The 72,089-nt window shown below is 36.4% G+C and overlaps 2 protein-coding genes across 2 annotated transcripts; one reads left to right on the top strand and one right to left on the bottom strand.

Moving 5' to 3' along the window:
• Positions 1-37,869: 37,869 nt before the first annotated feature.
• LOC116132072 lies at positions 37,870-38,964 on the bottom strand. The gene is made up of 2 exons (XM_031417752.1): positions 38,759-38,964; positions 37,870-38,667 (listed from the first exon to the last, which is right to left on the bottom strand). The coding sequence occupies exons 1-2, from the start codon at positions 38,780-38,782 to the stop codon at positions 38,122-38,124; spliced, it is 570 nt and encodes a 189-aa protein (XP_031273612.1). The 5' UTR covers positions 38,783-38,964; the 3' UTR covers positions 37,870-38,121.
• On the top strand, positions 38,926-40,169 carry LOC116132056 (uncharacterized mitochondrial protein AtMg00810-like). The gene is made up of 2 exons (XM_031417731.1): positions 38,926-39,020; positions 39,335-40,169. Exons 1-2 carry the CDS (start codon positions 38,926-38,928, stop codon positions 40,167-40,169), a joined length of 930 nt encoding a protein of 309 aa, XP_031273591.1.
• Positions 40,170-72,089: the final 31,920 nt, after the last annotated feature.

The raw sequence follows: 72,089 nt of genomic DNA, 5'->3' as shown, positions 1-72,089 counted from the left end.
AATTGCATTACATGAATCTACATCATTACAATCAGAATTGAAAACAGAACCATTTGAAGTAGTGTGAAAATCACTTATTTGTGCAAGATTACAAATTTCATCAGGAAAAGATTCAAGTTGATAAAGACCATGCTTGACCTTACCAATCCCCTTCAACACTCCACTCGAGAGGTCCTGAAAAGTGCACAATTGAGGATAAAATGTGACACTACAATGGTTTTCAGTTGCGAATTTTGACACTGACAAAAGATTATACTTGAAATCTGAGAGATAAAATACTTTATCTAAATGTGAGTGAGAATTTAATGAAACTAAACCTATGTGAGTAATAGGAGTTTGTTTGCCATTTGGAAGAGATACTAATGAGTTAGAATTGGAAGGAAAAGACACACATGATTCAAGAAGATTTTTGTTTGATGTCATATGATGATTTTCCCTATAATCAATAATCCATTTAGTATTATTAAATGAGCTTAAAAGACTAGTATAAGTACCTGCTAGATTTGTAGAATGCTGTATGTTTTCTTTGCCAGGCAACTTAAGGAGATTATTGTATTGCTCTGTAGTTAGAACAGGGGCTTGTGTCTGCATTTGCCCTTGAGAATTGCTAGTGGTGGATGCTGAGATGTTTGCGGAAGCTGAATTTGCGGCCTTGTTCCCTTTGGTTCCACTCTGTCCTTTTGGTTTGTAGAACTTATGTCCTTCCGGATATCCATGAAGGTTCCAACAATTGTCCTTCTTGTGACCTGGATTATTGCAATACTCACAGATTATCAAAGGCTTTTTGCCCTTGTAATTTCCCCTTTCATTTGCATTATTTGTAGAAACTAATGCAGTAGTAACTTCATTGTTGGATTGTCTAGAGACAATTTGTCTTTGTGATTCATCTTGAGTGACTATCGAATAGGCTTGATTTACTATGGGCAACGGATTCATCATCAATATTGTACTCCAACACACATTGAAAGTCTCATTGAGACCCATTAAGAACTGAAGAAGCTTTTGTTGTTCTTGAAGGGCTTGATACTTCTTCGATCCCTTACAAGCACAATTAGGCAAACTGACCATGGACCACTATTCATCCCAAAGAACCTTTAGACGCGAATAATAGGCATAAACACTTTGCGTACCTTGATTAACAGAAGCTATTTCTTTATGTATAGCATATATCCTCGTTCCATTGACCTTATCGAATCATTCTTTGAGATATGCCCAAACAATACTTGCATTTGTCTCATAAACAACTCCCCCAAAAATTTCTTTAGACACTGAATTAAAGATCCATGATAGTACGATAGCATTTACTCTCTCCCAAAGACTGTGTAGAGATGAATCAAGAGTGGATTTGGTACAAGATCCATTGATGAAGCCAATCTTGTTCTCAGCTGTGAGCGCAACTATCATTGCTCTGCTCCAACGTGAATAATTCTCAAATCCTGTTAATTGTTAAGAGACAATCATTGCACTAGGAGTATCGCTCGGATGAAGATAGAGTGGATTGTGAAAATCGATTTGATTCAACGCTGACATTGTGGTTTGCCCTTGTTGCTCCATTCATGCAAATCAATTTGATTTTAATTCGAAAACGAATTGGAAGAATTGGAGCTAAGATGTGTTTTAGGGCTATGAAAAAGAAGAGAAATTAGGACCGATTATTGCGATTATTGAAGAATCGCATCATTGCTCTGATACCATGTTGGATTCGTGTTTGGAGAGAAGAAAGGGGAAAATTATGTGTTTGTTATTCATCTCATTAACACCGTGTAAAATACAATGAAATCTTTAGAGACTTTTTACAAGTAAAAGAGAAAATTACACTCATGCCCTTAAGCCCTTAATGCATATACTTAATACAGTTCATGTGAGTCCTGGGCAGTTAAGCCATTAGTGCCATTGCTGAGTTTTTTCGCTTTCCTTTATATGTGAAACCGATAGGGACAAAAAAACTTCTTGCATTGTCCGAAACTGATAGGTGCATACCATGTTTGGGGTTTTTCATCACACAACACCTCATACTATTGCTATATGCTTCTGTCTGTAAAAAGGAAAAGCAGTATTCAAGTAGCTATAGGGGTTTGAAACCACTTGGATTTTGATCCTGTAGGTTGTGGCTTCTATTTTAATTTTGAGTGGCATCAAGATTGTTGAACCTCCAGTGACAAGCTTTTAGCTGTGACATCGAGTCTGTAGCTTTTTTGTCAAAAACTGAGATAAGTGATTGCTAGCTCAGTGCTTAAGTTGCATAAACTTTTTAGATTGAAAGACCATTTAATTTGGATATCCTAGCTCATAAATTTTTGCAAAGTTTTCTCACTGATTTGAAATTATTTACATTTACATTGACTTTCTTATATTACCGTACAACTAATGTTACTTCCAGTGCTGTTGTATAGTAAAAATTACTAGTTGTAACTTTAATTAAAAAATATGTTTAGTACCTCTGACACTTTTTGCCTTTGACCGCATCAATTTCCTGTTTGTAATCGAAATGATGAGACGTCGAAATTCCCGAAAAATCTTAGCTAACTGGCGGAAACTTCAATGTTTGTAGCATACTGATCACCATTCCGACCTGATTAAGGACCAAATTAGTCAGTTTTCATTTTCCAATTGAAAATTTTCCATTTTTAATTATTCTACAAGGAGAAGATTATTATCTTCATCAACCTTTTGCTGACCCAATCACAAGATCCTAGGATAAGAATGAAAGATCTTTCTCGATCAACCCTTCTGATTGCATTTCGAGAATCAAAAAGATCATTTTGAAGTTAGAATTTTTTCATTTGAGATCCGGGTTCTTCTCCATTTTTTATTTACTTATTTCTGAATTTGTTAATTTTATTTGATTGCAGCTGGGAACACCTGAATGGAATGAGGACCACTAGTAAGAATTTGTCAACAACTGAGTAGAAGTGACTGCCGTGAGGAGGAGCCTATTTTGTTTCAGGTCATGCCAAAACATAATCATTGTTTGTGTTTTAAGCTTTCATTGTGATATTTAGAGACTAACTTGTTTGCATAAGGTAATTCGTTTGGCAAGATTGAGTTATCAGATAATTAGTAGATCAGGTTTGTTGAGGACAATTATTATTATTATTATTATTATAGAGTTTAAATGCTATGTTTTGGTTCTTTCCTATTAGCTTAAAGTTTTTAATTATATAATTCCCTCAAAGTCGAAATGGTAGGCCAAGGTGCAAACAGATGGATATACCTGAGTAATGGGCTGAGACTGGCCCCAAGTTGAGCAGACTACTACATAACCAAAACAAAACTAAAAACAGGCAAAATAGTTGCAAATAAACAAGATCCTAGTATGCTAGATCGTCATGGAATTATTTCAGGAAGAATGAATTTCATTGACATTCATGAATTTTAAGTGATAACAACATAAAAAACTATACATATGGCATAATGGACCGCAAATTAGTAAGTTTGGGTGATGAATAATAACATGTGCATGTTGGTAACTTAAATATTGCTTCATTTAAAGATCTTGCAACCAAAAGGCATCCACTCTTTCCTTTAATCATTATACGTCGTTCTTTAATTTTTCTCACTGACAGTGGAGAAGAGTTGGTGTTAGAGTAATATTATATTATAAAGATTTTTTAATAATTGATATGGCAAAAAATGAATAGAAGAGTGAATGAATGAGTTTTACTTTTTGGATTCGTTTTCCATTTATTTTTGTCAGTCTCATTTTGTATGGAAATATGTGTTGTTAGAGTATCTCCAACGCTGCTCTTATTTTGAAGAGCATCTTTCATATTAAAAGAGCATCTTATTAATTTTAATATAAAGAAAACAATTTTTATCAAATCCAATAGACTCTTAAAGAATGAAGATGCTCTTATTTTTAAGAAGAGACTTAATGGGAGAGAGAATTAATAAATTAAATGCATAAGAACTTGTAGTTTATATTAAAATTAGGATAGAGAGTGAAATTTGACTCTCTAAAGTGGAGATCAAACTCACTCTCTAATTATATTTTAAAGATAAAAGAGTCTGTTACTAGATCTGGGCATTTGGGACCGGTCCAAAAAGCCCAACTCCAAAAACGCGGTTCTAGGAGACCTGGTCCAAAACGGACTGCCACGGAGGAGGCTCGGTGCCATCCACGGGCCTCCTCAAGGCCCGGCCTGTGCCCAAAGTTTTTGTCCTTTTATTCAATTAATCCTTGTACAAAACATTAAACCCCTAAAATAATAAAATTCAGGACAAAGTGAAATTTTTAAAAATTTATTTAAAAAAAAAAATAACCGTGTTGGAGCCACAGTAAACTGCCAAGTGCCAAGGTTACATTTATTTAATAATATAAGTTTATTTTTTTCATTTCCCCCCCCCCCCCCCCCTTCCACTACCTAAAATAACCCTAAACCTTTAATTTTTTTCACCACCACTCTTCAATCTGCTCATTTTTTCATTCTTCAATCTCGTCTATCACCAATCTCCAACTCAATTTCGCATCATTTATCTTTCATAATTTATTATATATTATCACAATTTTTTTCTATTTTTCCATATTCTCATCATTTTCAATTAGTATTTCCTTTTTTCATTTAATTTTATTATTTTAATCATAAATTTTCCAATGTTCCCCACAATGAGTTTACGTTCCATCCCACGACGAAATTTGCAGATCCTTCAATTATTTCAACACATTTCCCTCAAAGATACCGTTGTAAGTTCTCACCACCACATGCAGCGGGACGCGGTGTACCCCCCCTGTGCTGGCGTCCCCGGCGGCCCTCGCCCCCCCCCCCGCCCGTCCCCGCGGGTCGTGTCGCTGTCTGGCGCTCCTTCCCCCCCTTCTCCCCCCCCCCCCCCCCCCCCCCCCCCCCCCCTCCTTTCCCCCCTCCCCCCTCCTCCCCCCCCCCCCCCCCCCCCCCCCCCCCCCTCCCCCCCCCCCCCCCCCCCCCCCCCCCCCCCCCCCCCCCCCCCCCCCCCCCCCCCCTACTTTCCCCCCCCCCCCCCTCCCCCCCCCCCCCCCCACCCCCCCCCCCCAATCCCCCCACAACAAAAAACAAAAACACACACATCCAACAGCCCCCCCCCCCCCCCCGCATCACAAAACGGCAAAGACAAGTGGGGAGGGGGAAGAATCGCTGTGGGAATATGTAATTTATGTGGAACCATATTGGGCTGAGAAGGGGACTTCGACGATGCGACGACACGTAGAGAAGAAGCATCCCAAATAATGCATCTTCAAGCGGATCAGGTAGACAAAATTCAAACTCAACTTAATTTTATCCACAATCCTCAACTCTCTCAACAATAGCAATACAATACACTGGTTGCACAAGAGGAAATAGCAAGATATATAGTTGCTACAGACTCTCCCATTTGTTATCTGAAATCCTTTTTTGTAATATGGTTAAAACTGCATTTGTCAGCAATATACCCTGTAGTAGAACTACAAGTAGAAGAGATATACTACAACTTTATAAACAAATAAATATAAAATTAAAAACGAATTTCAAAATTTTAGGAATATCTATTGCTTACATCAGACATATGGGCTTGTAGATCAAAAACCGATTTTTTTAACTGTTCAGTACATTTCTAGTCATAATTGGGGTTTCAACAAAAATTGATAATTTTAACCATTATATGAAAAACATAGTGCTGAAACTATTTATTTTAACGATTCTTGAAGTTTTTGCAATAATATTTATTAACTGATAGAGTTGTAGCGCTAACGCTTGATAATGCGCTGCTAACACCGCGGCAATATCTTATTGAAAAGAAATTGGATCCGCTTGGTGAAGGCAAATTTTATCACCAGAGATGTGCTTGTCACATCATCCATTGATAGTTAAAGTAGGTTTAGATGCTTTACATTCAAGGATTGAGAGGGTGCGTAGAGCTATCGGATTATCGTCGGACGGTAGCAATAAAAGATGGCAGGAGTACGTCAAAAATTGTAAGAAGGAGGACCCCCGGTCAACCTTTGAAGTTATGTACAGACATGCCATCATCCGTGGACTTACCTACTTGATGTTGGAAAAAGCTTTGCAACCGCGAAACAAATTACAGATTCGTCAACCGGAAGACCTATCCAGAGGAAGTTGTGCGATTATGATGATTGGGCGCGTTTGGTAACTTTTTTATCATTTCTTAAATTTTGAGCTATTTTTAATTACAGTAGTGGTATTTATTATTAACTACTAATTTAGTGTTAGATATTTTAGTTCAAATGCTAAAACTTTTTATCAATATAGACATGATACATTGTTAGTGAATTGTTTCAAGTATGGAAGAAAAATAAGAGATAGGTTAGATATTCCATTCTTATATGGATTAGGCCTTTTTCTAGATCCTAGGTTTAATTATCCGTAGTTAACGGTGTAGTTCTGAGTTAGGCATTATTTGGACATGATTATACGTCTTATTTGACTGACTTTAAACCTAAATTGGATAGGTTTTTCTTATATGAGAACAGATACAATGCAAGTAGAAGTGGAAGTGGAATGGAAGTGGAACGCTAGGAGAGGCGATCAGGACCTTGATGTAGCCCCCCCTCAATGGTCGACCAAGTGGGCGTATGTGGGACGTAGCGGTCCAGCTCTAGCTCCAGCTCGTACATACATAGACCAACATGAGATGACTAGCTACCTACGGTGACTTGACCTTTATGACGATGAAGGAGCAACTTGCATGGATGAGTCTCAATGGTGGAACCACAAGAAGTCAATTCCCCTTATATCAAATGGGCACGTGACATTTTATCTGTGCCGGTTTCTACAATTGCATCCGAGTCAACATTTCAAGGTGGTCGGATGTTGGAAGACGAAGAGAGTCTTTAACCGATGAGATGATTGAAGTGATAACGTGTTTACGGGATTGGACTCATGGAGAAAGAAGACTACAACAGCACCCTGAAGATCCCGAACTACTCGAACTCTTTAGGAATACAGATTTGAATAATGTAACTAGTGTTGACGATGAAATTGAAGATGAATAATTTAATAAAAAAATTATTTAATTGTTTATTTGTGAAGCGTGAATGTGTGAAATGTGAATACTATATTTATGTTAAAAATTAAAATTAACTATTAATTTATTATTTTTTAAAATTAATTTAAATTTTTAGAAACTTACTAATCAACCCCTAAAACATACTAAAAACCCCCTATAAAATTTTGTTTTGCCCCCAAAAGATAAAAAAAATTGAGGGGGGAAAATAAAATTTTCCAAACCCCATGGGACCGGTCCTAGGATCGGTCCTGGGCCCATGGGACCAGTCCGGACCAGGCCTTAGGCCTGGTCCGGGTCCTGATTTTTCTCATGGGCCTGGGATCGGTCCCAGGCCCATGAGAGACTGGTCCCATTTGAGACCAGTCCCAAGGAACCGGTCCCTTGCCCAGGTATATCTGTTACTCTTGTTTTTATGGATAGACTCTTTATAATAAAATGTTTAGATCATATAAATAATCATTTGGAAATGGTCTTATATGTTAGAACAAAACTGCTAAACCAATGGCTGGGCAAAGATAATCAATACCAATCCACATGTGGTCAATGGCGGGTTGACACCAGTCAACAAAGGTCAATTTTAGGTCAACGGTCAATTGTTCAACAACCTATTTTAATAATTACAAAATCATAAAATAAAAAACATTGAAATAAAAATGTTTAAAAGAAAAAGTTGAAAATTTAAATTAAAAATAGGGTCAAAAAGAATTTTATTGGATTGCCAAGCCCAAGAATTAGGATTCCTTATAAAAAAAAAAAAAAAAAAAAATTAAAGAATTGTTTACCCATATTTTTATGGAATTGATTATTCATGGGATTCTCATTCTTTACTGATTTTGACAAATAAACAAGGGAATTGAGAAATGAGAATCTAATTCTATTCCTTATCAATATCAAGAAGTAAACATTATGGTTGTCAAATCGCATATCGTATCTTCTATTGAAAACCTAATTTTTCAAATCATGCCTCGCGTATCGTATCGTAGAATACGACTTTTTAAAAAAATAATAATAAAATAGTAAATTTTTTTTAAAAAAAACATTAATATCATTCACAAGATTAATTAACGAATTTTGTGATATTATTGGCTTTAAATTATGGTATTACATAATCAAAACCAATCACAAAATTAAGAATCTGTATAATTTCCTTTCAACTGGTCATATTATTTCCAAAATCAATGTCAATATCTATATCTCCACTTGTGTTATTATTATCATGCAAAATGGGCAACACATCTTCGTCTTCACTTTCTCCATGTAAAATAGGTAAATTTTGGCGGGTTTTAGTGAATCGTGTTGGGTGACTCGAATCCAACCCAATTTATTTCAACTCGACCCGAATTTTTTTAGGGGCCTTTAGCCCAAATTAATAAAATTGTATTGATATTTTTAAGGATATGAACGGATACATATCGTATCGTAGGATACATATCAACGTATCAAAATATTTATGATAGACTCTCTGATATGTATCGTTGGCGACCCATATCAAATCGTATCATAGAATACATATCGCGTATAGTAAGATACCAATAACTATGGTAAACATGACCTAAATATAATCATCTGCATATAATTATTGAAGAAATAGATTGACAATATACGAACACAATAAAAGAAAAAATGTTCCTTGACAATCAAATCCTGTCAAGAAAAGGGTTTGATCGTAAAAAATTCAATGAATTCAAGTCATTTAGTTACTGAATAAAGTAAAAAATGGCATTTTGTTTGGGATTATTTAATGCATATTAGTATTTAATATTTATTCCGAAATTAATCTTTCATGTTAATCATCGGTATAGACACTAGACAGGGACTTAAACTAACTTCATAATGAATACTAGGGGTGGACAAAAAATTAAGGTAGAACCAGAACCGGCGGGTACTCGGGGTTCTGGTTCCAGTTCTTAAAAAGCTGGAACTGACACTATGAGGTTTTGGTTTTGGTTCCACCCTTGCAGGAACTAGGAACCGGAATAGGAACTAAGGTCCAGGTACCCAGGTAGGAATATGACTGAATTGTAATTTTAATAAACTATTAGGGGTATATTTGTCATTTTTGGGGTGTATTTATAATTTTTTTAAAAGTAGGAGGTAAATAAAATTAACCCAGGTACCCAGAGCCTGTGTTTCAAGTTTTGGTTCCAGGTTTCTAGGAAAGAATTGGCCGATTCCGATTCCAAATTTTAGGAATTGTCGGTTTCGATTCCGATTCATTCGATAAAGGGCGGGTACCCAGACCCATCCACCTCTAATAAATACATTTCATGAATCTACCAAGAAAGAAAGAAAAGACATGTTAATAGTATGTCATTTAATTTAATTTATGTTAAAAGATATATTCTTTTTCGCAAATATATAAATAAATAAATAAAAACATTATTTAAAGTTCATAAACCAAAGAGTGATTAATCACAATGCAATAATATGTACACGGTTCTTTTTTTTTTGGAAAGAGATTAAAGGCTAGTTGAGGATTGTTGTAGCTTTAAGTTTAACCAACTTTTCCCCAGCTTAATTTTAGAGCTCATAAGCTTAGACAAACACCCCCTAAAGGTTTTAATGTGTTTGGTAAATGTTTTTATAATGCTATAATTTTCAAAGTATGATTATGTGTGTAAATTAGATTTTGAAATTGTTGTTTTATATATAATGACCAAAAAATATATTTATTTCTTAAATAGTTTTATATTCAAATTTTGTATTTGATAAGTATTTAAAACTATGTTAAAATAATGTATATTAAATTAATTAATTAATTAATAATTAACAAACCGAATATTAATCTGGTTAGTGGTGGTCAACCGTTGGTCAAATCACCATGACCAATGGTGAACACCAGCCAAAGATGGTGCGTTACAGCCACAGTCAGTCCCTAAAAATTCTCATTCTACAGTATTCTAGTGATTTCACGGATTATGATGCTAATTTAGGCCGTAGGAGAGGTTGAATCTTTCACCACCTCTTGCAAACAAAAAAAGTCAAAATCTAGTGGAATCATCGGATTCTTAAGATCGGAGGGTTTCGGTCTCGATGGGACCGATTGCATCTTCAAATCACTGTCGTTGACTGCGTTGACTACTGCTCAACGATGGTTTGACCGGCTTGATCGCAGTCGATGGTGACTGACTAGTGGTTATCCACCACCAATGCTATTATAGCCAATTGTATATTTATATATTTTTTTTAATTATAATTTTATGAATTAAATGTTTATTTAAATTTATTTTGTAAGTTGAAGAATTATGTATGGATATATTTGTCATTTCAATCTAAATCAGCTTTAGAAATAATTAGATTTTTAAAAGCTACCCATCCTAACTTAGAATCATTTTATAAAACTGTTATTTATATTACTTCAAACTTAATCTATTTTAAAAGTTGTTTACCAAACATTTGTGCTGTTATAGCTTAAAAATTCCCAACACACTATATTATTAACTAAAAAAAAAAAAAAAATCGTCATTAGAATAGTAATTGCATCATCATACTCAATCTTATCATTTTCACCTTTTTTTTAGCTATTTACTTAGAAATTGATTTTATTATGTATTTGTATATAATAAAACTTCTTTATGCAGTATTTGAATAATTATAAAATTTTATAAATATTCAAATTCTATATGATTGTTATATTTTAGTAACACGTGAGTTTGTATTCATACTAATTACTTTTACACTTGCATGTCTTTAGGTTTAATTACTTTACACTTGAATAATCCTTTAAGTTTAATTATCTAATTCACTTCATATAAAAATTTGCAAGTCTTTGAGTGACAAAAGTTAGTCAATAATTGAAGTTCTTACTCCTTATACCAAAATTGAAGTTCAACTTGTGATAATCGACCATGTTGTATATTCAGTTGATGTGGTTTGCCACTAGCCGTCACAAGTCAAGAAAAGGATTAAAATGTGATTTTTCAACCATTTGGAAAATATTATTCATCTACTTAGTTTAAAAGTGACATTTAGGCCCAAAATTTAAGTACTAACCGTACACACATGGCTCACTGGAATCTGTGCTTAAACTCCAACATTAAAATTTTTACAAATTTGTCTAAGCCCGAGGGTTTGAGAAGTGACATTTTAGCCCTAAAATGAAAACCAAAATAATTTTGTCTAAGCTTTCAAAGTCAATAATCACCTCTACCTCAGAATCATGCTTCGCGAGAAAACTGAATACAAGGAAAGTTATACTAAACTAGGTGTTCTTGAATTCTTGAAGATTTTTTTATCTAAACTTGTGTTTTCCTTTTGTCATGATATTTTATTGCCTGGGAACCTTCTTAGTCATTTACTACATACTTAAGCAAGAGCTTACATGCTTCAAGGCGCATTAGTTGTTATATCAAATAATAGCATGATGACTCTTTGAGCCAGCAACTTCCCTTAAACATAAATATCAAATTATGAAATCTATCTTAAATTATAAGAAATATATAAACCAGTTGATTTCGTTACGAAATCATTGCTATCAGTCCCCTACGTTTTCTCCCCTTGTATATTTTATTTCCTCTTTGTATATTTCTTAGTTTACATGATTCCTATAATCTTTCCTTCCTGTAATTAGTCATTCTAGTTCCTAAACTTTAGGAACAAGTCTGTATCTTGTAACTATTTAATCCTATGTTGAAAGAGAATAATACATAGTTTTAATTCCCTTTCATTCAACTCTTGCTCTCTGCTGTACCATATTCTTTACTTGGTATCAGCGAGGTTCGTACCATCCATACGTATCATTACAACTTGAATCTTCATTTATTCCTTGTACCATGACTGACAACAAACCTGAATCACCTACACCATGTCACTACACCAGTCATACATGTGCAATCCGAAAAGCTGGCTTAAAGTCTGGTATCATTCTAAATGAGATGAACTAGTGATATGGTCCCAAATCATGGAGATGCATATTGCAGTGTGAAAAGTTGAGTATATTATGGGAAAAACACCTCAACCAACAGAGACTGATGCTTCTATGCAAAGTGGTATGCAGAAGCAAAGTTAAGGGCTGGTTATTGACATCCATGTCACCTGAAATTGAAGGTATCTCAGGATACTCCCACACGAGAAATCTGGAACGCCCTGGCCAAGGCTTCTATGATGGGTCAGACGAAGCACAAATCTTTGCATTAAACCATTGAGCTTTCTCCTCTAAACAGGTTGGTCGTCCTTATCAACTTATTATGGTGATCTTGTAGAGATTTTTCAGAGCTAGATTATCTGATAAGTTTGTAATGAAAGATCCAGACATGTTATTGCATATAAAAAATCAATTGAACCTTGGGAGTGCACATCTTTCTTATGGACTCGATGCAGAATTTGAACAACTCGAGGAGAGATTCTCAGAAAGGATCCAGCACTGGATTTTGAAGAAACAATGCGTATGTACATCGTGATGCTAATCCGCAAAACGAAATTAAATGGAGAAATTGATCATCATATCATCTGCTATGATATCTTCGGAACAAACCTCACAAGGGGTACAAATCAACAAAACTCTGCCGACTTCAAAACAGATTGTGATCAAAACCAATCATATGATCACAAAATCACAGCTATGAAATAGGAACTTTAAAATCAGAACGCATGTGTACTCTTGTGGTTAACTGGACATACCAAGTCAAGGTGCTATGAACTGATTGGATATCCAGATTGGTGGGATCCACTAAAGCACTAAACGAATTAAAAACAAAGCCTCATGCTTCCGCTGCTGTGGCTGAACCTTTAGCAACCTTGAAGAATCTTCATCATTATCGCTACTTCATGTAATATTGGTAAGGCTCTTAATGTTTTCCACACTTAATAGTAATAGTACTTGGATAATTGATTCTGGAGCTACGGATCACATGACTTTTGACACTAATATTGTTCAGTCTATGAAATCATCCAAACAATCCAAAGTGTCCACACCAATGGTACTCCTTCTCATGTGATTGGAGAAGGCTCAATTACTCTTACCGAAAATTTAAACTTGGATTCAGTTTTGGTTGTTTCCTCTCTTAACTATAACTTATTGTCTGTGCTCAAATAACATGTACTTTGCATTGTATTGTGATATTTTGGCCTAACTTTTGTGTTTTAAAGGACACCCGACTCGAGGACAATTGGTTATGGTCTAGAAAAAGAAGCTCTATTATCTTGAGTTGACTTCGGCAAGTTCGAATCAATTATCCAAGCATTCTCAGTTGAAAGATCGGCAATGTTCAAAACTCTGAAATTTGTTTGCATGAGCGGTTAGGCCATGCTTCTTTTGGATATTTAAAAAAATTATTTCCAAAGATGTTTTCTCAGTTGACGATTCTAGTTTTAAGTGTGATATTTGTGAATTGGCTAAAAGTCATCGTGTTACTTTTCCAATTAGTATAATAAAAGTCCAGTGCCTTTTATGGTTGTTCATTCGGATGTATGGGTCCTGCAAAGATTTCTTCTCTAATGGTGCACGCTAGTTTGTTTCATTTATTGATGATCACAACCGTATGACTTGGGTTTGTTTGATGAAATCAAAAATGAATTTAGTTCTTTGTTTCAAAAATTTTACAAGATGATAGCAACTCAATATCAATCTCATATACAGGTTCTTCGCACTAATACATGGAGAGTTTGTTAATCAGACTTAAAACAATATTTGAATTTACATGGTATTGCTCATCAAACAACTTGCCCCTAATCCCCCCACAAAATGGGTTTGTAGAATGCAAGAATCGAATCTTCTTGAAGTTGTCGTGCATCTTTATTTGGGGCTCACATGCCTACAATTATTGGGTGAAGCTGTCACAGTTGCAGCCTATCTCATTACAGTGTACCGTCAAGTTCATACAATTTAAGACTCCTCTCCATGTGCTTCATAAGACTAAGAAGTGTCACGCCCCCTCCCGAGTATCCCTATCCCCGGATCCGGGCGCTCCAGAGACTCAAGATCCCGAAAGGAGGGTGAATACTCTTAAAAAAAAAAAACATTCATAAAAACAATTCGTCTATGCGAAAGTGAAAAGTAGTGCATTTGCATGTTTGTAAGTAAAGTGGAAATACACCAAAAATTATTCTAAAAACAGGAACTGAAATCCAGTTACAAAAGAAACATAGTATCAGAGTCCACTAAAGTTTGTAAAGATGCAATCATCATGCGTCAAGGCCAACCTAGAGCGTGAGAGTATGCTCCACACGAACCCGATCTACAATCCTGGGGGAGGAAACATAAAACAGTGAGCTGTGAAGCCCAGTGAGCGGATAATCTAATTTGTACAAAAAATATTTTAACTTTGAAAAACGTAATGAAATTGTATGCCACACACAACACTAGTGCACTTACATATAAGGCAACAACATTATATCTATATTTCTCGGATGCCATGAAATCACACACCACTATCATATAAAATAATCAATTATCCACCCTACCAACTTAGTTGCCAGATATAACTATCTGAACCAGTCCCTAACTCAGACATGAAGCACACCCCCACAGTCACCCTTGGGGTGGCACCATCTGCAGTCTACCCTCGGGATGGTACAACATCATTGGATAACCATGCTCAACCCACAGTCTACCCTCGGGTGTCTGATATGGTATCAAATATAATCTCCCCACAGTCTATCCTTGGGGCGTCCAAATCCCACACCGACCAATAACCGCTGGTGTAACCCGCCTGAGCTCGTCAGGCTGTCCGTCTTTTCTAGTAGGATATACCAATGGTTTGGTAGGACGGACCATCTCAATGCCGCATGAGGATAAATATCAATACTAGCTGATGTCTAGAGGGGGACGGTTACGGTTTCCAATCCGGGAGTCAAACTAATAATAATCATGCTATATGACATAACATTCAAAAACACATCCAAGGGTGAAATTGAAAATTTCCAAACATGTTTTAAAACTGACAATTTAACCCAGATTAAAAATTACTTCCACATCACATGATCTTAGCATATAACCGATACAATCAGAAGCAATATCACTTTTAAAAGTCAAACTCTATAACACGTTATAGATAAATAAACCCGAGAGCAATAATATATAATAATAATAATAATTCATATAAGATAATCATGCCAACATATGAGATTCTGGAAAATAGGGGTAAAATACACAGTTTTTAAAATATACTTTCAAAACTGACAAAAAGCACCCCTCACAATGGCACGTCTGACACCACTCTTGTGCAGATATCACTTTCATACTATAAAACACTCAATTTTTTTTTGATAAGATTCACATGCTGCCTTACCCAAGTATGTATATATATAAGAAAGCATTAATCTCAAGGAATGTCATACAATCATAAATGAGAAGTACTTCTTTGACTTCCAAGACTCACTATTTTATAGTTTATAAAATATTACTCAATACGGAATACTTCCACCACGGTTGCCTTAATTCTACACTTTCTAAACACAAACCAATCAATTTTCCAAAGGTATTCCAACTAAGTGCATGCAATGTATTACCCAGGAACATTTCAATTAAAACGCAACCAAGCACAATTCCCACCTACTGTCCACCAATGCAAGTATATATTTACAAATAGACTTCCAGCAACCATTTCAATAAATAAAAAGACAGCCGAGACATGCAGCCAGGACTGCCAATATCACCCAAAAAACGAGTCAGATTATTGCATAACAAGACCCCAATTTTTCCAGTTTTCCACCCATGTTTTTTGGCTAAGATCAACAACATGCAAGCTTCTCTTTTGTTCAGCCGACACATGCAATTCAAATTAGTATAAGTTTCACCAAAATTCCAGCTTTTCATTAAGTATTTAGCTAAAAAAAACGAACTGAACATGCAACACATAAACTCCAAACCAACCGAACATGAAGCAAAATTATGCATCACACACATCAAGATTATGCATCAACAGCACAATAACTTCACACATTACATGCAATAAAGAATCAAGCTTTAGAAAATAAGTTTTCGTTGATCAACTCACACAAAAAATTTAGCTCAACACAAAAAGCCCAGCTGCCTCAAAGATCTTGCCTTTCTCCTCCACCTAACAACCCAAAGCACCCAAGAATTTAGAGAAAAAGAAAATGCACAAACTGTATGAATGGTGAATGATTTGCACTCTAAATCACATGCATGTTACCCAATGAAGAAAAACTTGTGAATCTCCTCCTTCCCTCACTTACGCCCACTCACTCTCTCCTCTCTTCACTCTTCTTTCCTTCTCTTTGGCTTTCTTTTTTTTTTTTTTTTTTTTCGGCTATCTCTTTTTTTCCACTCCACCATCCTCATCTCAAAATTAATAAATTCACAACCATGGCAAAACAATGTGCCAAAACCGTGGGCTAATTCTCCTAAAGAATTGCCTTTACATCCTCTGCATTGGCCAATTATGCATGCCATCCTTAGTCTTTGATTCTTACATCTTGCACCCCAAAATCCTTTAAATAAAGTTAAGTTTTATATGATCTCACCCCTGGAGAATTATGCATGTACCCTTGCATGACACAATATAAAAGGACCCCTTCATCTTAACCATTTCATAAAGTTGTTAAAAGATTTCACACTTCCAATTTCGCACAAGTACTCTTGCAAAACTACCTAATAACCCCCATGCCTTATTTCTTACTAAACATCTCTAAAATTTCAATTCTTACATATTACCCCCTAGATTCACAATAATAAAATTAAGTAAAACCCACAAGAAAATACGGAGTATTACAATCTTCCCTCCTTAAGGAAATTTCGTCCTCGAATTTTGTTTTTTTTTTTTTTAAACGCACCTGGTTAAAAAACTCGGATTGTGCTCACATATCTTCTTCGCGCTCCTAAGTTGCTTCCTCTTCTGATGATTACCCTTTAACCTTTACCCAAGGGATGTCCTGGTGCGCAACTCGTTGCCGCTTCCACATCTATAATCCCCTCTGGACGCTCCTCATAAGTCAAGTCACCCCTAACCTTGGATCGGTTTGTTGCTGTACACATGGGATGTCATGTATATTTGCGAAGCATGGAGACCATGGAATACATCATGGATCCTGGATAACTCCGTTGGCAACGCCAACCGATTGCTACAGCTCCAATCCTCTCCAGAATCTCATATGGACCAATGTACCTCGGACTTACTTGCCCCGTTTCCCTCCCATCTTAAGGACCCTTCCATGGTGAACTCGTAAAAATACCATGTCCCTAACTTGAAATTCCAAATCTCTCCTACGCTTATCACATAGCTTTTCTGTCGATCCTGGGCTGCCTTTACTTTTCCTTGATAAATTTGATTGAATTGTTAGTGGTTTTTGGACTATTTCTGGCCCTGCTAATTTCCTTTCACCTGCCTCGCTCCAGCATAGCAGTTCTGTACTTCCTGCCATATAGAGCCTCAATGGCGGCATTCCAATTGCTGGCTTGGTACTATTATTATAAGCAAACTCTGCCAAGGTGTAAAAACTGAATCCCAACTCTTTTTAAACTGCATCACCACGGCCCTTAACATATCTTCTAATGTCTAATAGTCCTCTCAATTGTCCGTCAGTTTGAGGATGGAAGGCCGTACTAAAACTAATCTTGTTCCCAAAGCATTTTGTAAGCTAGGCCAAATCGGATGTAAACCTTGGATCTCTGTCTGATACATGATACTGGGGCACCATGAAGTCTAATTATTTCAGACACATAAAGACTCGCTAATCTGTCCAGAGAATACGTCATTTTTATTGGCAAGAAATGAGCGGACTTTGTCAATCGATCCACTATTAACCCAATGCTGTCGTGGCCATTTCTGGTGCGAGGGAGGCCTATCACAAATCCATAGTAAATGTTCCCCACTTCCACTCAGGAATAGGAAGGGGTTGCAAGGTCCTGCTGGTCTTTGATGTTCGGCTTAACTTGCTGACATATCAAACATCTGAAACAAACTCTGCTATTCTCTCTTCATACCCACCACCTATATGCTCTCGAGATTCGATACATCTTGTACTCCCTCCTGGTTGCAGAGCATATGCTGAGGAATGAGCTTCCTCTAATATTTCTCGCTTTAAACTTCCTTTTGATTTGGTACAACACATCCTATCTTCCAACATCAAGTCCCATCGCTTCCATCCAAAGTGTGTCCGTGACCTATTACTAACTTCAGATTTTAACTTTTCCAATTGAGGGTCTAATTCTTGCTCCCCCGATCTTATCAACTATATTCGGCCTCACCTGAAAATTGGCCAATCACCCACCAGATTCGCCTAGAAATAGATCACTCCCAAATCCTCAACTCTTGTAGAAATGTCATAACGGTTTACTCCTAGGTGAGCTATTCATCCTTGGGACTTCCTACTGAGGGCCTCAGCTACCACATTCTTTTCGCGGGGTGGTGGTAGTCTATTACACAATCTAATCCTTAATCCACTCAATCCATCGGCGTTGTCCGCATATTTAACTCCCTCTGTGAACAAGTTTTCAGACTCTTGTGTGATCAGTATAGATCCGACAGGTACTCCATACAAATAATGCCTCCAAATCTTTAAGCAAAAACCCACTGCTGCCAACTCTAAATCGTGAACTGGCTAATTCTGCTCGTGCTTCTTTAACTGCCTAAAAGCATAGGCGATTACCCCCCATTCTGCATTAGCACGCATCCTAACCCTTGTTAGATGCTCACTATAAATTTCAAATCCCTCCACTCCTGAGGGCAAAGTGAGGATGGAGCCGTTGTTAATCTCCGCTTTAATTCTTGAAAACTCTGCTCACATTCATGGACCAATTAAACTTCGAGTTACCTAGTCAACGGGGTGGCAATCTTGGAAAACCCTTCACAAACCTCCTATAGTACCCTGCCAATCCTAGAAAACTCCTATCCTGTACACTGGTAGGTCTCTCCCAATTCAAACCTGCTTCCCTTTCTGTGGGTCTACATACCACCCTCAGCTGAAATACATGCCCGAAATGTGACCTCTCGTAGCCAGATTGACACTTACTAAACTTGGCATATAATCGTTGATCACGGAGTGTTTTGTAAACCACCTGAGGTGTTCTGCATGCTCGCTTTCACTCCGTGAATAAACCAATATATCATCAATAAACACTACCACAAAATGGTCTAGAAAGCGGAACACCCTATTCATCAGATCCATGAAAACTGCTGGGGCTTTGTCAAACCAAACGGCATCACCAAAAATTTATAATGCCCATAACGGTTCGAAAAGCTGTCCTAGGGATTCAGACCCTTGATCCTCAGTTGATGATACCCGACCTTAGATCTATCTTAGAGAAAACCTTGGAACCTTGCAACTGTTCAAATAAATCATCATCGTGGCAGGGATATTTGTTGCGCACTGTCATCTTTTTCAACTGCCGGTAGTCAATACATAATCTCAAGTCCCATCCTTCTTTTTCACAAACAACACCGACGCTCCCCACAGAGACACACTCGGCGTAGATAAAACCCTTGTCCACCAGTTCTTGCAGTTGAATCTTCAATTCCTTCAACTCTAGGGGTGCCATCCTATATGGGGCCTTAGAACTGGAACCGCACCAGGCACAAGCTCAATAGTAAAATTGATTCCCTTTCGGAGTTAGTCCTGGGAAGTCCTTAACCACCGGAATATCTTCCAATCTACATCTATCTGCCTGCGTATCCATTATATGTGCCAAGTACGCCTGACATCCCTGCCGAGATATTTCCTCAGTCATGGCTGAAATCAAACAAGAGGAAGTACTCGTCGTTCTCCGCAAAACACTAACTCTGGTATATCGGGCTTTCTAAAAGTGATCTCCTTTCGAAAACATCACCATTGTAGCCCTATTGATGGCTACCAGTCCATGCCTAAAATCACATCAAAATCATGTATGTTCAACAAATCAGGTCTGCCTCCAATACATACCCATCAACCATTACTCCACACCATAAACCCATACTCTGCTCTAAGGTCTCGCCAACGGGGGTAGCCACAACTAATTTATACTCCAAGGGTTCAAAACACGATCTGAATATTCCACAATGCATATGATATGAAAGAATGAGTGAACCAGTCAATCAAAAACACAGCTTCATGCTAAAGATAAATACATACCATCACCACCTCGGGGGTAGCCTGGGCCTCTTGCTGGTCATGGCAAAAACTCGAGCCTGATATAGGTTGTCCAGATCCTTTCTGTCTACCTCTGCTACCCGATCATACTAGACTCACCTCTCTGCCTGTAGTGGACCTTCCTATAGTTTTGGGACCTCTGCTGTCCCTGAACACGACTACCCTCTCCCTGAAAGCGCTGTTGGATGGTCCTCTGCGATACACTCCCACTCTGAGATAAACTAGGGCACTCCCTTTTAAAATCCAGGTTGGTCCACAATGATAACAACACTGGGGTCACTCCCCAACATTGCCCCGCATGAAATTCGCCACACTGGTTACACAACGTCGCTGGTTTCCACCAGAATTTCCACTGATTGATTGTTTGCCACCAAATTGTCCTTGCCTCTTGTTGCTCCCGAACCCTGGCTACTAGATGTACCAGAGAAACTACCCTCTCGTCTCGCTAACGGTTCCTCAACCACTAATCCCCCAATCTCGATTACCACGTTTCTGTTTGCGTGGTTCCTCTCGCTCTCCACTGCTAGACTCTGCTCTATCCTCATGCGGATTCCACAATCTAACAAAATCTGAATGAGCATATCCACCACCGCTGTTCTGATCCTCTCTCTAAGGCCATGCTCAAATTTTCCATTTATCTTCCTCACTATCTACAATACCCGGAGTGAACCTAGCAAGTTCTATAATCTGTTTCTATAGTCCTCGACGGTCATATTCCCCCTGAGTCAACATCAAAACTCTCTCCTTTTTTTTCCCGATAAATCCTAGGTTGGTAACGATCTAAGAACTCCTGTCTAAATCAGCCAGGTTGGGTTGGGTACTTTCCTCGATAGACCTGCCACCAACGTCAGCTCCCCCTATTAACAGAAATTCAACAATCTCAACCCCTTTCCTCATCAGTACATGCCATACCCCTGAATACTTTCTCGTACCCTCTAACCATCTCATCGCTACCATAGGATCACCATCTCCATAAATTTCTCTGCCCCTAACTTCCTAGCCCTCTCTATGATTCCTGTTCCTCGGATTCTCTTGTGCCCGACCACCCGTGGCACAGAGTAACACACGCGGCCAGTCTCCCAATGGCTCTCTCTATCCCAGACTCACTACTAGAAGAATGAATCTCTTGCTCCATCTCCTGTTCCATCCCCTGACCCCTTCGTGTGCTTCTATATGGGGTCCTTGTTGGTGGGCCGCAGAGGCCTCACCCTCTACCCCCACATTCTGATCCTCTCCTTGTGCCCTTGGGATCATTATTGCTCTTATTGATCGTGTGCGTCAATCGCCTTGTTTACCATGATGATCTATATAAAATCAATTTAACTTGTTAGAATACAGAACATGTATGCATACTTGTGCAAATGCACTCAAAATCCAAAACCTCGGATCTGATACCAATCTGTCACGCCCCCTCCAGAGTATCCTATCCCACCGGATCCGGGCGCTCCAGGAGACTCAAGATCCCGAAAGGAGGGTGAATACTCTTAAAAAAAAAAACATTCTAAAAACAATTTCGTCTATAGACAAAGTGAAAAGTAGTGCATTTGCATGTTTAAGGTTTAGAAAGTGGAAATACACAAATATATTCTAAAACAGGACTGAAATCCAGTTACAAAGAAACATGTATCAGAGTCCACTAAAGTTGTAAAAGATGCAAATCATCATGCGTCAAGGCCACCTAAGCGTGAGTATGCTTCCCACGAACCCGATCTACAATCCTGGGGGAGGAAACAAAACAGTGAGCTGGGAAGCCCGTGCGCGGATAATATATTTGTACAAAATATTTTAACTTTGAAAACACTATGAATAATTGTATGCCCCACCAACACTAGTGCACTTACATGATAAGGCAACAACATTATATATATATTATTCTCGGATGCCATGAAATCACACACCACTATCATATAAATATCAATTATCACCACCCTACCAGCACTTAGGGGCCAGATCATAACTATCTGAACCAGTCCTAACTCAGACATGAAGCTACACCACCCACAGTCTACCCTTGGGTGGCACCATCTGCAGTCTCCCTCGGATGGTCGAACATCATTGGATACCTGCTCAACCCACAGTCTACCCTCGGGGTGTCATGATATGGATCAAATATAATCTCGCCCACATCTACCCTTGGGGCGCTCCAAATCCCACACCGACCAATAACCGCCTGGTGTAATCCCGCCTGGGCTCGTCAGGCGTCCGTCTTTTTCTATGAGGATATCCAATGGTTTGGTAGGACACCATCTCAATGCGCCATGAGGAAAATATCAAATACTAGCTGATGTCTAGAGGGGGACGGTTACGGTTTCCAATCCGGAGTCAAACATAATAATAATCATGCATATATGACATAACATTCAAAAATCACATCCAAGGTGGAAATTGAAAATTTCCAAACATGTTTTAAAACTGACAATTTACCCAGATTAAAATTACTTCCCTCACATGATCTTAGCATATAACCGATACAAATCAGAAGCAAATATCACTTTTAAAAGTCAAAACCATAATAACAACTAGTATACTGATAAATAAACCCGAGAGCAATAATAATAATAATAATAATAATAATCATATAAGGATAAATATGCCAACATATGAGATTTCATGGAAAATAGTGTAAAATACAAGTTTTAAATATACTTTCAAAACTGACAAAAAGCACCCCATCACAATGGCACGTCTGACACCACTCTGTGCAGTATACTTTTCATACTATAAACACTCAAATTTTTTTTGATAAGATTCACATGCTGCACATTACCCCAAGTATGTATATATATAAAAGAAAGCATTAATCTCAGGAATGTCATCAATCATAAATGAGAAGTACTTTCTTTGACTTCCAAGACTCACTATTTCATATGTTTCTATAAATATTACTCAATACGGAATACACTTCCACCCAGGTTGCCTTAATTCCTACACTTTCTAAACACAAACCAATCAATTTTCCAAAGGTATTCCAACTAAGTGCATGCAATGTATACCGAAGCTTTCAATTAAAACGCAACCCAAGCCAATTCCCACCTACTGTCCAGCCAATGCAGTATATATTTACAAATAGACTTCCAGCAACCATTCAATAAATAAAAAGACAGCCGAGCAATGCAAGCCTGGACTGCCCTTATCACCCAAAAACGAGTCAGATTATTGCATAACAAGACACCCAATTTTTCCTAGTTTTCCACCCATGTTTTTGGCTAAGATCAACCAACAGGCAAGCTTCTCTTTTGTTCAGACCGACACATGCATTCAAATTAGTATAAAGTTTCACCAAAATTCCAGCTTTTCATTAAGTATTTAGCTAAAAAAAACGAACTGAACATGCAACACATAAACTCCAAACCACCGAACAAGAAGCAAAATTATGCATCACACACATCAAGATTTATGCATCCAGACAGCACAATAACTTCACACATTACAGCAATAAGAATCAAGCTTTTAGAAAATAATTTTTCGTTGTCCACTCACACAAAAAATTTAGCTCAACACGAAAAGCCCATCTGCCTCAAAGATCTTGCCTTTCTCCTCCACCTAACAACCCAAAGCACCCAAGAATTTAGAGAAAAGAAAGAATGCACAAACGGTATGAATGGTGGAATGATTTGCACTCTAAATCACATGCATGTTTACCCAATGAAGAAAAACTTGTGAGATCTCTCCTTCCTCACTTAGCCGACACTCACTCTCTCTCTCTTTCACTCTTCTTTCCCTTCTCTTTGGCTTTCTTTTTTTTTTTTTTTTTTTTTTTTCGGCTATCTCTTTTTTTTCCACTCCCCATTCCTCATCTCAAATTAATAAAATTTCACAACCATGGCAAAAACATGTGCCAAAACCGTGGGCTATTCTCCTAAAAAATTGCCTTTAATCCATCTTGCTTGGCCATTATGCATGCATCCTTAGTCTTTGATTCTTACATCTTGCACCCAAATCCTTTAAATAAAGTTAAGTTTTATGATGATCTCCACCCCTGGAGAATTATCATGTACCCTTGCATGACACAATATAAAAGGACCCCTCATCTTAAACAATTTCATAAAGTTGTTAAAAGATTTTCACACTTCCAATTTCGCACAAGTACTCTTGCAAAACTACCTAATAACCCACCATCGCTTATTTCTTACTAAAACATCTCTAAAAGTTTCAATTCTTACATATTACCCCTAGATTCACAAATAAAATTAAGTAAAACCACAAGAAATAACGGGTATACAATTCTTCCCTCCTTAGGAAATTTCGTCCTCGAAATTTGTTTTTTTTTTTTTTACCGCACCTGGTTAAAAAAACTCGGGATATTGTGCCACATATCTTCTTCGCGCTCCTAATTTGCTTCCCTTCTGAATGATTACTCCATTTAACCTTTACCCAAGGATGGTCCTGGTGCGCAACTCTTGCCGCTTCCAATCTATAATCCCCTCTGGACGTCTCCCATAATCAATCACCCCTAACTTGGATCGGTTGTTGCTGTAACACATGGGATGATCAGGTATATATTTGCGAAGCATGGAGACATGGAATCATCATGGATCCTGGATAACTCCGGTGGCAACGCCAACCGATATGCTACAGCTCCAATCCTCTCCAGAATCTCATATGGACCAATGTACCTCGACTTAACTTGCCCCCGTTTCCCGAATCTTAAGGAACCCTTCCATGGTGAAACTCGTAAAAATACCATGTCCCTAACTTGAAATTCCAAATCTCTCCTACGCTTATCAGCATAGCTTTTCTGTCGATCCTGGGCTGCCTTTAACTTTTCCTTGATAAATTGATTGAATTGTTGTGTTTGGACTATTTCTCTGCCCTGCTAATTTCCTTTCACCTGCCTCGCTCCAGCTATCGAGTTCTTACTTCCTGCCAATAGAGCCTCATATGGCGGCATTCCAATGCTGGCTTGGTAACTATTATTATAAGCAAACTCTGCCAAGGGTAAAAACGAATCCCAACTCTTTAAACTGCATCACCACGGCCCTTAACATATCTTCTAATGTCTGAATAGTCCTCTCAGATTGTCCGTCAGTTGAGGATGGAAGGCCGTACTAAAACTTAATTTGTTCCAAAGCATTTTGTAAGCAGGCCAAAATCGGGATGTAAACCTTGGATTCGTCTGTCGATACTATAGATACTGGGGCACCATGAAGTCTAATTATTTCAACACAAAAGACTCGCTAATCTGTCCAGAGAATACGTCATTTTTATTGGCAAAATGAGCGGACTTTGTCAATCGATCCACTATTACCCAAATGCTGTCGTGGCCATTTCTGGTGCGAGGGAGCCTATCACAAATCCATAGTATATTGTTCCCACTTCCACTCAGGAATAGGAAGGGGTTGCAGGTCCTGCTGGTCTTTATGTTCGGCCTTAACTTGCTACATATCAAACATCTGGAAACAAACTCTGCTATTCTCTCTTCATACCGACCACCAAAATGCTCTCGGAGAGTTCGATACATCTTGTACTCCCTGGTGCAGAGCATATGCTGAGGAATGAGCTTCCTCTAATATTTCGCTTTACTCCTTTTGTTTGGTACCCATCCTATTTCCCAACATCAAGGTCCCATCGCTTCCTATCCAAAAGTGTGTCCTGACCTATTACTAACTTCAGATTTAACTTTTCCAATTGAGGGTCTAATTCTTGCATCCCCCGTATCTTATCAACTATATTCGGCCTCACCTGAAAATTGGCCAATAACCACCAGATTCGCCTAGAAATAGATCAACTCCCAAAGTCCTCAACTCTTGTAGAAATTCATAACGGTTTACTCCTAGGTGAGCTATCATACCTTGGGACTTCCTACTGAGGGCAATCAGCTACCACTTAGCTTTTCCGGGGTGGTAGTCATTACACAATCATAATCCTTAATCAACTCAATCCATCGGCGTTGTCGCATATTAACTCCCTCTGATTGAACAAGTATTTCAGACTCTTGTGATCAGTATAGATCCGACAGGTTACTCCATACAAATAATGCCTCCAAATCTTAAGGCAAAAACCACTGCTGCCAACTCTAAATCGTAACTGGCTAATTCTGCTCGTGCTTCTTTAACTGCCTAAAAGCATAGCGATTACCCTCCCATTCCATTAGCACGCTCCTAACCCTTGTTTAGATGCATCACTATAAATTTCAAATCCCTCCACTCCTGAGGGCAAGTGAGGATAGGACCGTTGTTAATCTCCGCTTTAATTCTTGAAAACTCTGCTCACATTCATGGGACCAATTAAACTTCCGAGTTACCTAGTCAACGGGGTGGCAATCTTGGAAAACCCTTCCACAAACCTCCTATAGTACCCTGCCATCCTAGAAAACTCCTAATCTCTGTAACACTGGTAGGTCTCTCCCAATTCAAACAGTGCTTCCACTTTCTGTGGTCTACATAAACCCCTCAGCTGAAATAACATGCCCCAGAATGTGACCTCTCGTAGCCAGAATTGACACTTACTAAACTTGGCATATATCGTTGATCACGGAGTGTTTGTAAAACCATCCTGAGGTGTTCTGCATGCTCGCTTTCCACTCCGGGAATAAACCAATATATCATCATAAACACTACCACAAAATGTTCTAGAAAAGGACGGAACACCTATTCATCAGATCCATGAAAACTGCGGGCATTTGTCAAACCAAACGGCATCACCAAAAATTTATAATGCCATAACGGGTTCGAAAAGCTGTCCTAGGGATATCAGACTCCTTGATCCTCAGTTGATGATACCCTGACTTAGATCTATCTTAGAGAAAACCTTGGAACCTTGCAACTGGTCAAATAAATCATCAATACGTGGCAGTGATATTTGTTGGCACCTGTCATCTTATTCAACTGCCTTTAGTCAATACATAATCTCAAAGTCCCCCTTCTTTTTCACAAACAACACGACGCTCCCCACAGAGACACACTCGGTCGGATAAAACCCTTGTCCACCAGTTCTTGCAGTGAATCTTCAATTCTCACTCTATCTAGGGGTGCCATCCTATATGGGGCCTTAGAAACTGGAACCGCACCAGGCACACTCAATAGTAAAATTGATCTCCTTTCCGGAGGTAGTCCTGGGAAGTCCTTAACCACGCGAATATCTTCCAATCTACATCTATCTGCCTGCGTATCCATTATATGTGCCAAGTACGCCTGACATCCCTGCCGGAGATATTTCCTAGCAGTCATGGCTGAAATCAAACAAGAGGGAAGTACTCGTCGTTCCCGCAAAACACTAACTCTGGTATATCGGGCTTTCTAAAGTGATCTCCTTTCGAAAACAATCCATTGTAGCCCTATGGATGCTAACCAGTCCATGCCTAAAATCACATCAAAATCATGTTGTTCAACAGAATCAGGTCTGCCTCCAATACATACCCATCAACCATTACTCCACAACCATTAAACCCATACTCTGCTAATAAGGTCTCGCCAACGGGGGTAGCCACAACTAATTTTAACTCCAAGGGTTCTAAAACACGATCTGAATATTCCACAAATGCATATGATATGAAAGAATGAGTGGAACCAGGGTCAATCAAACACGAGCTTCATGGCTAAAGATAAATAACATACCAGTCACCACCTCGGGGTAGCCTGGGCCTCTTGCTGGGTCATGGCAAAAACTCGAGCCTGAGTATAAGGTTGTCCAGATCTTCTGTCTACCTCTGCTACCCGATCAGTACTAGACTCCCCTGCTGCCTGTAGTGGACCTTCCTATAGGTTGGGACCTCTGCTGTCCCTGAACACGACTACCCTCTCCCTGAAAGCGCTGTTGGATGGTCCTCTGCGATACACTCCCACTCTGAGATAAACTAGGGCACTCCCTTTTAAAACCCAGGTTGTCCACAATGATAACAAAACTGGGGTCACTCCCCAACATTGCCCCGCATGAGATCGGCCACTGGTTACACAACTGTCGCTGGTTTCCACCAGAATTTCCACTGATTGATTGTTTGCCACCAAATTGTCCTTGCTCTTGTTGCTCCCGGAACCCTGGCTACTAGATGTACCAGAGAAACTACCCCTCGTCTCGGCATCGGTTCCTCGAACACTAATCCCCAATCTCGATACCACGTTTCTGTTTGCGTGTTTCCTCTCTCTCTCCACTGCTAGACTCTGCTCTATCCTCATAGCGGATTCCACCAATCTAACAAAATCTGAATGAGCATATCCACCACCGCTGTTCTGATCCTCTCTCTAGGCCATGCTCAATTTTCTACATTTATCTTCCTCACTATCTACAATACCCGGAGTGAACCTAGCAAGTTCTAAATCTGTTTCTATAGTCCTCGACGGTCATATTCCCTGAGTCAACATCAAGAATCTCTCTCTTTTGTTTTCCCGATAAACCTAGTTGGTAACGATCTAAGAACTCCTGTCTAAAATCAGTCCAGGTTGGGTTGTGGACTTTCCTCGAATAGACTGCCACCAACGATCAGCTCCCCCTATTAACAGAAATTCAACAAATCTCACCCTTTCCTCATCAGTACATGCCATAACCCTGAATACTTTCTCAGTACCCTCTAACCATCTCATCGCTACCCTAGGATCACCATCTCCATTAAATTTCTCTGCCCTAACTTCCTAGCCCTCTATGGTATTCTGTTCCTCGGATTCTCTTGTGCCCGACCACCCGTGGCACGAGTAAACAACCGGGCCAGTCTCCCAATGGCTCTCTCTATCCCAGACTCACTACTAGAAGAATGAATCTCTTGCTCCATCTCCTGTTCCTCCCCTGACCCCCTTCGTGTGCTTCTATATGGGGTCCTGTTGTGGGCCGCAGAGGCCTCACCCTAACCCACATTCTGATCCTCTCCTTGCCCTTGAGGATCACTTATTGCTCTTATTGATCGTGTCGCAATCGGCCTTGTTTACGCATGATGATATCTATAAAATCAATTTAACTTGTTAGAATACAGAACTGTATGCACTACTGTGCAAATGCACTCAAAATCCAAAACCTAGGATCTGATACCAATCTGTCACGCCCCTCCAGAGTATCCCTATCCCACCGGATCCGGGCGCTCCAGGAGACTCAAGATCCCGAAAGGAGGGTGAATACTCTTAAAAAAAAAACATTCATAAACAATTTGTCTATAGACGAAAGTGAAAAGTAGTGCATTTGCATGTTTAAGGTTTAGAAAGTGGAAATACACAAATAATTATTCTAAAAACAGGAACTGAAATCCAGTTCAAAAGAAAATAGTATCAGAGTCCACTAAAGTTTGTAAAAGATGCAAATCATCATGCGTCAAGGCCAACCTAGAGCGTAGAGTATGCTCCACACGAACCCGATCTACAATCCTGGGGGAGGAAACATAAAACAGTGAGCTGGGAAGCCCAGTGAGCGGATAATATAATTTGTACAAAAATAATTTTAACTTTGAAAACACTATGAATAATTGTATGCCACACAACACTAGTGCACTTACATGATAAGGCAACAACATTTATATATATTATTCTCGGATGCCATGAATCACACACCACTATCATATAAAATAAATCAATTATCACCACCCTACCACACTTAGGGCCAAGATCATAACTACTGAACCAGTCCCTAACTCAGACATGAAGCTACACCACCCACAGTCTACCCTTGGGGTGGCACCATCTGCAGTCTACCCTCGGGATGGTACGAACATCATTGGATAACCATGCTCAACCCCAGTCTACCTCGGGGTGTCATGATATGGTATCAAATATAATCTCGCCCACGTCTACCCTTGGGCGTCCAAAATCCCACACCGACCAATAACCGCCTGGTGTAATCCCGCCTGAGCTCGTCAGGCGTCCTCTTTTTCTAGTAGGATATACCAATGGTTTGGTAGGACGGACCATCTCATGCGCGCATGAGGATAAATATCAAATACTAGCTGATGTCTAGAGGGGGACGGTTACGGTTTCCATCGGGAGTCAAACATAATAATAATCATGCATATATGACATAACATTCAAAAATCACATCCAAGGGTGAAATTGAAAATTTCCAAACATGTTTAAAAACTGACAATTTAACCCGATTAAAATTACTTCCACTCCATGATCTAGCATATAACCGATACAAATCAGAAGCAAATATCACTTTTAAAAGTCAAAACTCATATACACGTTATAATGATAATAAACCCGAGAGCAATAATAATAATAATAATAATAATATTCATATAAGGATAAATCATGCCAACATATGATTTCATGGAAAATAGGGGGTAAATACAGTTTTTAAAATATACTTTCAAAACTGACAAAAAGCACCCCATCACAATGGCACGTCTGACACCACTCTTGTGCAGATATCACTTTCATACTATAAAACACTCAAATTTTTTTTGATAAGATTCACATGCTGCACATTACCCCAAGTATGTATATATATAAAAGAAAGCATTAATCTCAAGGAATGTCATACAATCATAAATGAGAAGTACTTTCTTTGACTTCCAAGACTCACTATTTCATAGTTTCTATAAAATATTACTCAATACGGAATACACTTCCACCCAGGTTGCCTTAAATTCCTACACTTTCTAAACACAAACCAATCAATTTTCAAAGGTATTCCAACTAAGTGCATGCAATGTATTACCCAGGAAGCATTTCAATTAAAACGCAACCCAAGCACAATTCCCACCTACTGTCCAGCCAAATGCAAGTATATATTACAAATAGACTTCCAGCAACCATTCAATAAATAAAAAGCAGCCGAGACATGCAAGCCAGGACTGCCCAATTATCACCCAAAACGAGTCAGATTATTGCATAACAAGACACCCAATTTTTCAGTTTTTCCACCCATGTTTTGCTAAGATCAACCAACATGCAAGCTTCTCTTTTGTTCAGCCGACACATGCAATTCAATTAGTATAAAGTTTCACCAAAATTCCAGCTTTTCATTAAGTATTTGCTAAAAAAACGAACTGAACATGCAACACAACTCCAAACCAACCGAACATGAAGCAAAATTATGCATCACACACATCAAGATTTATGCATCAGACGCACAATAACTTCAACACATTACATGCAAAAAAATCAAGCTTTTAGAAAATAAGTTTTCGTTGATCCCTCACACAAAAAATTTAGCTCAACCCGAAAAGCCCAGCTGCCTCAAAGATCTTGCCTTTCTCCTCCACCTAACAACCCGAAGCACCCAAGAATTTAGAGAAAAAGAATGCACAAACTGATGAATGGTGGAATGATATGCACTCTAAAATCACATGCATGTTACCCAATGAAGAAAAACTTGTGAGATCTCCTCCTTCCTCACTTAGCTGACACTCACTCTCTCTCTCTTTCACTCTTCTTTCCCTTCTCTTTGGCTTTTCTTTTTTTTTTTTTTTTTTTTTTTCGGCTATCTCTTTTTTTTCCACTCCACCATTCCTCATCTCAAAATTAATAAAATTTCACAACCATGGCAAAACAATGTGCCAAACCGTGGGCTAATTCTCCTAAAGAAATTGCCTTTAATCCATCTTGCATTGGCCAATTATGCATGCATCCCTTAGTCTTTGATTCTACATCTTGCCCCCAAAATCCTTTAAATAAAGTTAAGTTTTATGATGATCTCACCCCTGGAGAATTATGCATGTACCCTTGCATGACACAATATAAAAGGACCCCTCATCTTAAACAATTTCATAAAGTTGTTAAAAGATTTTCACACTTCCAATTTCGCACAATACTCTTGCAAACTACCTAATAACCCACCATGCCTATTTCTTACTAAAACATCTCTAAAGTTTCAATTCTTACATATTACCCCCTAGATTCACATAAATAAAATTAAGTAAAACCCCAAAAAATACGGAGTATTACAATAAGTGCTCTTGCCGTGCCAAATCTGCCACCTAGAGTATTCGGATGTGTAGCCTTTGTACATCTTCACAAATCTTGAGAAATAAATTGGAACCTTAGCTATTCAATGTGTATTTGTAGGCTAGACTTGTATCAGAAAGGCTATCGGTGTTATCACCCACCTTCTCGCAAGATGTATGTTACACTTGATGTTACCTTTCATTAAAATAAAATGTATTATTTTGTCCCTGAGTCTCCATTTCAGGGGAGAGTAGAGATGAACTACAGACTCTAGATGACTTGGAGGATTTTCAAGTAATGGCAATTGGGAAAGTCAAAATGAGGCGGTTGGTCATACTTTAAATGATGAGGCAGGTCATATTGTAGACAATGAGAATGAAATGAAGTAGTACCTCCAGTCTCTTCATCACCAGAAGTAACAGCTTCCTCTCCTCAATCTGTACCATTTAATCAATTGTCTCCCAAGCCGAGTCCATCTCTGAACCCCAGGTAAACTCTGAAACCCATATAAAAGTGTTACCAAATCGAGTCACACGAGGTGTATCTAAAGTAATTATGAACCTACTCTTACCTCTAAACCTAAATATCCCATGAGTAGTGTTGTGTCCTACCATAGGTTGTCAAAGGAATGTGAATCTTTTGTGAATCAATTATCTGTAGTATCTATTCCTAATAGTGTGCAGGAAGCCTTGAAAGATCCTAGGTGGAAAGAAGCGATGAATGAAGAAATGAAATCTCTCCAAAAGAATTCAACATGGGAAGTTGTTGATTTACCCAAAGGGAAGACACCAGTAGGGTGAAGATGGGTCTTCACTATTAAATACAAAGCTGATGGAACTATCAACAACGGTTCAAAGCCAGACTTATTGCTAAAGGGTATACTCAAACTTTGGAGTTGTTATATGGAAACGTTTGCACCCTTGTCAAAATCAATACTTTTCGTGTCCGTTATCTCTGGCGGTAAATCTTGACTGGCCATTACACCAGTTTGATGTAAAGAATGCCTTTTTGCATGGAGACCTTCAAGAAGAAGTATATGGAATTGCCTCCCGGATGTAAAATGCAGATTAAAGGAAGTCAAGGTTTGCAAATTGAGAAAGTCTTTGTATGGTTTAAAGCAATCTCCTTGAGCCTGGTTTGACAGATTTACTAGCTCTATGAAGGTTTTTGGATATCAACAAAGTAACTCGGATCATATTCTTTTGTTGAAACATAATAAAGAGAAAATCATGCTCTTATGTGTATGTTGATGACATGATAGTGACAGGAAATGATCCAGAAGAGAAGGCTGCGTTACAAAGACATCTCGCTCAAGAATTTAAATGAAAGATCTGGGTCCATTGAAGTGCTTCCTAGGAATTGAGGTGTCAAGGTCGAAGAAAGGTATTTTCTTATCTCAGCGGAAATATGCCTTAGATTTATTAGATGAAACAGGAATGTTTGCTTGCAGTCCAGTTAGTACTCTATGGAGGAAAATTTGAAACTAGTATGGATTCGAATCAAATCCCGCTAACAAAGAACGTTATCAGAGATTAGTAGGCAGACTATATATCTTGGACATACTCGACTAGGTTGGCTTATGCATTAAGTGTTGTCAGTCAATTCATGCATTCCCCAAAAGAAGACCTATGAATGCTGTTATTCGCATTTTGCGATACTTAAAGTCATCTCTGGAAAGGGTATTATGTTTACAAAAGGGAGTAGCTTGGATATTAAAAGGTATACCGATGTGGTTGGGCTGGATCTTGATGATAGAGTTCTACATCTGGTTATTTCACATTTGTGGGTGGAAATCTAGTTACTTGCAGAGTAAGAAGCAAGAGGTTGTAGCCAGATCTACGCTAAGGCTGAATACAGAGGATGGCTAAGGAATATGTGAATTATTATGATCAGGAATTTAAGCAAGATTTACATATTCGGCGGTCGGCCTAATGAGCACGTGCGATATTCCTCATAATCCAGTTCAACATGATCGAATTAAGCACGTTGAAGTTGATAGACATTTCATCAAGGAAAAACTGGAAGCAAATCATTTAGGTGTCTCGTTCGGTCTGAAGATCAACTTGCATATGTGCTAACTAAGGCAGTATCTAGTCAAGCATTTAGTCGGTGTCTTGACAAGTTAGGCATGTTGACATCTATGCACCAACTGAGGGGGAGTGTTACAAATCATTTCTATCAGTCTTTACATTCTCTCCTCTTGTATATTTTATTTCCTCTTTTGTTATTTCTTAGTTGTACATGATTCCTATAATCTTCCTTCCTGTAATTAGTCATTCTAGTTCCTAAACTTTAGGAACAGCCTGTATCTTGTAACTATTAATCCCATTGTTGAAAGTAGGGTGAGCAGTTCCGGGTACCCGTATTTTCTGGGAATGGAACCGGAACCGACAGTGCAGGTTCCCAAAAAGGGAACCGGAATCTGAACCGCACAGTCAGGTTCTTCAATTCAAGAACCGGAACCTAAAATGCAGGTTCCGGTTCCTTTCCGGGTACCCTGTAAAAAATCAATTACCCCTATTAGTTTAAAAAATGACAAAAATACCTTAAAAGTTTACAAATACACCCCTAAAAAATTTTGATTATTCTTCATTTGTGTCCAATGTAACTCATAATATAAATCTCTAAGCAACACCTAATTCAATCAATTCATCACAATTCACATAAAATTCGTCAATCAAAACCAAAACACAAACAATTATTCATCAATTCACATCAAATAACTTCACCAAAATCATTCAATTTGAGAATGGAGAAGAACCAGAAAGTAGCCAACACGGAGAAGAACAGCAGAGTCGCAGAGAGAAGGGAGAAGGAAGAATTTGTCAATTTGAGATACCCTAATCGAATTGGGTATTTTGCTTTGATTGTAAATGTAAATTACATGATACCCATTTATTATACTAATTTCTAACATTGCACTGGTCTATTAGTAATTTGCCAGGGGTCTATTTGATAAATTAATAGACCCCATTACATTAGTTTACAATAGTTGTTAATTTGGCAGGGGTCTATTTGATAAATTAATAAATTTAATGTATAAATTGATAATTATAAATTATTAATGTTTAATGATTAATTAATGTTATAATTGGCCAATTGGGTATTTATATTACTAATTATAATTTAGTAAATTTAATATTATAAATTAGTAATGTTTATAATGTAATAATAATGTGGTAATTAATTAAGTAATTATTAAATTATATGCAATGTTATAATTATTAGTGATCATACTATAATGTATATTATAAATACTTATAATTATTTAAGTAATTATTTAAATGTAATGTTATATCAATTAAATTTCTAATAATTTAATTAATACTTATGTTTAATGTTATAATATAATGTCATAATTAATTAAATAAATAGTAATCATTTAATTGTGAATGTTATATTAATTAGTATCATACTATAATGTAAATTGTAATGTTATAATTAATTAATAATATATTATTTAATTAATAATGTAATATTATAATTAATTAATTTTATCATTTAATTAAGTATTGTAATATTGTTTATAATATAATGTTATAATTAATTAAGTAACCATACCATAGTTTATAATGTAATGTATAATGAATAAAATTCTAATCACTTAACTAAGTATGGTGTAAATTAGTAAATTACTAATGTTATAATATAATGTCATAATCAATTAAGTATATTTAATTATGTAATGTTATATTAATTATATGATCATACTATAATAATATAATGTAATTGTATAATGAATTAAGTAATTATACTATAAAGCTATAATTTATATATAATTATAAATTTCTAATTATTTATTAATATACTAATGTTTATAATAAATGTTATAATTGATTAAGTAATCATATTATAAATATATAGGTAATGTTATAATTAATTAAATTTTTAATCGTTTATTAATCAATATATGAATGTAATTACTAATATTTATAATGTAATGTTATAAATTTATAACTAATTATGTAATCATTTGACTATGTAATGCTATAATTAAGTAGGTAATCATAATATAATGTAATATAATAATGTTATAATTTAATTGAGTAATTATTAACTATAATATAATGCTTAATTAATGTTTATAATGAAATGTTATAAGGTAATATTTAATTAATAAATTTCTAATCATTTAATTAAGTATTGTGCTGATGTTTAGTAGTAAATTAAAATTACTAATGTTTAAAACATAATATCATAACTTATAATCAATTAAGTATTTTTAATTATGTACTATTATAATTAATTATGTGATCACACTATAATGTAATGTTATAGTGAATTAAGTAATCAGATTATAGATATTAATGTTATGTTACAATTAATTAATTTTTAATCATTTAATTATAATGTAACAATAATAATGTAGTAAATTACTTTATAACTAATTAATTAACCATTTAACTAGTAATACTATAATTAATAAGTGATCATAATATAATGTAATGTAATAATATTATAATTAATTAAGTAATTATTAACTATAATGTATATTTAATTATTAAATTTCTAATCATTTAATTAAGTAATCATTTGTTTTAATTAATGTTTATAATATAATGTCATAATCAATTAAATAATCATCTAATTATGTAATATTATAATTAATTATGTAATTAACAATCTACTATAATGAAATATTAAAATGTTACAATGAATAAAGTAATCATACTATAAGTCTTTAATAAATATTATAATTAATTTGTTTATAATAGAATATTAAATTAATTAAGTAATCATTTAATTATAATGTAATGTTACAATAATATCGTACTATAATTTATAATAAATGTTGTAATTAATTAAATTTCTAATCATTTAATTAAGTATTATGCTAATGTTTATGTAGTAAATTAGTAATTACTAATATTTATAATATATGTCATAATCATTAAGTAATCATTTAATAATGTAATGTTATAATTAACTATGTAATTATCTATAATGTAATGTTATAGTGAATTAACTATTAAGTAATCGTACTATAAATCTTTAATATAATATTATAATTAATTAAAATTTTAATCATTTAATTAAGGTTGTACTATGTTTATAATGAAATGTTATATTGATTAAGTAATTATACTATAAATCTATAATATAATACTATAATTAATTAAATTTCTTTATTTAATTAAGTAATATACTAAATGTATAACTTATAAGTCATTATTAAGTAGTAATCAATTAATGTAATGTTGTAATTAATTATACTATAAATCAATTAAATGTTATAAAATTATAATTAATTAAGTAATCATTTAACTATAATGTAATATTAAATTGATTAAGTATGATATTTAACTAGTAATTAAATTTATTAATGTTTATCAATTTATCATATATAATTAATTTAATTACTAATTTATTATAGATATACTTAGAACTTGATAATTGAAATAAATAACTAAATGTATTATTATTCAATCAAATATACTATTTTATTCAAAAATAATTCTTTTAATAACATTAAAAATATAAAACACTTTTAATTGGATCATAATTCCAATTATTTACTTAATTAATCAAAACTTTAATATTAATGTATTATAATATATTAAAGTTTTTAATATGGTGTAATTTATATGTAATAAATATAATTGTATTAGTATATTTATTTAATTAGGTTATTTTAAAAATTTAACTTTTTCTATTTTAAATTTTTTTATATGTAAAATAATAGAAACCCCCCATTATTCACATTTAACAAATATTTCATTGCAGTCCAGGTTCCAAAACAGGTTCCAAAATAGGTTCCAAAACAGGTTCCAAAACAGGTTCCAAATAGGTTCCAAAACAGGTTCCAAAACAAGTTCCAAACAGGTTCCAAAAATCGGTTCCAAACCGAGTACCCTCTATAGGTTCCAAACAGGGTACCCTTTTTACAGGTTCCGGTTCCAGTTCCAGTTCCAATTCCTTCACACACAAAAACCAGAACCGGAACTGCACAGTGTTGGTTTCAAAAAATTGGAACCGGAACCTACCCACACAGTGCCGATTCCGGGTAAGTTTCGGTTTTGGTTCCAGTTTTGGTTCTTATCCCAGGTTCCTGTTCTACCCGTTACCCGTGCTCACCCCTAGTTGAAAGAGAATAATACATTAAGTTTTAATTCCCTTTCATTCAACTCTTGCTCTCTGCTGTACCAGTATTCTTTACTATTTCAAATAATAATGTCCGACATCAACATTATCAACTTTCCCTACAAGGAAATGTACACAACATGAAAGCCTATACAAAGCAATTAATTCCCACACAAAATTAGCTCCATCATACTAGCATGACGTTTAGTAGATCATCTAATAAGATCATTCAAATTCCAAAATCATGATTGGAGCTCGTTATTTTGTAAAACTCTTTGACATCATTCTCGTATATTGGACAGAACCCACACCTTTTCATCTCCAATCCCGGGCTTGTATTAAATCCAAAACCCACACGATCATGTTTCGAACGATTAGATTTTTTGAGTTTTTGATGGTGACGAGGAAAATATAGTATCCAAAGATGGTGTGACACAACTTCGGCGAACTCCTTTTTAAAGCGAATACAGGGATCGGGACCAAAATAGAAATCAACATTTACAGTACATGAGATCAAATGTCCCCAGTGATACTGACTATTGCTTAGAGGCGGATGCTTAGGGAGAGCAAAAACAGAACACACAACATATCCGACAAACTTACCCTTGTTATAAATATATGGAGGCCTTTCTACTGTAATTGAACAACCCTCACTCTGATGATTGAACCACTCTGGAATTTTACTTTCAGGAACAACCAAACTAAACACATCCATGTTCTGGAACTGCCTTTGCCTCTTATTGACGTCAAATATCTCTCTTAGTTTTGACACTGCCTGTACCCAAAAAGAACAAATACTAATAAATGATGCAATACTGTCAAATAATGTCTAATAGACTAACAGATATAAAGAGAAAAAGACTAACCTTATCAAGGTGTTCGTTCAGCATTGAAAATGGCTTACTATTGCAGCGGGTTAATTTCAAGCAGTTCAGGCATGAAATTGTTGACAACTCCAAATTACATAATCCTAAAACATTTGATAATCTTTCTAATGCAGTACAACCATCCACATTAACAAATCTGATATTGGATGGAAGCTCTGGCAAAGATTGAAGCCTCTTACAATCGTCCAAGTGGTAGTGTGGGCGACCATCCCGTGAGGGTGGTTGTGGGGTTTCCTCAAAGGTGGGTTTGGGTTGTGAAAGGTTGGCAATGTCCTTAGACATGTTAACCATCAATTCCATCATGCTTGACATATTTCTTTTTACTTCATCAAGTTCTTCTTGAATTTTTTTGTTGGCACTTTCCCATGGTGTTGGGGGTGGAATTGGGGAGGAAGGGGACTTGTTTGCTATGAGAATTTTGAAAGTTTAGCTACTGTGAACAGTAACTCTGGATGAACAGTAACTTTTTGAATGTTAAAGAAAAATGNAAGAGGTTTGCAAATTGAGAAAGTCTTTGTATGGTTTAAAGCAATCTCCTTGAGCCTGGTTTGACAGATTTACTAGCTCTATGAAGGTTTTTGGATATCAACAAAGTAACTCGGATCATATTCTGTTGTTGAAACATAATAAAGAGAAAATCACTGCTCTTATTGTGTATGTTGATGACATGATAGTGACAGGAAATGATCCAGAAGAGAAGGCTGCGTTACAAAGACATCTCGCTCAAGAATTTAAAATGAAAGATCTGGGTCCATTGAAGTGCTTCCTAGGAATTGAGGTGTCAAGGTCGAAGAAAGGTATTTTCTTATCTCAGCGGAAATATGCCTTAGATTTATTAGATGAAACAGGAATGTTTGCTTGCAGTCCAGTTAGTACTCCTATGGAGGAAAATTTGAAACTAAGTATGGATTCGAATCAAATCCCTGCTAACAAAGAACGTTATCAGAGATTAGTAGGCAGACTAATATATCTTGGACATACTCGACTAGGTTTGGCTTATGCATTAAGTGTTGTCAGTCAATTCATGCATTCCCCAAAAGAAGACCATATGAATGCTGTTATTCGCATTTTGCGATACTTAAAGTCATCTCCTGGAAAGGGTATTATGTTTACAAAAGGGAGTAGCTTGGATATTAAAAGGTATACCGATGTTGGTTGGGCTGGATCAGTTGATGATAGAAGTTCTACATCTGGTTATTTCACATTTGTGGGTGGAAATCTAGTTACTTGGCAGAGTAAGAAGCAAGAGGTTGTAGCCAGATCTAGCGCTAAGGCTGAATACAGAGGGATGGCTAAAGGAATATGTGAATTATTATGGATCAGGAATTTAATGCAAGATTTACATATTCGGCAGGTCGGTCCTATGAGCAGCGTGCGATATTGCTCATAATCCAGTTCAACATGATCGAATTAAGCACGTTGAAGTTGATAGACATTTCATCAAGGAAAAACTGGAAGCAAAAATCATTTAGGTGTCTCATGTTCGGTCTGAAGATCAACTTGCATATGTGCTAACTAAGGCAGTATCTAGTCAAGCATTTAGTCGGTGTCTTGACAAGTTAGGCATGTGTGACATCTATGCACCAACTTGAGGGGGAGTGTTACAAAATCATTTCTATCAGTCTCTTACATTCTCTCCTCTTGTATATTTTATTTCCTCTTTTGTATATTTCTTAGTTGTACATGATTCCTATAATCTTTCCTTCCTGTAATTAGTCATTCTAGTTCCTAAACTTTAGGAACAAGCCTGTATCTTGTAACTATTTAATCCCATTGTTGAAAGTAGGGGTGAGCAGTTCCGGGTACCCTGTATTTTCTGAGGGAATTGGAACCGGAACCGCACAGTGCAGGTTCCCAAAAAAGGGAACCGGAATCTGAACCGCACAGTACAGGTTCTTCAATTCAAGGAACCGGAACCTAAAATGCAGGTTCCGGTTCCTTTCCCGGGTACCCTGTAAAAAATCAATTACCCCCTATTAGTTTAAAAAATGACAAAAATACCTTAAAAGTTTACAAATACACCCCTAAAAAATTTTGATTATTCATTCATTTGTGTCCAATGTAACTCATAATATATAATCTCTAAGCAACACCTAAATTCAATCAATTCATCACAATTCACATAAAATTCGTCAATCAAAACCAAAACACAAACAATTATTCATCCCAATTCACATCAAATAACTTCACCAAAATCATTCAATTTGAGAATGGAGAAGAACCAGAAAGTAGCCAACACGGAGAAGAACAGCAGAGTCGCAGAGAGAAGGAGAAGGAAGAATTTGTCAATTGAGATACCCTAATCGAATTGGGTATTTTGCTTTGATTGTAAATGTAAATTACATGATACCCATTTTTATACTAATTTCTAACATTGTCACTGGTCTATTAGTAATTTGCCAGGGGTCTATTTGATAAATTAATAGACCCCATTACATTAGTTTACAATAGTTGTTAATTTGGCAGGGGTCTATTTGATAAATTAATAAATTATTAATGTTTATAAATTGATAATTAATAAATTATTAATGTTTATAAATTGATTAATTTAATGTTATAATTGGCCAATTGGGTATTTATATTACTAATTATAATTTAGTAAATTTAATATTATAAATTAGTAATGTTTATAATGTAATAATAATGTGGTAATTAATTAAGTAATTATTAAATTATATGCAATGTTATAATTATTAAGTGATCATACTATAATGTATATTATAAATACTTATAATTATTTAAGTAATTATTTAAATGTAATGTTATATCAATTAAATTTCTAATAATTTAATTAATACTTATGTTTAATGTTATAATATAATGTCATAATTAATTAAATAAATAAGTAATCATTTAATTGTGAATGTTATATTAATTAGTGATCATACTATAATGTAAATTGTAATGTTATAATTAATTAAGTAATATATTATTTAATTATAATGTATATTTAATTAATTAATTTATCATTTAATTAAGTTTGTAATATTGTTTATAATATAATGTTATAATTAATTAAGTAACCATACCATAGTTTATAATGTAATGTATAATGAATAAAATTCTAATCACTTAACTAAGTATGTGTAAATTAGTAAATTACTAATGTTATAATATAATGTCATAATCAATTAAGTAATAATTTAATTATGTAATGTTATATTAATTATATGATCATACTAAATAATATAATGTAATTGTATAATGAATTAAGTAATTATACTATAAAGCTATAATTTAATATATAATTAATTAAATTTCTAATTATTTATTAATATACTAATGTTTATAATAAAATGTTATAATTGATTAAGTAATCATATTATAAATATATAGGTAATGTTATAATTAATTAAATTTTTAATCGTTTAATTATCAATATAATGATATAGTAAATTACTAATATTTATAATGTAATGTTATAAATTTATAACTAATTATGTAATCATTTGACTATGTAATGCTATAATTAAGTAGGTAATCATAATATAATGTAATATAATAATGTTATAATTTAATTGAGTAATTATTTAACTATAATATAATGCTTAATTATGTTTATAATGAAATGTTTATAAGGTAATATTTAATTAATAAATTTCTAATCATTTAATTAAGTATTGTGCTGATGTTTAGTAGTAAATTAAAATTACTAATGTTTAAAACATAATATCATAACTATATCAATTAAGTAATTATTTAATTATGTACTATTATAATTAATTATGTGATCACACTATAATGTAATGTTATAGTGAATTAAGTAATCAGATTATAGATATTAATGTTATGTTACAATTAATTAAATTTTTATCATTTAATTATGTAATGTAACAAATAATAATGTAGTAAATTACTTTATAACTAATTAATTAACCATTTAACTAGTAATACTATAATTAAAAGTGATCATAATATAATGTAATGTAATAATATTATAATTTAATTAAGTAATTATTAACTATAATGTAATATTTAATTAATTAAATTTCTAATCATTTAATTAAGTAATCATTTGTTTTAATTAATGTTTATAATATAATGTCATAATCAATTAAATAATCATCTAATTATGTAATATTATAATTAATTATGTAATTAACTAATCATACTATAATGAAATATTAAAATGTTACAATGAATAAAGTAATCATACTATAAGTCTTTAATAAAATATTATAATTAATTTGTTTATAATAGAATATTAATTAATTAAGTAATCATTTAATTATAATGTAATGTTACAATAATATCGTACTATAAATTTATAATATAATGTTGTAATTAATTAAATTTCTAATCATTTAATTAAGTATTATGCTAATGTTTATGTAGTAAATAGTAATTACTAATATTTATAATATAATGTCATAATCATTAAGTAATCATTTAATAATGTAATGTTATAATTAACTATGTAATTATCTATAATGTAATGTTATAGTGAATTAACTATTAAGTAATCGTACTATAAATCTTTAATATAATATTATAATTAATTAAAATTTTAATCATTTAATTAAGGTTGTACTATGTTTATAATGAAATGTTATAATTGATTAAGTAATTATACTATAAATCTATAATATAATACTATAATTAATTAAATTTCTTTATTTAATTAAGTAATATACTAAATGGTATAACTTATAAGTCAATTAATTAAGTAGTAATCAATTAATGTAATGTTGTAATTAATTATACTATAAATCAATTAAATGTTATAAAATTATAATTATTAAGTAATCATTTAACTATAATGTAATATTAAATTGATTAAGTATGATATTAACTAGTAATTAAATTTATTAATGTTTATCAATTTATCATATATAATTAATTAATTACTAATTTATTATAGATATACTTAGAACTTGATAATTAATAAATAACCAAATGTATTATTATTCAATCAAATATACTATTTTATTCAAAAATAATTCTTTTAATAACATTAAAAATATAAACACTTTTAATTGGATCATAATTCCAATTATTTACCTAATTAATCAAAACTTTAATATTAATGTATTAATATATAAAGTTTTAATATGGTGTAATTTATATGTAATAAATATAATTGTATTAGTATATTATTTAATTAGGTTATTTTGAAAATTTAACTTTTTCTATTTTAAATTTTTTTATATGTAAAATAATAGAAACCCCCATTATTCACATTAACAAATATTTAATTGCAGTCCAGGTTCCAAAACAGGTTCCAAATAGGTTCTAAAACAGGTTCCAAAACAGGTTCCAAACAGGTCTAAAACAGGTTTCAAATAGGTTCCAAAAATCGGTTCCAAACCGGGTACCCCCTATAGGTTCCAAACAGGGTACCCTTTTTACAGGTTCCGGTTCCAGTTTTGGTTCCCCACACACAAGAACCGGAACTGGAACCGCACAGTATCGGTTTCAAAAAATTGGAACCGGAACCACCCACATAGTGCCGGTTCCGGGTAAGTTTCGGTTTTGGTTCCGGTTTCGGTTCTTATCCCAGGTTCCGGTTCTACCCACTACCTGTGCTCACCCCTAGTTGAAAGAGAATAATACATTAAGTTTTAATTCCCTTTCATTCACTCTTGCTCTCTGCTGTACCAGTATTCTTACTATTTCAAATAATAATGTCCGACATCAACATTATCAACTTTCCTACAAGGAAATGTACACACATGAAAGCCTATACAAAGCAATTAATTCCCACACAAAATTAGCTCCATCATACTAGCATGACGTTTAGTAGATCATCTAATAAGATCATTCAAATTCCAAAATCATGATTGGAGCTCGTTATTTTCTAAAACTCTTTGACATCATTTCGTATATTGGACAGAACCCACACCTTTTCATCTCCAATCCCGCTTGTATTAAATCCAAAACCCACACGATCATGTTTCGAACGATTAGATTTTTTGAGTTTTTGATGGTGACGAGGAAAATATAGTATCCAAAGATGGTGTGACACAACTTCGGCGAACTCCTTTTTAAAGCGAATACAGGGATCGGGACCAAAATAGAAATCAACATTATAGTACATGAGATCAAATGTCCCAGTGATACTGACTATTGCTTAGAGGCGGATGTCTTAGGGATAGCAAAAACAGAACACATAACATATCTACAAACTTACCCTTGTTATAAATATATGGAGGCCTTTCTACTGTAATTGAACAACCCTCACTCTGATGATTGAACCACTCTGGAATTTTACTTTCAGGAACAACCAAACAAACACATCCATGTTCTGGAACTGCTTTGCCTCTTATTGACGTCAAATATCTCTCTTATTTGACACTGCCTGTACCCAAAAAGAACAAATACTAATAAATGATGCAATACTGTCAAATAATGTCTAATAGACTAACAGATATAAAGAAAAAAGACTAACCTTATCAAGGGTTCGTTCAGCATAAAATGGCTTACTATTGCAGCGGGTTAATTTCAAGCAGTTCAGGCATGAAATTGTTGACAACTCCAAATTACATAATCCTAAAACATTTGATAATCTTTCTAATGCAGTACAACCATCCACATTAACAAATCTGATATTGGATGGAAGCTCTGGCAAAGATTGAAGCCTCTTACAATCGTCCAAGTGGTAGTGTGGGCGACCATCCCGTGAGGGTGGTTGTGGGGTTTCCTCAAAGGTGGGTTTGGGTTGTGAAAGGTGGCAATGTCCTTAGACATGTTAACCATCAATTCCATCATGCTGACATATTTCTCTTTACTTCATCAAGTTCTTCTTGAATTTTTTTGTTGGCACTTTCCATGGTGTTGGGTGGAATTGGGGAGAAGGGGACTTGTTTGCTATGAATTTTGAAAGTTTAGCTACTGTGAACAGTAACTCTGGATGAACAGTAACTTTTTGAATGTTAAAGAAAAATGGAAAATGGGAGGGAAAGGTCAAGTGTATGAGTTTTGGTGATTTTGGTTAGTGTAAGTATTCTGTGAATAGTGTTCTATGAATAGTGTTTTTGTGATTAGGCTAAGGAATGGTGTTTATGGAGATGAGATTAGGTTAGTTAATTGTGTTTAGGGTTTAGGGTTTGTGTTTAGGGTTAGGGTTTGGGTTAAGGGTTTAAGGTTTGGTTAAGGGTTGGTTTGGTTGTGAAGGAAGGGTTAGTTGACTTGGAGGGAATTGGTTGGGTTTGGGTGAGGTGGCAATGGGTTTGGTTAGAAGGGAACAAGGTGTAAGGGATTTGGTTGGGGAATACTGTTTGATGAGAGAGAAAATTGTTCAATCACTTGTAACAAGAAAAATTTTGAAAACACTTAGGCCAAAGAACTCCAAATCCGGCAATGTAGACTCCAAATCCGGCCAACTTCATTCAATCAATCCTACTCCAATTCACAACCTAAGCTCTGATACCAAATGATCCAAATCCAACCAATTTGCAACAACAAACAACGCAAAAAAAAAGCCCTAAACTCAAGCTCAAATTCGGCCAAACACAAATGGAAGCAAATGTCACACTTACTTGCAATTTTAGGTTAAGGCAAGAATGACACTTCAACATAAAGGAATTCTCCACCAACTTGAATCGATTCACCACCAAATCTCCTTGCCAAGACTTGGATAAAGAAATCTCAATAAGAACACAAAGTTCTCTCAATGGTTAACCAAGTTTTGATATTTCGAACCACTCTTACAAGGAGAATAGTTGCCTTATATAGGCAATTACAAGGTTAAAATGTAATCAACAATTACAATACAAGAAAATGAAAATAAATAAATATTACACAAAAATTACAAGCCTTCCATTCAAAATTAGGCCATACCCATTTAATGCAAAAAGGGACATGATTCCCTAATTCTAGGGTTCATGTCTTTAACCACTCCATTAGTTGAAAAAACTCACTTTATTAGCCCAAAACTTGATCAATGATCCTAATCAAGTCTACTAATAAGGGTGTAAGAGATTGCCTTGAAGATCTTGCAATTGGATCCAATAAGGGTTCAAGTGGACTTTCCCCTTTGGAATGAGAATTGGGCCGAATAGGCTCACTTCAACACTGGGCTTCTCTCTTGGTGGACTTGAGCTTCCTTTGTTGGGCTTGGACTTGGGATGGTTTGGGCTGAAGTGCTTGGCTCTCTCTCCCCGGAACTTGCTTGGGCCGAATCTCCTCCAATGCTTTCCACACTCCACCATCCAAGTGTTTTAGGACTTGGAATGAAACTCTTTGATTCAACCAAATTAGCAAGTGTTTTAGGACTTGTAATTCCTTGTCCACTCATGTTTACAAGTGTTTTAGGACTCGTAAACATATCAAAAAGAGCAATGGATCTCGAGCGGTATGCTATCTTGAAAGTTGAGGTAGATAATCTCCTCTTAAACGGATCCATCCGAGAGGCACTCTACCCGAGCTGGGTTGCCAACCTAGTCTTGGTAAAGAAGCCTAACGACAAATGGCGGACCTGCGTTGACTTCATCAACCTCAACAAAGCCTATCCGAATGACAATTTTCCCTTGCAAAGAATTGACCAGCTCATTGATGCCACTTTCGGGTACAAGTTGCTGAGTTTTATGGATGCCTACTCGGGATATAATCAGATCCCGATGTAAGCATCAGATAAAGAGCATACCTCATTTGTTACGGATCGGGGGCTGTACTGCTATAAGGTTATGCCCTTCGGCCTAAAGAACACTAGAGCGACTTACCAACGATTGGTTAACCGAATGTTTTCCAAGCAGATCGAAAAATCAATGGAAGTCTATGTTGATGACATGCTGGTCAAATCGCATGTCCCTTCAGATCACATAGCGCATCTCGTTGAGATGTTCGGTATACTCCGGAGATACAGAATGTAGCCAACCCTCTCAAGTGTTCGTTTAGAGTATCCTCGAGAAAATTCTTTGGGTATATGGTTAACCAGAGGGGAATAGAAATCAACCCCGAAAAGATCCAAGCTCTCCTTGATATGAGAAGCCCGACCAACTGAAAACAGGTTCAAAGTCTCAATGGGCGAATAGCGGCTCTCAGTCGCTTCATATCAAGGGCAACAGATCGTTGCTTGCCATTTTTCAATATACTCAAGGCCAATAAGAAGTTTGAATGGACTCCCGAATGCGAACAAGCTTTCCAGAGCATTAAAGAGCACTTCGGAAAGCCACCTCTTTTGTCCAAGCCTCTCCCTCAGGAAATTCTTCTTTTGTATTTGTCCGTCTCTCAGCATGCAATCAGTGCAGCTCTACTTCAGGAAAAAGACAGCGTCCAATGGATGGTATATTATGCGAGTAGACATCTACTGGACGCCAAAATATGGTATCCAGAAATGGAGTGATTAGCTTATGCCCTACGGATCGCCTCCAATAAGTTGCGACCTTATTTCCACGCCCGCACAATCTATGTATTGACTAATTACCTACTCAAGCAAGTCCTCCAGAAACTAGAGGCTTCAAGCAAGTTGCTCAAGTGGGCGATGGAATTAAGTCAGTTCGATCTACAATACAGACTGAAAGCAACCATTAAAGGGCAGGCTATTGCCGATTTCATTTCAGAGTTTTCATACCAACCGATTAAGGAATCCGAGTAACAGGCCAGAGAAGTCACCAAGCAAACCATTTAGAATCTATTGACCTGGATCCTGTATGTCTATGGATCCGTGAACAGAAAAAAGCTCGGGGCATGCCTTCTCCTCCTTAGTCCTGAAGGGACTCACATCCACTGTATTCTTCGGTTTGGGTTCAAAGCAACCAATAACGAAGCCGAGTACGAAGCATTACTCGCTAGTCTACTGTTTGCAAAAGACATAGGGTCGACCACGATCAGCATTCACAGCGACTCAATGCTAGTTGTTAGCCAAATCTTGGGGGGAATATCAGGCCAAGGAAGAAAACATGATCAGTTATTTGAAGAAAGCTAAGGTCACACTCGAGCCATTCAAACACTTCACGATCACGTAGATTCCTAGAGACAGTAATTCTGTCGTGGATGCCTTGGCAAAAATAGCCTCTTCGCTGGACTCATATGCACCAGAAAGTATTCCTATTCGATTCATAGAGATCTGTAGTATCAGCTCGCCCGAACAGGCCGTGAATGTAGCAGAATCAGTTTTCTGGATGACCCCAATTATTTAGTATCTCCGAGATGGGACCTTACCCAACGAAAAGATCGAGGCAAGAACCATGCGGATTAAAGCTGCTCATTACACACTTATAGGAGATCAATTGTATAAGCGAGGGTTTAGCGCCCTTCTCCTTCGATGTGTAACTGATGAGGAAGCATACTATATCATGAGGGAGACACATGAAGGAATCTACGGTAACCATACTGCTGTGCGATCCCTTGCTAACAAAGTTGTTCGTCAAAGGTCTTATTGGCTCCTACTTCAAGAAGACACCTTCAACTTTGTAAAAAAGTGTGACAAATGCCAGCGGTTCGCGAACATACCGCAAGCTCCTTCCCATCAGCTGACGACCATGACCAGCTCCTAGCCATTCTCCATATGGGGAATTGATCTTATTAGACCCATGCCATCTGGAAAGGGAGGGGTCAAGTATGTGGTGGTCGCAGTGGATTATTTCACCAAGTGGGTTGAGGCCGAACCCTTAGCCGCGATCACTACCAAAAAGCTCAAGGACTTCGTCTTAAAAAACATAGTGTGCCGCTATAGAATTCCTCATACCCTCATCTCTGATAATGGGAAGCAGTTCGATAATGAGGAATTCAACCAGTTTTGCGATGAGTTGGGGATCCACAAAAAAGTTCACCTCAGTCACAAGTCCGCAAGCAAATGGTCAGGTTGAAGCTGTCAACAAGACCATCAAGCATCCTTTGAAAGCTAAACTTGGCGTTGCTAAGGGAAATTGGGTCGACGACCTCCCAGAAGTCCTATAGGCATACAGGACAACTCCGAGGACCTCTACTTCAGAAACACCTTTCTCGGTAGCATATGGCTGCGAGGCAATGATCCCTGTGGAAGTAGGGACTGGCTCACTTCGAAAAGACCTATTCAATGAAACTGACAATGAAGTGATCATGCGTGCAAGTCTGGATTTAGTTTAAGAACATCGCGACAAGGCTCAGCTGAGGATAACAACCTACTAGTAGCATGCAAAAAGATTCTTCGACTCTAAAGTCAGGAGAAGAGACTTTCAGGTCAGTGACCTGGTTCTGAAAGAAGTTTTTCTCGGTACAAGGGAACCAAGCACGGGAGTATTGGGACCAAACTGGGAAGGCTCCTATCGCGTCGCTAAGGTGATACGCCCGATGACTTATCACCTCAAAAGACTCAACAGTTTAGAAGTACAACGAGCTTGGAATGCTAAGCATCTTCGCCTTTATTATCAGTAATTCCGAGCTCGCTTTTTCTTTGTAAAGTTTCCCTTGTAAAACTTTTGTAATTAAGATCGATGTCAAGTAAAATTCATCTTGTATAAATGTGATTTTATTATTCGCATCATTCTTATCTTTCTGTTCGCATGTGTAATGTTTGTGAGGTGCGAAAAATTATAAGTACTCACAAATAATTTAATATCGCAAATAGTTGGAGCGCGTCCTCCTGCTCGCATGTGTAATGTTTGTGAAGTGCGAAAAATTATAAGTACTCACAAATAATTTGAAAAGTGATCAAATTCATTCATTAATCATTTAGTATAGAGGACTATGCAAAGACAGATAAGCAAAGTTGTGGGAAAAGTAGAGGCAGAAGCAATCATTGGTCTTCGTCCCTAGGCCCTTCCGATGCGACCTCGATATCCCCAAGCTGGTCGCCAACCTCCTGGTCAGTTGCTAGGTCCTCCAGAAAATGTCCCTCCGGATGATCGTCTTCCTGATAAAGTCCTTGATCCGCCTCATCATCGGTTTGCGCCATAGAGTCAAGGATCCTCTGGTAATCATCTTAGAGGTCGGTAAGGTTTATGGTTGTGTTCTTTGGCCTCAGGGCATAAATTGATTGGATCGACCAGTCAGCAGCTTTTTTCTCGATCCCCAACTCTTGTCGCTTCATCTCTTTAGTTAAAGAAGTGACCCGCCCTTGGGACATTTCCAGGTCCGCTTCAAGAGCTTTCTTTTGCTTCTCGGAAGTCTCCCACAACCGAGCTATCTCTTCCTCCGCCCGCAAGGCCCGCTCAGAGCTTGCTCGTAGCTCCGCTTCTTTCTCGCCAGTTGATAATCGGTAAATTATACAGTTTTCATTTGATCTTTTTGACGGATTTCAGGTACTTTCTAGTGCATTTTTACCTGAATTGGTGCTTAATTCTTTACTTTTCATGTTTCAGGTTAAAATGGACTTTTTGAGCAAATAAAGACAAAACTAGATAATTTTGACTCAGAATTGAGCGGATTTCAGAAGATAGGAGAGTTCCGGAGCAGGACAACGCACGATGAAGCTTGTTTCCAAGGAAGAGAGCCGAAAATCGAAGAATCGAACGAAGAAGCAAGTAGAGTGGCAGTTCTGTAAATTTCAGAACCCTTGAAGGAGCTTCGCCCCGGCGAAGAAATTGTCTTCGCCGCGGCGAAGTAGGCCAGAAACGAATTGGGCATTTCCATTCTTCGCCGCGGCGAAGAATTCTTCTTCGCCGCGGCGACAGTCAAAGTTTTTAGTTTTGTAAACGCACAGCTTCGGGTGTGCGTGTTTTTAACTGGGTTTTTAGGACTAGGTATAAAAGGAAAACATTAACTTTTTAGAAGGGATCTCTGGGCAGTAAGGTTAGCCGTCTTTTACAATTTTAGAGAGAAAAAGCTGGTATTTTTCGGATTGTGAAGGGGACATTCAGATTGCAACAGAGAAGATTTGTCTTTTGGAGAGATTTCTATTCCTTCATCTCAGTTTCATTATGTTTATTCTGTTTACTTTTGATTTCCGTTTTTATTCTGTTAAGTTAGCTATGAACTAATCTTCTATGGGTTAGGGTTTTGATTGTAGTTTGGATTTGGAATGGGTTGAGTATGTGATTGTGCTATTTCCATGTGAATAAGCTGTGGTTGTGTGTTACTCTGAAATTAATTGTTGTATGTGATGAACATGATGAGATTGAGAAATAATTCATGTTAAGCTTCATGGGTAATAACCATTATAGTATTGGATGCTAGAGATAGATTCAAGAATTAATGAAATCAATTTAGGATTCTTGTGCTTCATGATTTAGAATTGTTAACCTTCAAATTGTTGGGTGCGGAATGTTAATAATGATGAATAGGAAAACATAGCCCGAGAGGGTATGTTATCATAGTAGTGAATCCGATTTACAACCATTGCATGTGAATGTGAAAATAGTGTAACTTTTAGGTATAACCCATAAATAATCCGAACGAAGTCAAAACCCTACCCGTTTTACTTAAATTAAATCTTTGTGTTCCATTTGTTTTCCCTTTTATGGATTAATTACTTGTTAGATTTTATTTTGTTTTCTTTCAATTACAAATTGCTCCCACAAATCCAAGATTTTCGGTTGCTTCAACTTGTTAACGTTAGGGAACTTAGTGCTTTGCTACCAGTCCTCGTGGGAACGATATCCTACCCATCACTTTATTACTTTTTGCGACTAGTATACTTGCTATTTTTGCATGTTGTAGTAAAAACGCATCACCAGTCTCCTTAGTGAGTCTAGCCACTGTCATTTGAAGCTGTTTGAGCTCTTCCCCCCTCTTCTCCAGTTCGATTTTCTAGAATTCCACCGTATTGAGGGTAGAGTTCCTCTCCGACATGTATTAATTTGTCTGGACGATGTTCAGGTCCAACCCTTCTTTTGCAGCTGCCAAATCCTACTTCAGTTGCGTACTCCCTCCTCTCAACTCGGAGAGTCCCCCGACATCTTCCAGTTGGGTATTTTGTTGGGCTAAGTGCAAGGCAAGCAAAGACTACGCAAGTAATAAGCAAGTGTTAGGTTGCTTCCTTGAAAAAGAGTAAGTATTAGAAAGTCCTCGATAAGGATAAACCGTTTTACCTAGCTTTGCAGTTGGACCACCCTGATCATTAGGTTCGCAGGGTTGGAGGCCACGAGCTCGTCAAAAACTTTGGTAAGCTGGCACTCCAAATGGGTGAACACCACCGATTGAAGGTACTCCAGAAGCTGACCCATGGAGTCCAACACCAGGGTGTCAACTCCTATAGCCGAGGGCACCTCGCCAGTCGACCCCTTGCCTTCTCTTCGCCTAGAGGCCGTGGTTCATCCTCTACGCGAATGGCTTAGGAGAATTGTAGCCCCTGTCGTGCGACTCGAGCTCCCTCCAGCGTGAAGGGCTTGATAAGGCTACAACCTTTCAGGCTGCACCCCCAAGACCTCTGGCTTGGACTCTAACTCTTTGGGCTGCAGCACCTTTCTTTTCTTGGCCTTTTGACCCATGGTTTTCTGTTTTGGGCGAGCAGCTGCGGGTTGGGCAGTTTCGGCTAGTTGTTTGGTGGGTGGTTGCGTCCCTACATGCGTTCCTTTAGCGGAGATGTCGTTAGGGCTCGTCTCGGCTGGTCCTATGGTACTGATCCAGGGAAAAACGAACGCTCTCTCCTTCAACGATTTCGGCACTTTGGGCAGCATGTTCGTTGCATACAGGTACTGTTAGTTAAAGGTTCGCTGCACGCAAAGGTAAAATCTAAAGGGACCGCAAACACTTATAAAGTAGGGATTCCAATGTCGCTTTAGAGTTGAAGAAGCAGTACTTCCTCAAGTTCATGGTTGTCACGAGTCGTTTCACATCGCGATAGTAATCTGGCAGGATACCGAATGAAACTATTCGGCTGAGGTTAGAAAGGTCTCTCAGCCTGGTTGACTTGTTCCCTGCGAAGAGACAAGAGAGATCGTTAGAAAGCAAAGCCAAAAAGAAAGGAAAAATTCAGCAAAGCCAAAAAGAAAGGAAAAATTCACCAAGTGTAATCAAGGGAAAACCTATTCGGCTCCCTAAAGCGGCAGATGCCATTATAATGAAAAAAGAAAAACTTGGTCTGTTATGCCCCGACATTTCTGGGGTAATTATGAATGCCTCCCTTGATTGTGGGTTGCCTTGAGAGGTAATAAGAGTCTTTGTCCTTGCTTTTCTTTAGATAGTATGCGCATGCAAGCTCCAGCGCAGTCAGTTGGTCGAGGCCGTACTCGGCACATGTGATATACATAGCTACGGCTATTATATATGCGTTAGGCGTCAGTTGTAAAGGTACGACCGCGAAGTGATCAAAGATCGACCTAATAAAGGGATGGAAGGGAATCAGTACTTCGCACTTGAATATAGCTTCGGAGATCGCAACCATTCCCTCTAGCGAATTTCGAGTTGTATGCTTCTGGTAATGGTAGACGTCCACACTGATTGCGTATTGGTCTACTGCCTTCTGTACTTCGTCTCGAGTAGTTACCGATAGAATCTCTTGTGCAGGACCCACTGGGGTGTCCTATGTCTGCGAGCTTGTCCCCTCATCCGATCTGGTCGCTGTAAGGTCCATATCGTCTACAGTCTGAAAAAGGGGGACACGTGGAGATTACTCAGTCTTCGTACAAAATTTTTGTACAACGACATGGAAGAGCAAAACCCTAAAAACCCTTAGGGACCACCCTCAATGGCTTAGATCCTAAAAACCTATTCCTTATAAAAACCCGCCATTATCGAATAGTTAACAAAACTCGAAATAGAAAAAAGAAAAGCAATGGAACGACTTTCCTTACCTTTTTCTTTTGGCTATGGGGGTCGAACTTCTCCCTGTAAGCAAAAGATGCGCACCAACTTAAAAAATTGGAAGTCTGGTCTCGTGAGAGCTCCTTGATTTTTTCTGAAAATGTAAGTGTTATGACATTGCTTAAAGGGAGCCTGGGGTTTTATAGTGAGGGAAATGACGATTGCGATTTCCGAAGCCGAGCGACCACGTGTCACGAATCAATGAGAAAGAGTAACCGCCACGCTTCAAGAAATTCAATCATCGCGTCGCTCTGTTGAAATAATCGAGTGATGACTCGATTCTCTCCTATGCATTAAATGCACTCCCATCCGCATTTAATGCCCTGATAAGGAATGTTGTTTCAGCATGACTTGCATTTAATGCGCATGGCTGACATTTATTCCGTACATGACACGTTTGTTAGAATAAAGGACACCTCATTAATGGATTAGCTATCAAGCGCAACGGATAACATCTGAAGAGGTCGTTGGGACAGAACACTCTTCATCGCATGTCAGTTGTGGAGTGATATGATTCCTTCAGCAAAATATGCTAAGTATAACCAGGTTGTGGACCTCAGTTAAGATAAAAGGTGCATCGATACAACACCGAATAGGGTCTGATCCAAGTCATCAATCTTGTGGAAGGGGACCATATCAGGTCGTTCATAGGAAAATGTTTTATGACCTCATTGTAGCCAGGTCGGATCGACCATTGGTCATTCGGGACATATTAAATCAAGGCATTATTGTGAAGTTCTCAAGGTTCGATTCTCACACCTTAAAAACTAGGGGACTTTTGTTATGCCTGAACAAGTAAGGCTGATGCGGAGTCTTATCAGCATGGGATGGTCAGAACTTGGGAAAGTTCTGCGACCGTTCACACGCACCCACGTCGCATAATGACGTAAATGGCATGCCCCTGTTAGTGTAGTGGGTGAGTGCCAGGCTAGCGAATGGTTGGAAATCATCCACATGTCCAATCCCTGCATAAGTTGAGGAAATCACTCGGGCAGGTGAGCAATTGGACGCAGAGAAGGATTTGCACCATATCCACCCACTTGCAGAATTAGTAATCGTTACCTTGGTTTATCCCACTATAAATAGAGGCCTTCTCTATTTATTTGCGGGATTAGCTAATTTCACTCTAGAATAGCTTACTCTCTCTCTCTCTCTCTCTCTCTCTCTCTCTCTCTCTCTCTCTCTCTCTCCATTGTATTCTCTAAGCCATAACTTAACTCGCTTAATGCGACCTCTGACCTTATTCATTAATACAATATCAGTTGACATAGAATTCGCTTTTGAGCATCCGAACAACTTTAAACATTGTTTCTCACCCTTTATTTAACTAAATATTCTCATATCACGTGTGACTTCTAAGTTCGCTTAGCATTTCCCACGTGCGAATAGCTGGTGTCAAAATCAAGCATCAACAATAATGAATAAAATATCATTAACAAAAATCAGAACATTACTAAAAAAATTCTATCAAACTAAAAGTTACTTGCCAAACTTGAGCGATAAATTGTTATTGTCCCTTAAAACAAACCTAAAGCCATTGTGCTTTTGAGTTTTGACCCTTTTTATAATCAAAATTGATACTGAAAGTTGAATACCCTTGATTTTTTCCGGCCTGGTAAGAGTTTCAGTAAAAAAATTTATTTGTTTTATTTTAAGTTTTAATAAAAAAATTATTTTATTTTAAGTTTTAATAAAATTTTTATTTTATTTTCTTATTCCTTCAGTTGTTAAGAAGTAAAATTTTTTCACCAGTGATTAAAGCCTCTTCTTCCATCTAATTTCTAACAAATTCTTTTATTGTTCTTTTGTATAATCTTTCACTCTTGCTACTTTATATTATTTATTATTAAATNAATTACAATCGATGCGAAGTAATGAAAAGCAATATTCATCATTTAATTATTTCAAACCAACGTTTATCATTTAGCGAGTTCTATGAAAACATTAAATCAAAATGGACAACAATATTCATCACAGATTATGCTCAAACCATATTAAAGTATCGAAATCAAACATGAAACGAAAACAAATATAATCTGAAGCACAATACTACCAAATGTCCTATAATCGGGCTTATCCAACTAGTCGAGAGCTGATGAGCAGAGTCGTGGAGTCAATCTCGATCTTGCCTACACCGTAACAAAGTTGAAAAGTCATTGGAAATGAGCGGGATCTCAGCTGGAAGATGAAGAATCGCGGTGGCTAGATGGCAGATTCCGACGGATTCCGGCAGTTTTTGCGGCGGCTGAAGCTTGAGATGTGTGGATTCGACCATGGGGAAGGGAGATCAAGTCCCGGGGAGCCGAAACATCATCGAAAAATGGCGAAATCTAGCCTGGAAGACGAAAAGTCATGGTGGTGGAAGATGAAGCGTCGCGGCGTTTGCGTGAATTGCGATGGTGGTTTGCTGTGGTTTGAATAGGTGGTTATGGAAGGTGAAGGGTCGCCGGAGATCTCCAGAAATGGAAGGGGAAGAGTTGCCGAAAATACTGTGGAGGGGTGTCGGCGCTGGACCATTTTTGATGCCTCATCTTCTTTTTTACACAAAGTGAAAAATATCACTTTGGTCCCTACATGATTGAAAAGTGACAAAATCAGCCCTTATAAATATGACAGTTTACCCACTAAACAACATAAATGAGACAAAATCACCCCTAATCCATAAACCACAATCTAATATCAACTCATATCCTTTCCAAAATCATTCCAAACATGTTAAATTCATAAGAAAAGATATTAGGAAACGATTTTCGTGAATAAATTCATAAATTCTTTAATTGTCTCAATATACTTCAATTTAATCACACTTGGGGTAGTTTTATCACCAAAATAGAGTCATTTTCATGACTCTAACATGAAGACAACGAAATAGAAATTGAGCCGCAACACACTTTTCTGTGTCATGGCATAAAGTCGATGAAATCCAAATTGAGTCGCAATGCAATTCATCTGAGCCGCGATGCAATTAAAGTAAGCCACAATGCAAAACTTTGAGTCGCGGTGCATATCGCAATATTTAGAAGAACTCCGCATTTTCAACCCTAATTTGGGTGACCATTATTTACAATTATGCCATTTTGCCTAAAAAATATAAAGGCAACTTTACTCCGTTTTTCAGATATATTAGGTTTTAGAGAACACTTTTTCAACTTTTGAGGCTTGGGAGAGAGTGGTTGATTGTGTAAGGCAAATCCTTGATCATCTTGAGTGGATTTTGCATCCAAATGTGTAAGTGTAAGATCAAGGAATTTTTTCTTGTATTTATGAGTAGCTAAACCCCTTTCTAGTGTATCCAATGTAATCTAATTAGACTAATTTATGTTTATTGTTTAATCAAATGTTTAATTGATCCAATGGTATCTTAGTTTTGTTCATTTATGTTTATTGAGTTGATTAATCATTATTATTGCATGATTGCCTTTGATTTATGGTTGAATGGTTGTATGAGTGTTAGGCTACACGCCACTAGCTAATCTTGAATATCTCTTGATCTTTGATCGTAGTTGATGTTTGATTGTGTTTAATATTTTATAGATTGATTATATGAGTTGGGGTTAGGCTACACGCCACTAGCTAATCTCAGATTGCTTTGATGAATGATTGATTTATGTCTGTGCGATGCCCTCAACAAATGTGAGTTGGTTTGTGTTCGTTTTGGTACTTTTATGCATAATGGGTTTTTGTGATTTAGAGTAAGCTACACGCCACTAGCTAGTTTGGATTATGAAAACACTAGGTTGATCCAGTTGGCCACGACATGGCCTCACTGTAATACCTTCTTTCTAGCTAGTATACTCGTAAAATAATTAATAAAACTCATTAAAAATATATAAGAAAATACACATATAAACGAGTAATAAAGTATGGGCCCATATTTAGTTTTTCTTTATATACAAATATACTCAAAATATGCTCAAAAATAGCAACTTGACAGTGTAGCCCAATCCCTTCCACTGCGTGACATTCTGAGTGACCGCAACTCACCTATTATCTGCAAAAACATTGAAAACAACAGAGTGAGCACTAATTGCTCAGTAAGTAAACCCGTTATGCTACCCTTCTCTCTCCGTTGCTTAAATCCTGAATTTTCTTTCCTTACATCATATTTTCCGATTATTCTCTATTCTTTCTCTCTGTTCTTTCTCTGTTCTTTCTCTATTCTTTCTCATTCTTTCTCTGTTTTGCTCACTGTTTTTCTCTCAATTTTCTAATTTCTCTCTACTCATGATAAGGAGCATGATATTATGCATATTCATGATGCAAATGCACAAATGCACAAATTATGCATTTTCTTTTCTATTTTTCTTATTATGTTTTATGTTTTTGTTTCTTTATTTCTTTCTATTTTTCTTTTCTTGCCGATCAGACTTGGTTGAGGCATGGATTTGGAGCCTTAGCCATCTGAGTGAATTCTTTAATTCTAGGTACAGTCCTCATCCACACGTACTTCTAACGGACTGTACAATTCTTCTTTTTGAATTCTGAGGCCACTCACTAAAGGCGGCGTGCATGTGGGACTATGTCACTCACGGGCTCCCCATCGCAACAACCTTCTCTTCTTTTTATCTTTTTACACTTCTTTAACTAAAATTTCAGATATGAATATCTTTAATATTCTCATTTCTTTCTATTTTCTCTTTAACACATTTTAGTGCTTTTTCATGCTCTTATGAATATGTATAAATGTAGATGGTTTCATGCTCATAATTCTTTCTAAATGCAAATGTTTAAATGCAAGGATGCCATGTAGCATAAAAATAAGTTTCTCTCTACCATCTACAAACTCATATCAATTCATAAATGAATAAAACTCATGCATACACTTTTCTTGGACATTTCATCAAACATATTGCATGCATAATCAAACTCTAACTTGACTACAATTCTATCTCTTTCTCAAGCCACCAATATTTGGAGTAAAACTCCCTTAACCAATTACTAAACCTGTCCAAAACAAGACACTCCCAAAAATTCTACTCAACTCTTTCTAAATTCAACCAAACTTCAATTAATCATCATACAACCAAAACCACTTCTCATGGCTAAATTCTATTCATCAATAATCATCAAACTCATCAATAATTCATCAATTTCATCAACAATTCTCAAAATCATAAGCATATACATATATGTAAAATCTCTACACACTTGATTTCTCAAATCATAACTTGGGTGGGATTTACACCTTTGATATGAGCAATCCAACCCCTTTAAGAATCTTCTTTGATCAAACTCTCTTCTTCTTAAGTCCTATGAGCACAAACCATTAAAATTCAACACTTTAAAAATGAAAAATCACTTCTTAGTGCAAGGATCTTACCTAAAGTTGCTTGGGATTGAAAATCCACTCAAAAATACCCAAAACCTATGAATTTCCTTTGAAGAAAAATTGAAGAATTTGAGAGAATATGGAGGTGAAAGTGGCGTGAAAATGGGTAAGAGTGGTCAGGGTTTCACTCTTCAATTTGATATAAATAAATAAATAAATAAATAAATAAATAAATATATATATATATATATATTAGTTTCCCATTTTGCCCTTGCACTTTCTTTAAAATTCCATCTATATCCTTTAGTCAATTACCATAATGCCCTCATTTTTATTGCATTCTCCATGAAATTCTATCTCTTTTCACTCCCCACTTTTTCAACTAATTTTGAGTGAAAAGACCATTTTACCCATAATGCAAGTTTAAGGCATTTTCCTTAAAATAACCTTAGCAAAAATTAACTAAAGGTATAAGAGCATAAATTAAATTACGTATCTCCATGTGAGCGTTACACTTACTTTGTAAGTATCAACGCTCAAATTTGGATCGATAAACATCAGTTAGATTAATAATATAAAGTAGGATAATTATGGTGAAATTGGATACACTAGACCATTTCTCATTGTTAATTAGTTGTTTAGATATCGTTTTTGCCTTAGTTGTCATTTTAGTATTTTTATTATTTCTATTTGAATTTTAGTTAATTTAGATTTTATTGAATTGTTGGATATTTTTATTATCTCACTTGATTTCACTATTTTAGTTGTTTTTACATAGTATTAGATTAATTGATAGCTCAACTCTGTATGGGATCGACCTTTACTTGTGCACTGTATTGCAATAGCGACCATGTACTGTACTGCAATAGCGACCCGTCCACAGGCTTGATACCCCGTTTTACTCAGTTTTCCAACCGATAATGGATTTCAATCGTGCGTCAATCGAGGACTATTTTTCAAGAATTTTCTTTTCCGTCCAATCAATACTATGGTTAGATAAATAGCATGGTCAATCTTGTAAAAAACCTAATGATAAAACGAGCAAAAAGCCGCACAAGGTGCATAGGCCTGATACCCGTTTTACTCAGTTTTTCAATCGTTATAGGATCTCAATTGTGGGTGAATCGAGGACTATTTTTGGAGCATTTTCTTTTCTATCTAATCAATACTGAGGTAAGGTAAGCAACATGGTCATTCTCATCAAAAACCTGATGATAAAACGAGCAAAAAGCTACATAAGACTTATACCCCGTTTTACTCACTTTTTCAACTGGTAATGGATCTCGATTGTGGGAGAATCAAGGATTAGTTTTTGACCGTTTTCTTTTCAGTCTAATGGTTGTTCTCATGGAAAACCTAATGGTAAGATGAGAAAAAAGCCACATAGGCCTGACACCTCATTTTAGTTAGTTTTTCAGCCGGTAATGGATCTCGATTGTGGGTGAATCAAGGACTATTTTTTGAGAATTTTATTTTCATCTAATCAATACTAAGGGTAGTTAAACATGATGCTCGACCTTGTCAAAAATCTGATGATAAAACGAGAAAAAAGTTGCATAGGCCTGATACGCCGTTTTACTCAGTTTCAGCCAGTAATGGATCTCAATTGTAGGTGAATCGAGGACTAGTTTTTTAGCGTTTTCTTTTCCATCTAATCAACACTAATGTTAGGTAAACAATATCGTTGATCTTTTTAGAATTTACACTATAAAATGAGCAAAAAACTAGATAGGTCCGATATCCCATTTTACTCACGTTTTTAGCCGGTAATGGATCTTGATTGTGGGTGAATCAAGGACTATTCTTTGAGTTTTTTATTTTATGTCTAATCAATATTGAGGTTAGGTAAATGCATGCTCCATCTTGTCAAAAACTTGATGATAAAACGAGCAAAAAGCCGCATAGGCCTAATACCCCGTTTTACTCAGTTTTTCAACTGGTAAGGGATCTCGATTGTGGGTGAATCGAGGATGAACATTTTCTTTTCTGTCTAATCAATACAGAGATCGGGTAAACAAAACTTTCATTCTCTCAAAAACCGGATAATAAAACGAGCCACATGGGCTCGATACCTCGTTTTACTCAGTTTTTCAACCGGTAAGGGATCTCGATTGTGGGTGAATCGAGGACTAGTTTTTGAGAATTTTATTTTCTATCTAATCAACACTGAGCCAGGTAAACAAAATCATTGTTCTCATCCAAAACTTGATGATAGAATGAGCAAAAAGCCGTATAGGCCTGATACCCCATTTTACTCGGTTTTTTTAGCCGGTATAGGATCTCGATTGTGGGTGAATCGAGGACTAGTTTTTGAGTGTTTTCTTTTTTCGTCTAATCAATACTAAGATTAGGTGAACAACATGCTCTATGTGTTTGAAAATCTGAGGATAAAACGAGCAAAAATCCACATAAACCCGATACCCCATTTACTCACTTTTTCAACCAGTAATAGATCTCAATTGTGGGTGAATTAAGGACTATTTTTTGAGCATTTTCTTTTCTGTAAAATAAATACTGAGGTTAGCAAACAGAATGCTAGATCTCATCAAAAATTTGATTATAAAAGGAACAAAAAGCTACATAGGCTTGATACCTCATTTTACTCAGTTCTTCAGCTAGTAATGGATCTCGATTGTAGGTGAATCGAGGACTATTTTTTGAGAGTTCCTTTTCCATCTAATAAATACTAAGTTCAGGCAAAACGATAAAATGGGCAAAAATCCACATAGGCCCGATACCTCTTTTTACTCAATTTTTCAGCCGGTAATGGATCTCGATTATGGCTGAATCAAGGACTATATTTTGAGCATTTTTTTTTTCTAATCAATATTGAGGGTATTTAAATAGTATGCTTGATCTCGTCGAAAATCTAAGGATAAAACGAGAAAAAAGCCGCATAGGCCTGATGATCCAAATCCAACCAATTTGCAACAACAAACAACACAAAAATATGCCCTAAACTCAAGCTCAAATTCGGCCAAACACAAATGGAAGCAATGTCACACTTACTTGCAATTTTAGGTTAAGACAAGAATGAACACTTCAAGCATAAAGGAATTCTCCACCAACTTGAATCAATTCACCACCAAATCTCCTTGCCAAGACTTGGATAAAGAAATCTCAATAAGAACACAAAGTTCTCTCAATGGTTAAACTAAGTTTTTGATATTTCATGAACTAACTTTTACAAGGAGAATAGTTGCCTTTATATAGGCAATTACAAGGTTAAAAGTGTAATCAACAATTACAATACAGGAAAATGAAAATAATAAAAATTACACAAAATAATTACAAGCATTCCATTCAAAAATTAAGGCCATACCCATTTAATGCAAAAGGGACATGAATCCTTAATTCTAGGGTTCATGTCTTTAACCACCCCATTAGTTGAAAAAACTCACTTTATTAGCCCGAAACTTGATCAATGACCCTAATCAAGTCTACTAATAAGGGTGTAAGAAATTGGGCCTTGAAGATCTTGCAAATGGATCCAATAAGGGTTCAAGTGGACTTTCCCCTTTGGAATGAGAATTGGGCCGAATGGGTTCACTTCAACACTTGGGCTTCTCTCTTGGTGGACTTGAGCTTCCTTTGTTGGGCTTGGACTTGGAATGGTTTGGGCCGAAGTGCTTGGGCTCTCTCTCCCCTTGGAACTTGCTTGGGCCGAATCTCCTCCAATGCTTTCCACACTCCACAATCCAAGTGTTTTAGGACTTGGAATGAAATTCTTTGATTCAACCGAATTAGCAAGTGTTTTAGGACTTGTAATTCCTTGTCCACTCATGTTTACAAGTGTTTTAGGAACTTGTAAACGTATCACCTGATACCTCTTTTTACTCAGTTTTTCAACCAGTAATGGATCTCGATTGTGGGTGAATCGAGGGCTACTTTTTGAGTGTTTTCTTTTTCATCTAATTGACACTAATGTTAGGTAAATAGTATGCTCAATCTTTTCCCAATTTTCACGATAAAATGAGCAAAAAGCTACATAGGGTTGATACCTCGTTTTACTCAATTTTTCAATCGATAATGGATCTTGATTGTGGGGTATTAAGGACTAGTTTTTGAGCATTTTCTTTTTTGTCTAATCAATACTGAGGTTAGGTAAATAGCATGGTCAATCTTGTTGTATACCTGATGAGAAAACGAGCAAAAAGCTGCATAGGCCCAATACCCCATTTTACTATGTTTTTTAGTCGATAATGCATCTTGATTGTGGGTGAATTGAGGACTATTTTTTGAGCATTTTATTTTCCATCTAATCAATACTGAGGTAAGATAAACAGCATGGTCAATCTCATAAAAAAACCTAATGATAAAATGGGCAAAAAGCTGCTTAGGCTCAATAACCCGTTTTACTCACTTTTTCAGCTGGTAATGGATCTCGATTGTGGGTGAATCGAGGACTATTTTTTGAGTGTTTTATTTTTCATCTAATCAATACTAAGGTCAGGTAAAAATCATAGTTGATCTCATCAAAAACTTGTTGATAAAACAAGCAAAAAACCGCATAGGCCTGATACCTTGTTTTACTTAGTTTTTCAGTCTGTAATGGATCTTGATTGTGGATGAATCAAGCACTCATTTTTGAGAATTTTATTTTTTTGTCTAATCAATACTGAGGTCAAGTAAATAGCATGGTTGATCTCATCAAAAACGTGATGATGAAACAAGCAAAAAGCCACATAGGCCTGATACCCTGTTTTACTCAATTTTTCAACTGATAATGGATCTCGATTGTGGGTGAATCGAGGAATATTTTTTGAGTGTTTTCTTTTTTATCTAATCAAAACTAATGTAAGGTAAATAGTATGCTAGATTTTTTTCCCAATTTTCATGATAAAACGAGCAAAAAGCCGCATAGGGTTGATACCTCATTTTACTCAGTTTTTTAGTTGGTAATGGATCTTGATTGTGGGTAATTGAGGACTAGTTTTTGAGCATTTTCTTTTCCGCCTAATCAATACTGAGGTTAGGTAAATAGCATGGTCAATTTTTTTGAATACCTGATGAGAAAACGAGCAAAAAGCGGCATAGACCCGATGCCCCGTTTTACTATGTTTTTCAGTCGATAATGCATCTTGATTATGGGTGAATCAAGGACTATTTTTTGAGCGTTTTCTTTTCTATCTAATAAATACTGAGGTCACATAAATAGCATGGTCAATCTTGTGGAAAACCTGTTGACAAAACGAGCAAAAAGCTCCATAGGCCTGATACCCCGTTTTACTTAGTTTTTCAATCGGTAATGGATCACGATTATGGGTGAATCGAGGACTATTTTTTGAGCTTTTTATTTTCCATATAATCAATACTAAGTTTAGGTAAAAATAATGGTCAATCTCATTCAAAACCTGATGATAAAACAAGCAAAAAGCCACATAGGCTCGATACCTTGTTTTACTTAGTTTTTTAGCTGATAATGCATCTCGATTGTGGGTAAATCAAGGACTATTTTTTGAGCGTTTTATTTTCCATCTAAGAAGTACTGAGGTCAAGTTAACAACATGGTTCATCTCATAGAAAACGTGATGATGAAACAAGCAAAAAGTTGCATAGGCCCGGTACCTCGTTTTACTAAGTTTTCAATCGGTAATGCATCTCAATTATGGGTGAATCGAAGAGTATTTTTTGAGCATTTTATTTTCCATCTAATAAATACTAAGGTTGGGTAAACAACATACTCGATCTAGTAGAAAAATTGATGATAAAACGAGCAAAAAGCTGCATAGGCTCGATACCCCGTTTTACTCAGTTTTCATCTGACAAAGGATCTTGATTGTGGGTGGATTGAGAACTAATGTTTGAGTGTTTTATTTTATGTCTAATCAATATTGAGGTTAGGTAAACAGCATGGTCATTCTCATCGAATGCCCAAAGATAAAATGCGCTGAAAGCCGCATAGGCCCAATACCCCGTTTTACTCAATTTTTCAATCGGTAATGGATCTCAATTGAGGGCGAATCGAGGACTAGCTTTTTAGCATTTTATTTTCCATCTAATCAATATTGGGGTTAGATAAACAACATGGTGGATCTCATCGAAAACCTGAAGATAAAATGAGCAAAAAACCGCATAGGCCTGATATCCAATTTTAACTAATTTTTTAGCAGGTAATGAATCTCGATTGTGGGTGAATCGAGGACTATTTTTTGAGTGTTTTATTTTTTGACTTCCATACTAAGGGTAGTTAAACAACATGCTCGATCTCTTCAAAAATCTAATGATAAAACAGGAAAAAAGCCACAAAGGTCTGATACCCCGTTTTATTCAGTTTTTCAACTACTAATGGATCTCGATTGTGGGTGAATTGAGGACTATTTTTTGAGAATTTTCTTTTCCATGTAATCAATACTAAGGTTAGGTAAAAATAATGGTTAATCTTTTCGAAAACGTGATGATAAAACGAGCAAAAAGCCGCATAGGCTTGATACTCCGTTTTACTCAGTTTTTCAGCAAGCAATGGATCCCGACTGTGGGTGAATCAAGCACTCATTTTTAGCTGCATCGAGGAGTGTATCAAGACTATGGTAGATCGACAGAAGATTCATCAGTCCCGGGTATGGGAGAAGTTATCTCACGACGCAATTTAGTTAATGACAATGATAGTAAATCTGTGATCTCAGTGGGATTGAGTTGTTGCTCAATCAAATTCATTATTCTAGTCATTGGTCCAGTAACTGAATACAAACATATCGAGAGTAACTGAGGTTGACACTATTTATGTGCCACAGTCTCAATGAGATAACAGATGATGAAAGGATTTGATTGTACGACAACCATATCGTTAACATGTAGCTGCTTCGCTGAATCCAAATCTATCAGGTGGCTATGATGCCTTGCTAGGGGCCAATCTTGGTCTGTGTGTAGTGAGATGATTAATTGGTGTTAATCGCGATACTACACATTGCCGGTATGATGAGGAGCCTACGAGTCACACACATAGAAGATAGTTTAAGAATCAGTTTATGAGAAGGACATTTTAGTCTTTTTAGGCAAAAGGGTATTTTGGTAATCTCACAGTGCAATTAAATTTGCTGAGGTTGTTGCCTTTATTTAATTTGACATTAAAAATTAAATAAGTGAGATTATACTTAAATATGTGAATGCATATATTTAAATGAATTATTGTTATTGTTAAATGTTAATATATTTTATATATATTAATTGAATTTAATTGAAATAATAATAATAAAAATAAAAATAAAAATATCTAAATGGGACTGTTTGAACATAAGGGTTGTTTGGGTTAGTGCCCAAGCCTATTCCATGATGGAATAGGGCATTGTGTGCACTATATAAGTGTAGGATTTTTGTGAATTAAATAATTAATTCATTCAATCACTTTTGATTAAAAAAACTCTAGCCTCTTTTCTCTCTTCCCACGCCAGTTTACACTTATGTGAATCAAATTTTTATTTAATTCTTGTTCTGGGTTCTTAAGTCTAAAGAGGATCTAGCAAATCCCTCTTTAGTTCTTCGGGTTATCTTCGTGTGGAATACTGCTGGTTCGATCCTTCTTTTGGATCGGTAGCGAAACCCATTCACAGACAAGTTTGAAGGAGTCTCCAAACGTGCATACGAATTCCTAAAGCTAATCTGATTTTTCTGCAGATTTTGATTTAGTGTACAATCTGTGAAATTTTTGCCCTGATCCTGGTTCTAAGGGAACGATCTACTGTTTTATATTTTTGTTTTCCGTTGCCATGACTTGATCGTTTCCTAACAGTAGTATCAGAGCCTAGGGTACCAGATTTTACAGTTTAATGTATGGTTGATTACATGTGTTTGATTGATAACATGTTGCCTTGTTGAATCTGCCCAAACTTTGTCTTGAAAGCATGTTTTAAGAAATCAATTTAATTGATTAATGCAATTTGTTGATGATCTGCAAGCATTGGTATATTGGGATATGGATTTTTGTTGAAATCAGAAGTTTGGATTGATTGCAAAATCCATTCGGCGTATTTTTGGTGGCTGGTTGAACTGATCAAATGTTACATATCAGTGTACGCTCGCCGCGGTGATCGTTGTTTGGCGTATTCACTGATTGAAAATCAGTGTTCATTGCTGCGATATAACCCATCGCGTGGTGATCGTCTTAACGCGATCGCTGATTGAATATCAGCGCTCGTCGCGGCGATATAACTCATCGCTGTGGCAATCGTAGTCTAAAGTGCATGCTGCTGAAAATCAGCGCTCGTTGCTGTGATATAACCCATCACTACGGCAATAACATGTGGTGCATGTACGCAATGCAAATCAATGCACGTTGCAGTGATATAATCCATTGCCGCAGCGAGCATACTTTCGAATGTGTAGGGGCCAAAGTGAAAAAGCTGCAAAACTTTTAGACCAAATAAAGATCTGCAAATTGTTAGGGGTGATTAATAATTAACCCACCCAATTCAAAAATTGATTGTTTTTGAATATACGCCATGTACTTGTTTGTATATTGCATGGCACTCGGTACATGAGCCTTAGACCTATGGTGAATGTTTTAAAATTTTTGGGTATGTATGGTTGTAAATTTTTAAATAGGGCTTGTGTGTTCTGATAATCATATTTTACACTATGATTTTGCATTGAATTTTGATAGGATTTAGGATACTTTTCATACAATTTGGGCCATAATTGCTACCTAATTCTATTAATTTGTCTTTGTAGGCCTAAACGATGATTTTTAGCATAAATGACAGTTTTGAGCATAAATTGTGTAACTTGAGCTTGGAAACTCGGAATGACCTGAATTTAGAAGCTTTGGAAAGCTAATAAAAAGAGCTACAACGTTCATGTTTTGGGTTTTTCCTAANAAAGGGAGTCAAGGTGGTCGGCGGGGTAGTGGATTGGGATGGTGAGGCGCTGGGGAGGAGGAGGTGTAGACCGAAAAAGAAGAAGATGGGAGGAGGAGGCAGAGATAAGGGAGAAAGTGAAAGGGAAAAGGAAGAAGATGGGAGGAGGAGGCGTACTGGGGAAAGAAATGGGAAGGGAAGAGGTAGAAAAAAAAAAAAAAAAAAAGAGAGAAAGACCAATTTGCCCCTTTACTGTTAAAATAAAGAAAATGGTGTTGATATAAGGGTGGGTATTTGGAATAAATGAAACCACGCGTATTAGGTTAGGATTTGGCTCAACCTTGGGTGGGAATATGTCGTTTAGTCTAAACTAAAATCCAAATCAATTAAGGTAAAGAACAAAATCCAAAAGAAATTAAAAAAAAAAAACTTTAAATCCCCTAAGGCAGTACGGCTGGATCCATTGCACCACTGCCCAGTGCGACAAGCACACCAAGTGTAGAGGCCAGATGCAGCAGCCACTCCACACCCAAGCACAACATTGCCGCGAATCGCTTCCACCCCGTGAGGTTGGAGAGAAGATGCGGCAACAGCAACTTGCAACACTTACTGTTTGCACCTCGTGAGGCTGGAGCGGCGTTTGAGGATGGGATGAGGGGCGGCTAGGGGGAGGTAGGGGTGGAAAAAACTGGTTACCCGAATTGGATTACCCTTTTTTAATCGAACCGGAAAACTGGTTTATGCGAATTTCAAACAAAAAACGGACCGAATTCCTGCATGAACCAGTTTTTGAACTGAACCGATTAACCAGTTAACTGGTTTTTTTTTTTTAAATATATATATTCTACAATTTATAAGCAGATTTATAATAATATATTTCGAATTAAAAATCAAATTAACATTACAATTACAATTACAATTACAAACTATTGCAAGTTTTTAGGCGGTATGCAGTCCCAATTTAAATAAACTATTACAATTTCAGTACCAAAGCAACATTACAATTACAAACTATTATTCTACTACAATTTAAAGCCTTCAGGCTTTATGCAGGCACAGTTTAAATAAACTAATACAACTAAACTGCAGTCACAATTTCAATTACAACTCAGATGAAGATTACAATTACAAACTATTGCAATTTAAACTTTAAAGNCACCTAGCATTTGTTTTAGAATTGTTTAATTATTTAAGTTGTTGGGTTTTGCATTTGTTTTTAGTTTGTTAATTTTCCATCAATCCAATTTTTTGTTGCTTTAATTAGGATTTAAACTAAGGAAATCGGTACTTAGTAACACTATCCTCATGGGAACGATACTCACTCATCACTTTATTACTTTATGCGACTAGTGCACTTGCTATTCATTGCATGTTGTAGTTACAACGCATCATGTTCTGCCTTTCTCCCCTTCTCGATGTACATTCTTTTCTCATCTCATTCCCTTCGAATGTAAATCAAGGTTTCTAAATTTATTGATGTAAAGATTTTTGTATAATTATTTTCACTGTAAATTTAGAATGATATTTTTGTAATGTACTTGAAGATAGATTAAGAGGCAATCCTACTTGAAGACTCAAGATTTTATTACAAGACCCCTAGGTGACCTACCGATTCCTCTAGGCTCGAGGAAATCGGTTTTAATTGGGCTATGTACCGACACGTTTAATATTTTGTTTAGAATGCATGCTAAGGTTGAATGTTCAATAACATGCCAAACAATGTCATTCTAACAAAGATAATAATCTGGTGAGACACAAATAAACCCCCTCAATTAAAGTATATTAAGTCACATATTCCTTCCATCACCATGGTTTTAGTCAAACCACTGTTTGTCGGAACCTTGTTTGCCAAAGCGAAGGGTACATTTCTACCAATGGGAGGTTAAAATTCATTGGAGTTTTCCTTAATGGTGATGGGTCGACTTAAAATGATAGTTTTGCTTGTTTGCCAAAGCGAAGGTTGATAAACACATCATAGGCATGGTAGAGAAGTACACACATTGTGTGTACATGACGACATATAGTGTCCACTCTACTGATACTGAGAATCATGCTTAAGGACGATGGCTAGGCCATTGGATTGTGTGATTGGCTTGTTGGCTTCTTCACATTTGAGGTTGGTAGTGGGAGCTATCAATTGGCGTGGATTAAGTTTGTTGGCCTACCTAATCAACCCATTTTTGCTTGTTCACCAAAGTGAAGGTTTGAAATAGGCCAGGTGGGAGTCTACTAGGAAAGCCAACGGGCTTTCCCGAGTTAATAGGGAGGGCTATTGACTTGAGGAAAATAGTGGGAGCGATTATTTAATAAAAGGCCTTATTAAACAATAATAATAAACATTGTAATAACAGTTACTTATTGTGCACTTGTAGATTCATTAAAATTGAGCAAAAATGAACCCAACATCACTGCGACAAATCATCAAACTGGGAGAGAAATGGAATGGTGGGAATTTCGTTGACTGGTATAGAAGTATAAACGATATACTTCAGTTAAGCGATAGATTATACACCATTGAGCATGCTTTGTCACTAGAGCCTGCAGATAGTTCTATCCATGAGACTGGGTATGTATATGTGAAGCATACACATGATGCGAAAGCAGAAATGACAAGATACATTATGCTTGCATCAATGACACCATTACTGCGACAGCATTGCCAGAAAATGGACTTAACTTCTATTCTTCATTTTCTTCAAAGAAATGAGAAGCATATGGTGTCTCAGTCTCTATTCAGATGCAAGATGGAAGAGGGTATGAAAATTGGCGATCATATACTCAAATTGACCGAGTATATGAACAAGCTTGAGATTTTGGGATGTGGACTTAATGAGGGTTTAGCGATAGACCTCATATTACAGTCTTTGCCATATTTTTATTCTCAATTTGTCTATGACTTCATTGAGGATGATAAGAAGAACACCCTCTCTGAGCTTCTGGATATGTTGAAGGCTATTGAGTTAGGCATGAAAATGTCAGAAACGTTGACGGTGGTTGAAGCCAACCCAAGTAAGAAGGCAAGGGCTCATAAGTCATTGGAAAGAACCATTGCAGAAAGGAAAGGTGTTTGTCCTCACTGTGGGAATCCCAACCATTGGAGGAAACATTGCAAGGCCTTCCCAGCAAAAGGGAAGAACAATGTTACTTCTTCGTCAAGTACGTTTTTGAGATTAACTTATCCCATTAACATCTTGGGTTGTTGACACAAGATGTGGTACTCACATTTGATTGATGTGTAGGGACTACGACAAAGTAGATTGCTCACCAAGGGATAGGTGGACCTACTAGTTGAAAATGAAGCAAATGGTGCTATATTTGCTATAGGATCTTATAGTCTGATTTTGTCGATGGGCTTGTTTCTTAGAACTCGTGGATTGTTATGACCTTTCTTCAGTTTCTAGAAATTATATTTCTGTGTCCACTTAGGACAAATGAGAGTATTACTTTACGGATGGATTATTGTCCTTAAATGTAAATAATATTCTTTATGGAACTGTTTCATAATAATATGTCCTTAAGATAGACAATAACGATAATCTCAAAATGACAACTATACCAACTATAGAAAGTTGAGTTGGACATGAAGGAATGTGGGATAGTATTAAAATTCGCATCTCCATGTACACCCCAACATAATGGTGTATCT

This window comes from Pistacia vera, unplaced genomic scaffold (genome assembly GCF_008641045.1).
Source record: "Pistacia vera cultivar Batoury unplaced genomic scaffold, PisVer_v2 Contig248, whole genome shotgun sequence".
Taxonomy (NCBI): domain Eukaryota; kingdom Viridiplantae; phylum Streptophyta; class Magnoliopsida; order Sapindales; family Anacardiaceae; genus Pistacia; species Pistacia vera.
The sequence above is the reverse complement of the archived record's forward strand: the minus strand, read 5'-3'. Positions and strand labels throughout refer to the sequence as shown.

What these genes read in the sequence shown, in the direction of transcription:
- LOC116132072 (XM_031417752.1), bottom strand. Translation starts at nt 38,782, where the DNA reads ATGCTGAACGAACACCTTGATAAG. An exon ending in TGAACGAACACCTTGATAAG is followed by an intron (nt 38,668 to 38,758) that starts GTTAGTCTTTTT and finishes TTTTGGGTACAG; the next exon opens with GCAGTGTCAAAACTAAGAGA.
- LOC116132056 (XM_031417731.1), top strand. Translation starts at nt 38,926, where the DNA reads ATGGAAGCTCTGGCAAAGATTGAAGCCTCTTACAATCGTCCAAGTGGT. An exon ending in GTTGTGGGGTTTCCTCAAAG is followed by an intron (nt 39,021 to 39,334) that starts GTGGGTTTGGGT and finishes CTGGTTTGACAG; the next exon opens with ATTTACTAGCTCTATGAAGG.